Source organism: Dipodomys spectabilis, unplaced genomic scaffold (genome assembly GCF_019054845.1).
Source record: "Dipodomys spectabilis isolate Male_0828 unplaced genomic scaffold, ASM1905484v1 ptg000043l, whole genome shotgun sequence".
NCBI classification, from domain to species: Eukaryota; Metazoa; Chordata; class Mammalia; order Rodentia; family Heteromyidae; genus Dipodomys; species Dipodomys spectabilis.
In genome coordinates, this window is record NW_024870720.1 from 25,831,163 (window position 1) to 25,898,525 (window position 67,363).

The following is a 67,363-nucleotide window of genomic DNA, read 5'->3' on the forward strand; positions in this document are numbered from 1 at the left end:
AAACATAATTGTTAATATTACAGAACTGAGAGGGTTTTTAGGAGATGAGAGTCATGAGGACTAAGTGTTCATAAATGAGCCTGGAAAAAATAGCCAAACCTGTTTTACCCTCATGTTTCTATCATCATCATGTGATGTTAGAGTATCTCCTTCAAAAGACACAGCAAAAGACATTATCTTGGAAACAGAGACCACCCTCACCAGATATGGTATCCACCATTCCTTGATCTTGGATTTCTTCCCTTCTAGAACTATAAGTAGAACAGATACTATGGTATGTTGTTGGAGCAGATAAGTAGGTTTTGGCACTCTCTAGGGACACTAAGCCCTTAGCATTAAAGCTAAGTCATATAACTGATATATATAACTGATATAACGATTTTCTCATAAAAGCTATACAAGTCACAATTGAAGCATTGTGTTCCTTATTAAAACTGCAACATAAAATGTGCCACCATTTACTTAAGGAACAGAATCAACCATATAAACAGCTTCTTTTTATATATGTTAATCAACATTTAAATATTTTCTAATGCTACCGGCCCATGCATAAATGGCATCTGTAGAGATACAATATCAAACACTCCTCCTCCTGGCTCAGCTTCTGAAAAAATCTGAAAAAAATTAAAGATGGAGCCAAAATAATCATAACAATATTACTGTCAGAGGCTGATTACAAAAAATGTAATTTGAGGCCTTCACAATTAGGCAAAATTTATCACTTGAAAAAGAACACAGGCTCTGTTGCAGGGCCCACACGCTAGCCTTTCTCCCAAATTTACCAATTACATTTGACAAATCCTCAGGTCAGAAAGATTAAAGGGAAAAATAAGTGACTCACAGTAATCAGATTTCTTTTATTGGGAAAAAAACAACAGAAGCATCTGTTCTGCTGGGCAATTTACTTTTGTTCACTTCCCCTTTCCCTACCAACAGCAAATTGTTTTTTAAATCACTGAGATATTACTCAAATCCAAAAGATGGCACACCCTGAGAATGCTGTTGTGTAGCTTGGAATACTCGGAAATGCTGAAAGGTAACTGGTGCTATTAAGTGCTAAAAGGGTGATTTCTTTAATTACTTGAAATATCATCCTAATTGTATATTTAAATATTCAAATAGGTTTTCTGAGACCAACTAGCAAATAGGTTCAGAATCTAGGAATAATAGAGTCTAGGACATAATTAACTATAAGGACTACAACATTTTTCAAGGTGTTCATTTTTATTCTCTCTCTCTCTATATATATATATATACACATATATTTTTAGAGGTATAAGACACTAGTTTTGAGAAATTTAGCATAATAACAATAAAAAAGTATGATGTGGGAGAAAGTTGGAGGAAGTCTACAGATAAAATTAGACCAATTTGGTACCCTACAAAAATGGAAGAAGGGTGAGCAGATGTAGTCATATTCAACATACATTATGCAAAAGTAGAACTATGTTACTTGAGGGTACAGATAGAAAGTCTTAAAAATAAAATTAAGAAAATGTTTGGGGCCATGGCTCAAGTGGTAAAGCATATAGCTCCTTGAATGTGTTAGGCCCTAAATTCAAGTACAATAGAAACTAGAAGGTAAGACACTCCAGTCCAAATTTTCATGATTTAACAGGAAAAAATTAAAAAAAAACACAGAAGATTATAGCCATAATCTAGGGCAGGAATACACATGGAATGCTAATGTACTTGTAAATCATTAAAACTACATTGGAAAATCTTTGGTGGTAGTAAACACAGTTCAGCAACACACTATGTTCCTTAAATGTAAGTATACAGTAATGAAAATAAACTGACTACAAATATATATAAAATTGTGAATACTTTTCTCAAATATTATGTAAAAGGCAAAAATTTAGAAATTCAAAATATTCTATCTGCATCATACATTGCTATACTTTTTTTTTTAAAGGCAAATGTCATTTATGTTGTTAGAAATCTAACTTCTAATTTTCATTGTTGGTAATATGGACTTGAAAAAGTAAAGGGTTCTAGTCTGCAGTCTATTTATATGGGATTTTAATTTGGTTATCCAGAGTATTAATTTGGGAAGATTTATCTGGATACTTCGTAGTTTTGCACTTTGGTGTGTGTATACTTTATTTCAAAGGGAAAAATGTTAAAATATTCCACTTGTCTTGGAAAACTTAGATATTACAATAGAACATTTGTATATCTCAAATAGGATGCACTGAACATGTAACTGTTGTAAACAGATCTTTCAGTATTTCTAATTGGCTCATTTATTCCTTCCTTTTCTAGTTAACTTTCTATGAGTTGTTGCTTCAAGCTTAAAGTTCTAAAATATGACAGATTAGAGAGCATTAGTGGCTGTCTCATGGAGTGAAGGGTGGAATAAAATTTTCATGTATACTGATTTATTCAGAAGCTTAACTTTCATACAATGAAAGGAATAATATCCCAGCCAATAAGCAAAAATGTTCAGTGGAACCCAGTCCACACTAACTATGCAAACAAAGGAATAGTTCTGCAGTAAGCAAACTGTACTAGGAAAGCCGCCCATTTCTTTTATTTTGAAACCCGTATACCTTTGGCTATGAGCCCAGTGTTAAGCACAGAATTTCTCTTCGTTTTAAGTTTTGTTTCTCCTATTCTTTTACTTTCTTTGCATTTAAAAAATATGAATCCAAGCCAGGTGCTGGTGGTCATGTCTAGAATCCTAGCTCCATAGGAAGCTGAGATCTGAGGACTGCAGTTCAAAGCTAGCCTAGCCAGGAAACTCTTTTCTGAGATTCTTATCTCCAATTAACCAACTGAAAACAGGAAGTGGAGCTGTGGTTTAAAGTGGTAGAAAATTAGTCTTGAGCAAATGAGTTCAGACCCTGAGTTCAAGCCTCATGATGTGCAAGCGTGCGCGTGCGTGCACACACACACACACACATACACAAAGAAAATTGAAAGAAGAATCTAATCAATGCAAAAAAGGTTCTTGATAAACTGTTTTAATGTAGCTAGCTAGTTCACAATTATTTAAGAAATAAAAAAAGTTTCATTCCACCCGTTGGAAAGAGCAATAGTTAATATAGCCATCAAGTCTCTTCCAGGAATTATAAAAATGCAGCATCTGGAGTCTGAGCTTTTCTTAATCAGAATCTCTGGGGAGAACTACAAGAAGCACTTTCTTGAGAAATGCTTCCAGTATGAACAGTGCTTTCACTCTCCTTGATAGTGAGGCCAGAGGAAGAGAAAAACTACAAGTTTTGAGAATTCTTAGTTCTTTTTTCTCTTGTTATGCCATATTTCAATTTGCACGAGAACGTAAACTTTATGACAGCTTGTTCTCATCCCTAAATAAGAGAGAACGGGACAGAGTACAGTCAGTGCCTCTCTTCTAAATGCACTGCATTACAAAAATTATCTTCTTAATCATTTCTTGGGACTGTACGCATTTTACCAGGGACATCCTTTTCTACTTAGTAAGCTCTAAAGTTAATGACAATAGAGCAAATTAACTACACTGAGTGTGGATGATGTTATTGTTATTTACAAATACAAACAAACATCAGTTATTGACATTGTTGATGGAATAAAAGCACTCAAACTTTGCACAGGGTTGTTTTGTCTCAGGCAGGATCTACAACAGGCTCTCTTTTCTTATTATATTTTTATTGTAAAGATACGGTACAGAGGGCTTATAGTTACATGAGTAAGGTAATGAGTACATTTCATCTTGAGCATTGTAACCTCCTTTGTTTTTCTCCAGCCATCCTTTCCTTTCCCACCACCTCCCCAACTCCTCGTTTCCCCCCCTCAAGTTGTAAAGATCATTTTCAACATAGTGTCTTGTACATCTCATTGTCACAGCCTGTATCCTTGTTTCAGCATATTGTTATTTCCCTTCCCCTCCCAAAGTAGAAGATCAAAATGTATATACAAGATGCAGAGTACCTGAATAAAATACAGTGAAAACAGGGGTTATAATAGGAGGGAAGAACAAATGAAAGAAATAAAAGAAATCACAACACCAAATCCTCAAAGAAACAACTGGCCTATTAATTATTGGGCTAAAGACTTAAAGAGAAACTTCTCTGAAGATGAAATAAGAATGGCCAATAGATAAATGAAGAAATGCTCAACTTCTCTAGCCATAAAAGAAATTTGCAAATCAAAACAACATTGAGATTCTACCTCACCCCAGTTAGAATGGCTAGATTAAAGAAATTTAATAACAACAGATGCTGGAGGGGATGTAGCCATAAAGGAACCCTACTGCATTATTGATGAGAGAGTAAACTTGTTCAACCACTTTGGAAAGCTATGGAGGTTCCTCAAAAGACTCCATAAAGACTCCCCTATGCACAACATGTTTATTGCAGCATTATTTACCATAGCTAAGATATGGAACCAACCCAGATGCCCCTCAGTAGATGAATGGATCAAGAAAATGTGATAGATAGATAGATAGATAGATACATACATACATACATACAGAGAGGAATTCTATGCTTCAAGTAGGAAAAATAACACTGCCCCACTTGTTAGGAAATGGAAAGACTTGGAAAAAATTATATTGAGTGAAGTAAGCCAGACCTAAAGAAACATAGGCCCCATGGCTTCCCTTATTTGCAATAACTAATATACGTCTAGGATAATCTTACCAGACAAGTAGAAAAGGTCAAAAGCTATTCACATATGACCATATAAGATGGTGCTAAGCAAAATAACCCCCCAAGATAGAGACACAAAAGGTTTTATCTTTGTTGCTGTTGTTTTTAATGTCCTTATAATAATACAACAGGCTCTCTTTAAGCTTTCTTACAACTTTTACAATGCATTCTTGGATACCATTACCTATTTGTTTCTATGACCATATTTTGAGGAAAAAAATGTAATGTCTAAAGAATTTTATTTATACAAAGCTCCATATATTGTTACTTAGCCACTAAGAATAATTTTTTTTTGGTCAGTTATGGGGCTTGAACTCTGGGCCTGAGTACTGTCCCTCAAATCTTCAGCTCAAGGCTAGCACTCTACCACTTGAGCCACAGTGCCATTTCTGGCTTTTTCTGCTTATGTGGTTCTGAAGAATCAAATGATTCCTTCCTGATTACTACCAAAATGAGTACAAACATTATTATTGGAATAGAAATACATAAAAGGCAAGAATTAGCTTTTAATGATGTAGATTACCAATATAATCAAATCTTCCCTGAGAAATTTCAAGTTACCTATGTGGTTGGGTATATGACCGTATGTAACTCTACTTGATTAATAGTCTTGATTATAATAGCTTACATCACTTGCAAGGTGATTATACAACCTTCCTATCCTCTTCTTTTGAATGATGACCAGTGACTGACATTGACAGTATTTGGTGATGGACAATTCACTTTTATGGCTAACAAATGGTAAAAGAACAACCACAATAAATAATAGATGACATCAGAGAAATCTGTGTTCCTTAGTATCTTGCGAATGTCTGCCCCTTTGAAGCCACCTAATAATGTAGAACGAGAGACTTTGATCCTATAAGCCCAATAGATGACATTCCAAGGGTTTAATAATGATTTCCCTCATGGGAATCATGAGGGAATAAATAAATACATAGGAAGAGTAAGGTACACTAGACACTATCTTAATTGTTTTATATATTATTTCCTTTTATCTTTGAAGCAATTTCTTACTGTCTTCATTTTGCAGATAAAAATCTGAGGTACAAAAAATATTTAACTACTTCTTTAGCACTCCAAGTTACTCAGTTATAAATAAGGAAGTTATCTAGTTATGAAGTAATGGAGGTTTATGTGAAGTAGCAAAGACCAGATTCTAAAAACAGCTCTCTTACTGCATTCTATGCTCTTGATTCCTACCCTGTAGTGTGTGGGCTTCATATTACCTCCAAATCTCCAGAATTAGCCTCTTCTCAATTTACCATGCCTCATGCTATATTCCTTCAGCAGCAGGTCAGTTTGTTCGTCAATTTACTATCTTCTCTACGCATGGTCCTATGCTTCTCGTGATATGGAAGAACACATTTTCAGCGTTAGAAGATTACCTCTTGATCAAATTACCTGTGCAGTCCCATTCTCCTTGCCAAATACATATCCAAATATAGTGAAGACAGGCTGAAGGGTTGAGAATAGTTGCCTATATCGTTTGTGATTTTGAATTGCTGTGTTAAGCAATAAAGAGCACACTGTTTCAGAGATTTCTTCATTGTAAGATGTTATGTTTTCAGAATGAGTTAGCTTTCATTATTGTAACCATATACATAAAAAAAGATTGAAAGTTACTTTTCAATCATGTGGGAATTTGCTACCATATAACAATTCTGATGTTCACAAATAATCCAAGAGACATTTGTACAAATAGTGTACTACAGATCTGTAATCAATTCATTTTACTTTCTGGATTTTCAAAATTATATGATGAACCCTACCAAAACATGTTTTTTCATGTCTTTTTAATATTAAGCGCTTGGGATCAATTATCCTAGCTTCTTTACTGTATATGGAGATATTTCTGAAATGTAAAGGAGAATTGATGGTAAATAGGACACGCTCTAATGATGTAACTCTGAGAAAACAAGGTTAATAACAAAATAGCATAAATTGTGTGGACAAGGACAAATGAGGGAAGAATACTCCAAATTAGGGTGAAGTGAAATAAAACTTTTTTTCCAGTGTCAATCTATACTGAGAGAGGATTTTTGTTTGTTTGTTTGTTTTAAGTCATGCTTTAGCTTCTTGAAAAACAGCCCTTTAATGAGACATTTCCATTAATAAAATAAAGAAAAAATTATACTATTGCCAATTATGTTTTGTCATTGTGTTTCAATAATAAAAGGCCAATAGAATGAATTTTGTTTGAAAAATATTGAATAGCAGAAGTAAGTGACTAAAGCATTTTTAAAGGAAATCAAGATGGTGACAGGGTTTTGGATGATTTCAAAAGATAGTAATTGCTTCTGAAGCTGAATTCTAGTCACAGAATTTAACTATTTCTGAATTCTCATTCCAACTGTTGAGTGTTAGGTGAGCTGGTTATTAGGGTAATCAGGGTGTTGACATTTCAGTGATAAAATAGAATGAATAAGCAACAAGTACTCATTAAAATATAAGGAAAAGTTTGTTATATTTATTATTATTACTATTATTATTATTGTTTGTCAGGCATGGGGTTTGAACTTTGGACCTGGGTGCTGTCCCAGAGCTCTTCAGCTCAAGGCAAGCACTTCACCCTTGAGCCACAGCACCATTTCCAGTTTTCTGGTGGTTAACTGGAAGTAAGAGTCTCACAGACTTTCCTGCCCAGGCTGGCTTTGAACTGTGATCCTCAGATCTCAGCCTCCTGAGTAGTTAGGATTACAGGCATGAGCCTGTAATCGGCACCTAGCTGTTTTATTTTATTTATTTTCACTATATTCAGTACATTGAATAAAATTCAGTTAAAAACTTATTATGTTGTTCTTCTCCTATCCCTTCCCTCCTCCACTTCTTCCCTCTCTGAAGTTGTAAAGTTCATTTCCAACATAGTGTCTTGTGAGTATCATTGTTATAATGGGTCATCCTGTGTCCTTGTTTTAGTGCTTTGTTATTCCCTTTCCACTCTCCAAATTATATATATATACAAGATGCAGGGTACCAAAATCAAATACAGTGACAATGTGGGGATGGGGGTGTAACAATGCTTGACAAAAAATATACTCATTACCTTACTATTGTAACTGTAACTCCTCTGTATAACATCTTTACAATAAAATAAAAAATTAAAAAAATTCTAAATAGAGGCACTAGGATCTGGGCACTAGTGGCTCACCGTGGTCAGGCCTGTGAATTTCCTCTGTGGTTCAAATTCAGCCCAGGAAAGAAAGTCCCTTAAACTCCAATTAATCACCAGAAAACAGAAAGTGGAGCTATGGCTCAAAGTGCTCAAGCACTGGTCTTGAGCAAAAGATCTCAGGGACAGTATCCAGGCTCAGAGTTCAAATCTCACAACCGACCCCCCACAAAAAAAAAGGAGCACTAGGGAAACCTAAAATTATCTACTAATGTCTACTAATGAAAGTATTTAGGAGAATCAACCCTTTACACAGATTATAATCTAGTCCAGAGATAATTTATTTTTCCAACAATAGGCTAAGAAGCATGTATATATTCAAGCACATTAACATTATTATGCAAAGATCATAAGGTCAAGGGAAACATGAGTGTATTAGTTTGCTTCCTTATGGACAACAAAATTTTAAAAAGCTGAAATCACTTCACTGTACCTCCAAGGATTCAAGATTAACTCCTGCAAGTTGTTTCTAAGGAGCAGAAACACAAGTTTTATATCTTTATACAATGCATACCAAAACAAACCTATAGGAGCTATTAACTCCAGATCAAAGGTATATCACTTCCAGCAGGTTTGCAGTTGGAACTAAATAAGTTCTCTTCTAGGTTGAAACAAGTTACAGGTCTAAGAAGTTATCTCAGACATTCCAGGCTAATAGCTGAGATTTGACCATGAAGGTAAAATCCTGTAATCCACTACTATCTCAGTTATATTTCAATGTGTCTAACTCCCTGAACAATTATGACCCGCCCAGGGCACTCTAACCAGCTTCATTTTGAGAATGTGGCTTTGGGTGAAATTTGGCACCTGTCAATATGACCTGTGGCCGAAGGTCATATTGTGCTATACGTAGAAGCACACATACTTATATCCAAGGGTTAGAGTTGAGAAACAAATGTTACTATTACATGTCTATCAATCAGTCCAAGCAGATAGACAGAATGTGGGACAGTAAATAGAAGGGAGGCTGGAAAAGGAAGACAGTGTGTAGGTGATTGTACGTTTTTGCTTTGGAGACTTAGCAACAAGATAAGGTATAGGAAAACATTTACAAATTCTCTACAAGATCTAGGACTAGAACAGTGTTATTTAAATAGAGGGACTGAAGGAAGAGTGGCTATGACTCAGTGAACAACTTGAAAGTTAGCAGATAGCACTGGGGCACAGTGTTCTGGGTCAAACATCCAGCAAAAAGAAATTGGAGGAGAATTAAGACATACAGTGTCATTAGGCAGACAGCATTTCCTGGACCATACTAATAGGGAGGAGAACTTAGCCTTAAGTCATACTACATGGAAGGTTGATTAAAATAGGTATTCTTGGAAAAAAATAGACTTCTAAGTTTCACACCCTGCAACAATTTATGATATACACTGTACTAAGTCTATAGTATCAATAATGTCCAGCCTCAGAGATGTACTGCTGCTCTCATTCAGTACTTGTACGGAAAAAAGGCAGGAGAAGCCTGGGAAAGGTAAGCATGTCTTGAGATTGAGGTAAATGGGAGACTTTGTCACAAAACAAATCTGTAACCTAAAAGCTCAAAATTTTGTAAGCACACTTTCTCTTTGATAAATTGATTTGAATGCTAATTCAAGTTATAATTGCCCCATTTAAAAAATAACAGGTATTTTCTTCTTTAAATAGCGTTTCAAATCTCTGTGCAGAATTGAAGAGTAGTTTCAGACATCTCCTTCTTGTAAATGGCTTCAAACTTCTCATTTTCTTCCATTGTGAAATAATTCTTCCAATCTCCAATAGTCCCTAATAATAACAGACAAAAACACATTTGAACAAATATAATACAACTATTATAAGGGGAAAACTAGTATATATGAAGGAAGGCCAGAAAACTTAAGATCTGGCCTGTAAATGAACACTTCAAAAACATTTCTTTTAAAAATTAGTATTTCATCATTGGCAAATGTGGCTCACAGTGTTTATCTTTTAAAGAGATGTTCCGAGGAAAGCTGATTTTTAAACCTAAATTCATGGAGATTATAACAATTTTCTGAGATAGATTCTTTTACTATTTTTCCCATTTTGTCATTTTCTCTTTTTGTTTTTATTAGCATATATTACTAGTATGAGAGGTTTCATTGTGACACACATGATTGATAGATTAATAGAGCTACACACACACACACACACACACACACACATAGTGTACCCCAGGAAAATTCATACTGAATCGCTAGGTTTCATTGCTGTAATTTTATACATGTATATAGAGTACTTTGCCCATACTTTGTTCACTGTCTCTATTGGCCCTCTCTAACTCCACAATCCTGCATGTTTCACTTTCTTGATATCTTTTATTATAAACTATTCTATCAGACTTATCCCTGAAATCTCTAGATCAGTTATAAAGGATATTTTATTCCCAGTGTTAGTTGAAAAAACTGTTCAAAGAAACACAGAATGGAGAGATAGGAACTATAATTCCTTAGAATTCATGAATATTTTGGTAGCTGTATTTGTGTAATCTGAATACGCCACACTGGCCCATCATTTGGACTTAGGTTGAAAAGAATAACATTAAAATCAAACATATAATATTCCCCAAACACCTTAAACATAAAAATTAGGCAATATAAATTCACATCCATCTCTCATGTTTAGGTGAAGATCAGCACAAATGTATTTGTGGTAGGATTCCATTGCCATTAAAAACAGAGGAGAACACAGATTTAAACAATAAGGAATTGTAGGTAAGGCATTCAAAGCTCTTTCAATCTGTACATAAATTTTACAGTACAAACAAATATATATGTATATGTTTCATGAAAGTTTTTTTTAAAAATAAAAAGTTGGCCCAAGTGTGGACCTTTGGTTGTTGTTGTACTGTTTCAATTTGGGACAGTAATAAAATTTGGACATAATTTATCCTCCAAGAATGTATGAACTATTTTTTTTCAAAATGCAATTTTAATGGTTATTTTTGATGGGGTAAAATATGATTCCACAACTGCAAGTACTAGATTTGTCTACAAGGCTGGTGAGAAATTACATAAGCATAAAGTCACATTCCTGAGACTATAACAACTCTCCCAGAAAAATTGAAATGATAATTAACAACATGGGAAGAAAAAATGAAGGTTACAAAACAAAATCAATATTTTGATCCAAAAATCATTTTAAAGAATGATAAATCAACTATGTAAAAATAATTAAAACAAATATTAATGGTACTCCTCAGAGTTTTTTATAACTCAATATATTTTCCACTTTTTATTATTTACCATAGCTAAGATATTGAACCAACCCAGATGCCCCTCAGTAGATGAATGGATCAAGAAAATGTGGTATATATACACAATGGAATTCTATGCCTCCATCAGAAAGAATGACATTGCCCCATTTGTTAGGAAATGGAAAGACTTGGAAAAAATTACATTAAGTGAAGCAAGCCAGGTCCTAAGAAACATAGGTCCCATGGTTTGTTTCCCTTATTTGCAATAATTAGTATATGTCTGAGACAAGCAGAAATGGTCAGACAAGTTGATGTTAGTTGAAATGAACCCCAAGATAAGGACTCAAATGGTTTTACTTTCTTGTGATTGTTTCTAACATATTTATAAGATGATTTCTTTGTTGCTTTGTATGTCCCTCTCCCATGGTATAACCCCTGCTTTCACTGTATTTGATTTTGGTATAATTTGTAGAGGGGAAGGGAAAAACCAATTGCATGAACTATTGTGCAACTAAATCACATTGATTTTTCCGACAGTATATCCTTCAACACTAGAATCATTGTCTGACTCCATATTGACCTCTTGTCAGCACTCATTTGTATATATGCCAGTTGCAGTATACTCTGAGCATCTTGAGATATTCTAATGATTATTTGTAAGCAATAGAAAGTATAATACATAAAGTAAGTAATTTAAATATATTACTTACAAAATAATATCTAAAGTAAGTAATATAAAGAAGATATTAACTCACTGAATAAAATTTATATGTCATTGAGGAGGAGGAGAATTGTATCAATTAAGACAAAGGATGTCTTTTGCAGTACTAGGACTTAACTTCAGGATCTTGCTAGACAAGTGCTCCCAATTTAGACAAATAGCTAATGAATGAAAAATTTGGAATTATTCATATTATAATTGTCAGAACCACTCGCATTTATCAGAGTACTATATAGGGAAATGATTGTAAGATATTTAGGTTTCCCAGTAATAGCTTTACATGCATTATTTCACTTAATAACGTTGAGCCTAACTTAGCAACTTTAGATGGTAGATATTTTTAGTGTTGTTTATAGCTGAAGGCTTGAACCCTAAACAGGCTAACTAAAGCATCAGAATGATGCCTTTTCAGGAAAATAAAAAGAGAAATAAAAGTCAGCATTACCTTTGCGCATGAAAGGGGACTTGCTATGATCCATGACTGCAGTAGGCATATGTGTGTAATTCACCATAGGGTTGTTCTTCATCACTTCAAATGAAGTGTGAAAGATGATCCGGTCCATGATCTCATCACTCATGGTCTTCCCCAAAAAGCTGCTAACTTTCTGAATTTCTCCCTTTGGATTCTATCAAGAAAATTGTTAAACAAGTAGATTGTTAAAATAATATAGAAAATGTTATAATCTCTGTTTCCTGTTTTCTTCAGGCTGACTTTCAGTACAGAAAGAAATGCCCATTTGTTTGGGTAAATTTTTTCATGACTTTTTATAACATTTAATCATAAGAGCTTTGAAATCAATAATGGTTGTTTAGAAAAAAAATAGAATAAGATTATCTTATTTATCCTAATCACATGCAATAAAAAAACACCCTGGTATGTTTCAAATGGCAGAATGAAAGCCCAGCAAATATGAGAACCTGAGTTCAAACCCCACTACCATAAAATAGAAAAAAAAAAAGAGTAGACTCTTGAACTAGGGATCTAACACAGTGATAGAATTTTTTCTCAGCATGCATGAGAATCTGCATTTGATTCTCAACATGAAAGGGAAGGGAAGGAAGTAAAATTCCCAGTGCAGGTATGAAAGTCTAAATTATTCATTAACCATTGAGAATAAAATGAGGGGGAAAACCCCTGAAATATTAGTTATTTTAAATTTCTAAAGTGGAACTGTAATGCTTATAAATTTTGAGAGCACAAATAAACCTGAACTGATCTCTCTAAAAAGATTTTGGAGAAGAAACACCTTAGCAGAAATAGGGTATTATGACATAGAATGTAACAAAATGTACTGTTTTTATTAATAAGTTTATTGTGAAAATACCATACAGAGGGGTTACAAGTACATGAGCAAGGTAATAAGTACATTCCTTTTTTTGGGGGGGGGAGGTCTGGTCGTGGGGCCTGAACTCTGGGCCTGGGCGCTGTCCCTCAGCTCTTCAGCTCAAGGCTAGCGCTCTACCACTTGAGCCACAGCACCACTTCTGGCTTTTTTCTTTTTGCTTATGTGGTGCTGAGGATTTGAACCCAGGGCCTCAGGCATGCAAGGCAAGCACTCTACCACTGAGCCACCTTCCCAGCCCCATAAGTACATTTCTTATCAAGCATTGTTGCCTTGTCCTTTGTTTCCTCTTACCATCCCTGCCCTCCCACCACCCCCTGCCAAAGTTTGACTTGTTTAAATAGAGATACAGGTGGACCCATTGCAACAGTGAAAAGTACAAGATGCTATGTCGAAAAACTTTACAAAATGTATTGTTGAGTGATATGTTAGAGAGTAAATTTCCAGGAGAAGAAATAATTCCGTTTTTTGGAAGTGTAGTATTTCAGTGTTCTCAAGAAAACAGACAAAATACAGGAGCAGTTGGAGTTAGAATTGTTTGCACTAGTGAGAGAAGCTATGAAGTGGAAAGGTGAGTTAGGGTTAAACTGAGAACATCCTTAGGTGTTTTGGTGAACATTTTAGGCTGTACCTTTTGTGGCACAGCAAATCAACATTTAAAACGTGTTACTGACTGAGTGCATGTGTATATGAACACTTATAGGTGTGCTGGCAAGGAGTTCCTTTTAAAGCAAGTTCTGGCAATATGTCACATATCAACTGTGAAAGAAAAACCAGATGGCCATTTCAGTGATGGGAGTAGTTAGAAATAGAAAGGTATAAGAGAAAATTTAGTAGTGACTCTAGGAAAATGCATGGATAGACTAGCAAAGCATACGAAAAATTATCTGGCCACGATCAGAGAGCAGAGAGGTATTCATGAATATAGTGTAAATTATTAGACTTTTTCTGACTTTAATTCTCAATATGGTCTATATATTTGTTCTTCTTATATGACTGGGTAGCAGGAGAAAAATAATATTGCCTGCAAGTCTGACATTTGCAGTATAAGGCAATACTTTTAAAAGTGCTTAGGCTAGACCATAAATTGATTTAATATGTTGATTTGAGTAAGTCTCATTAGATGAATGAAATAAGAACAGAAATGCTTGCAAGAATGACATATAGAGACAGCATTATAGCTATCAGAATTTGAATGGCAGTCTAGCCCAGGCCTAAGTTAGGACTGAAAATACATTATATATATATTTTTTTCAAACTTATGGAAAAATCAGAAACTACATTTAAAAATCTATAATGCTAATAAATATTGCTCTGTTATCCAAGAAATAGATACTTGATAAATATACAATTTTATCTCTCATGAAAATTTACCATTTAACTCTGACTAACCAACCACTTATAGATGCTGCCATATTATTAAAATGGTTTCATAAAACCATGTAGGTTTTGCAGTTATATATGGAAAGAACATGTCACAAATTTTATGAAGCCCTAGATAAAAAGACAATATTATCAGATTTAGATGTCAGATTCATTTATAGGCCATAAATAAGGACAGAGCAGAAAAACTCAAGACATTATTTGTAGTAAGATACTTGTGATTGTTCTTCAGAAATACATTTCATATGAGGTGTAATTTCTGTCCTATGCAAATTAAAATTGATCCTACTAAAATTTTGATTGTCACTATGTATTTACTTATTAAAACAATCAATTATTCATGCAACAACTCACCATTGAGCTGTTTATATTTTTTTGGATGTGTTTTTTTTTTGTTTTTTTTCTTTTTTATTGAGTGATGAGCAGGGGAGTTACAGTTACATAGGTAAGGTGATGAGTACATTTGTTTTTAATTATTGTTACCCCATATCCCACTTATTCCACCCTTTCCCCCGCCTCCACCCCAAACTGTGATGTTCATATCCAACATAAGGTTATGTGAGTATCAGTGCTATTTTGGTTATCTGTTGTCCTGCTGTTTCTGTTATTTCCTTTCCTTTCCATATTGTTTATATGTTTTAAGCAATGTTGTAGGTACTAGACATGTTATAAAGTTGAAACATCTATATCTATATCTATATCTATCTATCTATGTTTTCAACTATGGTTTTAAAATTCTCAAAGGTATTCTAATTTGTTTGTTCATGGTTTTGCAACTAAAGAAACTGATTGTGTGTGTGTGTGAGAGAGATCAATTTAAGTAGACTAGCCTCCAGAATAGTAGCATAGAACTTTTGCAGTGTTATTGAGCTATTATTTCTTCATACAAGACTAGGAGGACAATTACAAGTCTCTGATCTGAAAGAGATATAGGGAGAAAGTGAAGGAGGAACATATTTGAAAGGTGTAACAGGCAAAACATGTGAATTCCTTACAAGTCCAGAATATAAGATATAAAACAATAAAGACAATTTGCATCAGTCTCCAAACACTGAAGGAAAAGTAAAATCATTACCCAAGAAAAAGAATTTTTAAAAGGGTTTATATGTTTGATAAAGAAACAAGTTACATTTGGCTTTGAGCATGTTGAATTTTGTACAAGATGGTGTTTAAAGCCAAATGATGGTACACACCTTCAAGGCATTAGCACACAAACATTTGTAGAAACAATATGCATGAGAGTGACAGTCCAAATATAGCAAAAAAATTCAAACAGGACAATGATGTATGGAAATGTATTCGTGCATGGAAAGATATCAAGAAGGTAAGCAGAAAAGTGAAATCCTGGCAGATTCAGGAGAGAATTTCAAAAAGATAGGATGGTCAAAGATCCAAGCATGATTAAGAGAGAAGAAGAAATTATATGAGCCACCGATTTTACAATAAAAAAAAATCGTAAGTGTATCAAGATGTAGGAAAGCAGGTATGGAGGATAGGAAATTTGCAATATCATTTTAGAGTCCAAAATTAAAGTTTTGAGATTTTTAACATTAATCTTCTTATCTGAGGGTATCATCCAGAACAAATATCTACTATCCTACCTTTTTCATGTCTTCATAAAATAAGAAAAGTATTGGATGTTCTTCCTTTTTCTTCCACCAGGTCTTAACATGATTAAACCATGAACCGTAGGCCACTAAGAACAGAAAAACCATTGCTATGTTTTCTTTCTTTCTTTCTTTCCTTCTTTCTTTCTTTCTTTCTTTCTTTCTTTCTTTCTTTCTTTCTTTCTTTCTTTCTTTCTTTCTTTCTTTCTTTCTTTCTTTCTTTCTTTCTTTCTTTTTCTCTCTCTCTTCCCCCACTCTCTCTATCTTTGATATTTATTCCCTCCACCCACCCCCTCCGCAACTCTCTTTGGTGCTGGTCTTAGGGAATAAACTCAGAGCCTGGGAAAGTCTAGCTCCACCGCTTTGAGCCACAGCTCCACTTTCCACTTTTTGATTGTTTAGTGGAGATAAAGGTCTCACAGACTTTCCTCCCTGGGCTGGCTTTGAATCATGACCCTCAGATCTCAGCCTCCTGAGTAGCTAGGATTATAGGCATGAGCCACCAGCACCCAGCTTGTTTTATTTTTTAACAACAAATTGTAAATTATTTTGTGGAACTTGGTAGTCACGATAATGGAGAATGGAATATCAATTTTAAAGGTTAAATTCATTCTTCTAAGGATATATAAACATTTTAGATACATAAAAATGAAACAAGAAGCAATTCAGATGAAAATCAATTGGTCATCAGTAAGTTTCATAAATGCAATATATTTAAGAAATACTCTTAATAATTTGAGCAAGTTAAACACCATGCATAGTGACCAAAGAATTTCTAACAACTAGAAAAGATTCCACAGTATCTTTTATGTCAATGACTAATATATTTATTAACTGATGTGATAAAAAAAATACTGATTGTGGTTGATTTGATTTTCTACATGTAACCTTAATATACTTACACCGACTTACACTGTACTGGCTTAAAAATAAGGTTCAGGCATATATGTAAACAGATCAAGAAAATCTGGGTAAACTGTCTTTAAAGTGGATAATGAAAGAGAATGATGAATGAAGTTACTTTGCATGTGTATATAGTAATAACAAGAGAGACTCTAAATATCTAAAGTAAAACATTTTGAAAGCAGAACTCATATTAATAACGCTTATTCATGTTGTTTCAAATTTAAAATACTATCCTTTTTAACTGACCAGTCCACCTACCATTTCCAGTCATGAATTTCTGCAGATATTCTCCCCAGGTGCCAGGATCAGGCTGCAAACGATTCATCAGGTCAAAGTGGTAATATGAGACTACAACATCCTTTGCATTCCGGGCCATATAAATTATCTGCAACAGGAAGAAGGAAATCAGATGGTTGGTATATTATCTATAAATTTTTAAGTAAAACAGCGAAATTCTTTTTGCCTACGATTCTTTTTCTTGTTAGAAAATATTGTTCATTTGGTTTATTTCTCCAAATAAGCAATACACCATAAATTAGCAGATCTCCAACAATTGCATTGAAAATGGCAAGGTACCAATTGTTTGACATCCAAATGAAAAATTTATTGAGGCACATTTGATCTGTGAGTTGAAAACAAACATTCTAGTGTAATGAGACTCATTTCACTTTTGTCCCCAAAACACATGAGCACCAAAATTGTCCGAGAACACTTAATATTTAGTAAAACAAGAACGTAAAAATTAAGGAGGGATGGGGAAATGTTTTCAAAAGGAATGTCTTTGGAGATTGGTTTACTGCAAATAAAACATCCTAACCACAAGCCGGGTGATACTAATAGCTAACAGGAACTCAAGAAAGACCCGAGCTCTATACTATAGTTGCTTATTTTTTCTAAGCATGGCTCAGTCCACTGCACTGGGCTCCGCCCACCATGGTGAGGGTGGGAGTGAGAATGTTCAGTGACAGCTGGGATTCTGTTGCCTAAAATTCCTTAAAGCTTCTCTGTCAGCAATTTTCACCAGAGCAATGCAGATAGGAGATTTGGATCATTTAGATAGGGTTGGGCTAAACAGATAAAAATTAACTCATTAGATGGGATTTTTGAAAATCCTACCATCAAAACCAAAACATTCAGCATGCAATTGGAAATTGTCATACCAAAAACTAGGAAAAAGGCAATATGAATATGAAAGGCAATTGATGGCAAATTGAGAAGAAATAAACTGTTGAATTATCTGAAAACAATTCTAGAGCAACTGTCAGAATCTGGAACCTTAAAAAATTCTCTTGAAACAAACATAGAAATAGGTAGAAAACAAATTATAGGGAAACTATAGATCTAAAATGTATTGTAACTGACATAAAAAATGTTACTGCATGGAAAATGGGAGAGGAAAAAAAATCAGCCAAACTTAAGGTACATCAACTGGATTACTCAATATATGTACAACAATGAGTGAGTGAGCAGACGGAACCAGAACCCTAAATGAACAAAGCTCTTGAGATCTGTGAAGTAATAATTAAAGACTATCATTTATAAACTTGGAGCTCCAGAGAGAGACAACAAGGAATAAAACTGCAAACATTATTTGGAGAATTAAAGGCTAAAAAATTCTCATCAAAATCAAGGAAAATTAAACGAAGCGAAGAAGCTGAGCTCACATTAAAAAGAAGAAACAAACACAGTTACACCTAGACACATTATAAATAAAATTCTTTTTTGGGAGGAGGGGTCTGGTCGTAGGGCCTGAACTCTGAGCCTGGGCGCTGTCCCTCAGTTCTTCAGCTCAAGGCTAGCGCTCTACCACTTGAGCCACAGCACCACTTCCAGCTTTTCTTTTCTTTATTTTATTTTTGTAAACCTCCAATGATTTCCTGCCCAGGCTGGCTTTGTACTGGTCTTCATATCTCAGACTCCTGAGTAGCTAGAATTCCAGATGTGAGCCTAATTCCCCTCTTCAGCTTTACATTTAACTGCACATGAAAATATGAATCTGTATAAAGTAGGTGGTGTTGTACTAATATGAAACTTTGGCACAAAAGCTGTTAGGGGCAAAAACAAATTACAGAATGACAAAAGAACTATTCCTTTAGGAAGTTGCAGCAATCCTATATTATAAACAAGACAACAGACCTTTAAAATACATTCAACATCAGATGGCAGGGCTAGAAATAGCAAAAGATATATCAATAGAATAGTTTGGTGCATTTACAACTCATCCTAAGTAACTGATAGAATCACTAGAGATATAAGAAGTAAGGAGATAGGACTGAATGATATCATTGAATAGTAAGATCTTACCAAAACTTACAGGACACTCCAACTAAATAAGGAAAACACATTTTATCAAGTGACCCCAGCAACAAAGATAGACTCAAATATTCTGTAAGAAATTTAAAAGGTTCAGAATCACAGAATATGGCTTTGACCACAATGGAATAAAAGAAATATCAGTAACAGAAAGGCAATATGAAAATCTTTCAACAATTAGAAGATAAAACAACCAACTGCAAAATAATCCTACAGTAAAAGAGTAAAATTCAAAAGTAAAACTATGTATTCAAGTAAATTAAAAGTACAACTGATCAAAACTTGTAAGACAAAAGCAGATAAGAAGGAAATATCACATCACTAAACACTTAATAAGACAAAAGAAATAAAATCAGTATTCTAAGTTCTTACTGAAATTAATTATTAAAAGAAGAATAAAATAATCTCTACCCCCATACAAGCAGGTGAGAAATAATAAAGCTAATAATACAATTCTGAAAAATAAAAAATAGAAACAAAACTGTGGCCCTTTACAAAAAATATAAAATTCATAGCCTTCTTACAAGATGAACAGATTCAAAAGAAAGACTACAATTAAGAAAGAGAACAAAACAAGAAATACAGACAAATCCTACATCTGTTGCAATTATACTAAGGACATAAGATGAGCAAATTTTATGTATTACCTTCACAGCATTGAAAAATTCTTCATATATCAAAAACTAGAAAATATCAGTTAAGAAGGCATCCAAGTAGCAGTATAACTATTAGAGAACTTTGATTTGAAATATATTCTTTCCATCGATAAGGGAGCTAAAAAAATAGAATGGAAGAAAGACAGCCTCTTCAGTAAATGATGCTGGCCAAATTGGTTAACAACTTGTAGAAAACTAAAGCTAGATATATCACCCTGCACCAAAATCAACTCCAAATGGATCAAAGACCTCGAAGTCAAAGCAGACACTCTGAAAACATTACAGGATGGAATAGGAGAAACCCTAGGTCTCCTAGGTCTCCGAAATTTTCTTAATAGAGACCTGGAAACACAAGAAATCAAAGAATGGTTGGACAAATGGGATTGCATGAAGTTGCAGAGCTTCTGCATGGCAAAGGACATTGTTAGAAAGATCAATAGAAAGCCCACAGATTCAGAGAAGATCTTCACTAGCCATACAACGGACAAGGGTCTCATATCTAAAATATACTTGGAACTCAAAAAATTAAATCCCCCAACAACAAATCCTCAAAGAAACAACTGCCCAATAAATAAATGGGCTAAAGACTTAAAGAGAAACTTCTCTGAAGAGGAAAGAAGGATGTCCAATAGACACATGAAGAAATGCTCAACCTCCCTATCCACAAAAGAAATGCAAATCAAAACAACATTAAGATACCACCTCACCCCAGTTAGAATGGCAAAAATCAAGAACTCTAATAACAACAGATGCTGGAGGGGATGTGGACAGAAGGGAACCTTACTGCATTGTTGGTGGGAGTGTAAACTTGTTCAACCACTTTGGAAAGTAGTATGGAGGTTTCTCAAAAGACTCCACATAGAACTCCCCTATGACCCATCAATCCCACTTTTGGTCATTTACCCAAATGCTTACAAACAAGACCACATTAAAGCTACCAGCACAACTATGTTTATTGCAGCATTATTTACTATAGCTAAGATATGGAACCAACCCAGATACCCCTCAGTAGATGAATGGATCAAGAAAATGTGGTATATATACACAATGGAATTCTATGCCTCCATCAGAAAGAATGACATTGCCCCATTTGTTAGGAAATGGAAAGACTTGGAAAAAATTATATTAAGTGAAGTAAGCCAAGCCCAAAGAAACATAGGTTCCATTGTTTCCCTTATTTGCAATATCTAGTATATGGCTGAGTCAAGCAGAAAAGTTCAGATAAGGTGATGTTAGGCAAATGAACCCTAAGATATGCATTCAAATGTTTTTTTTCTTTCATGCGATTGTTTCTAACGCATTTATAAGATAATTTTTTTGTTGCTTTGTATGTCCCTCCCCCACAGTATAACCCCTGCTTTCACTGTATTTGATGTCGGTATAATTTGTGGAGGGGAAGGGGAAAAACAAGTCGTTTAAATAGGGATACAGGTGGACCCATTGCAAAAATGAGAAGTACAAGTCGTTATGTCCAAAACGAACTTTACAACTTTGGTGGTGGGGGGAGTGGGCAGGATTGGGTGGGAGGGTGGGGGGGAGAGGAGGATGGGAAGGGCTGGGAAGGGGAAACAAAGGAAGCTACAATTCTTGATAAAAATGTACTCATTATCTTGCCCATGTAATTGTAACCCCTCTGTACAGTATTTTCAAAATAAAAAAATTTTAAAAAGTTTTAAAAAATGCTCAACCTCTCTAGCAATAAAAGAAATGCAAATCAAAACAACATTGAGATACCACATCACTCCAGTTAGAATGGCTACAATCAAGAACTCTAATAACAACAGATGCTGGAGGGGATGTGGACAGAAGGGAACCTTACTGCATTGTTGGTGGGAGTGTAAACTTGTTCAACCACTTTGGAAAGTAGTATGGAAGTTCCTCAAAAGACTCCACATAGAGCTTCCCTATGACCCAACAATCCAACTTATGGGCATTTATACAAGTGTTCACAAACAAGATCACACTAAAGCTACCAGCACAACTATGTTTATTGCAGCATTATTTACCATAGCTAAGATATGGAACCAACCCAGATACCCCTCAGTAGATGAATGGATCAAGAAAATGTGGTATATATACACAATGGAATTCTATGCATCCATCAGAAAGAATGACATTGCCACATTTGATAGGAAATGGAAAGACTTGGAAAAAATTATATTAAGTGAAGTAAGCCAGACCCAAAGAAACATACGTCCCATGGTTTCCCTTATTTGCAATAACTAGTATAAGTCTGAGTCAAGCAGAAAAGGTCAGATAAGTTGATGTAAGGGAAATGAACCCTAAGGTATGTATTCAAATGTTAGTTTCTTTCATGCGATTGTTTCTAACACACTTAATAGGATTTTTTTTTTGCTTTATTTGTCCTTCCTCCAGGGTATAACCCCTGCTTTCACTGTATTTGATGTCGGTATAATATGTGGAGGGGAAGGGAAAAAACAAATCGTTTACATAGGAATAGGGGTGGACCCATTGCAACAATGAGACATACAAGCCGTTATGTGGAAGACAAACTTTACAAATTTGGTGGGGGAGGAGGAGGATTCGGTGGGGAAGGGCAGGAGGAGGATGGGAATAGATGGGAAGGGGAAACAGAAGAGGAGGCTACAATGCTTAATAAGAAGTGGACTCATTATCTTGCCCATGTAATTGTAACCCCTCTGTACAGTATATCATCAATAAAAAAAAGCATTCGGATAAAAAAAAGAAATATATTCTTTCGAAACAAATATGCAAGCATAAATGTTTCATTGAAGCATTTTACCAAGAGTTCAGATAAAAATTAGCATCTTTATATTTATGGGTTTTTTTTGCAGAGGACCATGTTATCTAGGGAAAAGAGAGGGATAAATGTAGCAATTTGCATTGATATGAGACATCTGTGGCTACTTGTTTAGAAAACTCAAGTACCCCCAAAATTATATTAAAACTTTGTTTTAATTGGAGCTCTTTGTGTACCTAAGTTCTCAAAGTAACAAGTAAATAGAACATTTGGATCATTTCGGTGTTTCTTTTTTTTTTTTCCAATGTGCATGAGTAAAAGACCAGCGTCACACTGCAAATCTTGCTTGCATTTCAGAATGTACCTTGCACTTGTTCTCCCAGAATGATTTAGGAAGAAGGTCAACTGGCAAGTGTGTCTTCACAATGCGAGGTGAAGGCATCCGTTCCAATTTTTCTACACCTGGAAAATTATAGTTTAGCATATGGAAATTAGTGTCCAAGGAACCTGTATTCCTTTATCTTTCCAATCAAGTTTTCAATGCATTTCTGGCATATATATATATATATATATATATATATATATATATATATATATATATGTTACAGCTAAATTTGAAGCAAAGGTGTGTTTCAGGACTCCAAGAAGCAATATTATGCAACAGATAGACATCCCTGGGTTAAATGTTTATTAGCACGTACTCATTATTAGACAATTGAAAATACCTCACAAAGTGAGGAATGTAATTTACATTTTTTATCTCCAAATGAGGGACAATAGAACTCATTTTAGTATCTTAGAATATTATCTTAATTTCTCCTTCAGGTCTCTCATCCAGACGTCTTGAAGTTCTACGCATCATACTATTTTCCAAAAATTCTAAATGTTTAACAATATTTACCTGTGTGTATTTGTTGTGTGTATTTATTTGCTGCTCATTCCCATACTTCCTTCCCCCTCAGCCCCCATATACCTAGAATATAATTAGATTCCATTAGAGCAGAGATATAACTTGTTTATTCATAAAGAATGTCTATTTGATAAGAAGGAATAACCTATTGTTAGCATCAAGACCTGTGTATAACAAAAGTGGTGTTAACGGAAACAAAAATGCAAGATGCCCAGATAATGGGCATTATGGAGAATTTTTAGTAAATAAACTGGTTAACAGAATTCCTTATTTGGAAATATTAAATATAGGCCTCTAAAATTCTGCCAGGAATTTTATTATGACTTTCAACCAGAGCATGCAGAGCAATGACTTTATTTTTCATAGAACAGATGGGTCCATAGTCCATTTATTTGATCAAAATAAAGCCATGGGAATACATCTTGGTTCTTTTATTTTTTCCATGTTTCTCATGAGCCACTACATGAGAAACTACATATTTTCTGCATCAAAGTTTTTATGGTCTACATTCCTCAAATATGCTTTCCACAACTCCATATATGACTTTGGGTTTTAATTCAGAGTAAATATTTATCCAATCTAAAATGTGCTTCTCTCTCATAAATTCTTTTGCTCTGTAAGGCTATCAGTGTTGACATACTATTAATTTACTTTTTAAATGCCAAATAGCACTATATATCCTGGATATAGAATATATAATTTTCTGATCATTTTATGTCTAGGCCACAGTAGAATAGAATAGTCTTTTGGAAATACTGAAAATACTGGTGAAATAAAAAATAACTGTTATTAATACTAAATATCACTTTAAGAAGCACTAGCATTTCTTTTTTAAAATTCTATTTTATTAATCTTGAAGTAGTTGTACAAAGTAGTTACCATGCAACAAATCAGTTTATAATGCATCTTGATCCAAGTCATACCTTTCATAATTTTTCTCCATTCCTACCAACCCAACCCCTCTCCTCAATTTGCATAGGATATGCATTGAATATTATGAGTGCATTTTCCTTCCATTCTCTCTCTTCATTCAATAATCCCTCTTCCCATACATCTTTCAAGTGCCAGTTTTCTGGTATTCATTTTACTGGACTGTGAGTTAGTTAACTACTTCAGTGAAGATCCTTTTACTCTCATCTGTCAAATTCTTCAAATAAGTCAATAAAATGTAAAGAAATTTGTTATTGAGTTTTTTTTCATTGTTTTCTATACTAAAACTTTCCTTATTTGCTATCATATCTGGATATGCAACAGACTAAACAAAAGTTTCTTTATATTCCTTGGTTATTTTATTAGTTTCAAACTTTAATTTTATGTTGCTGAATCCACTACAATTATGTTAAATGAAAAAGTGGATATATTATGAAAATATTATTACATAAATATCAGTACCAGACTATTTAATGTTACCTGTCACACTTACTCCAGGAGCACTCATTTCCAACATTGCCACTCTAGCAGTAATAACATCTCGCTTGCACTTTTCAACATCTCCATCATTTAGAATCATATCCACAATTTCACTAAGCCAAGTGGTACCTGTGGTAAAGGGCAAAATTTCTATAGTCAGCTTTTAATCCTGGGAGGAAGGGACCAAGTATATGTTGGAAATCTGTCATATAATCACCTTCTCTAGGAACTTAATTGACAGTTTCCATTCTATATGCCAAATATTCACTTTAATATACTATGACTAGATAGCTGCATTAAAGGATAGAAACGTTAACTTAGGAAGATAAGGCCACATCTGTATTATGCAGGCTGTAGAACTCACCTGATTTAGGGAAAGTGGCGATCACAATATCATCTGGCCTGCTCTGGAACTGTTCAATCCTTTCCCAGTTGCTTGTAAAAGCATAGACCATGGGACAGCCATGGATCATCTTCACATTTTTCCTCAGGACATCTTTTGGAGAACTCATTTTGTATCAGATTGTATGAATGTAAAAGTAGACTGTCACTGTCAAACAGTTGAGAAATGAAAAGGATCATGAAGACAATAAAAATCAGAATCTGAGTAACAAATGTTATCTTTATGGCACTGTAATGTAACCTAAAGTAGAATTTACCCTTAGAACCCTGAATACACAGAGACTTAACAAAGGGCATATTTGTGGACATAGCATTGCAGATTACAAGTGGGACAAATGGCTCAGCAACAAGCAGAACAAAGGTCTTCAGTAGTAGATTTAATTAAAAAAAACCCACTTTGAATTAAATTCATGCTTTACAGAACTATGGCTTAAAAATAAAACAAACCCTAGATTCCTAGGAAAATGAATCTATTGCTGATCATTAGAATTTTTCCTGAGACTATCTTCTATCATTCTTACATTTGATCTCTATATAATAGATCTACTTTATCTGGTTCTAAGGTTTTTTGTTTTTTGTTTTTTTTTTGTCGGTCATGGGACTTGAACTCTGGGCCTGGGCACTGTCCCTGCGCTCTTCAGCTCAAGGTGAGTGCTCTACCACTTGAGCCACAGCGCCACTTCTGGTTTTCTAGTGGTTTATTGGAGATAAGAGTCTCATGGACTTTCCTGCTCTGGGCTGGCTTTGAACCATGATCTTCAGATCTCAGCCTCCTGAGTAGCTAGGATTATAGGCATGAGCCACCGGTGCCTGGCAGGTTTTGTTCTTTATTACTGGTTTTGAGCAAACAAATTGTGATGGTTTGTGGTGTGGTTATTTGCATGTGTGTGTGTGTACACATGTACAAATTTACTCTGGAGCTGTACTGAGATTTGTGGAAATGTGGCTTCCATTATATTTGTATAAATTTGGTTATGATCCTTCAGCTTTACTTTAATATATATCTATATGTAAGTTACATGTATTTCCTGCATTGATTGACTAGCAGCTGCTTCAAATTACAGTCAGTGTGTACTATGTGTAATTGGTCTCATCCAAGAACTTGTTAGAAATGCAAATTCCCATCTACAATCAGAATCTATCTTTTAACAAGAACTTAAAGTTAACAACACACAATTAAAAATTTGAGGATGACTTTAGACCCCCTTTATTTCATTCTCTAGCAATACAGAGTATACATTTAACAAAATAAATTTAACACTCTCTAGAACACAAGTCACATAATCTGTAGTTCATATGTATTATCTCTAATCCTAATCCACTCTGAAGATGTATCTTCATTTTACCTTGTAGATAAGCTTGGGAAGCAGAACTTTAGCGTGTCTACTCTAAGAATCACAGAAAAAGACTGGGTACCCAGGAATGAACTTTTCACTCTGCTCACTTTATTTATTTTTTATTTGAAAAAGATTTCCTTTTATTTGTAAAAACAGGTGAAACTGTTCCAGATTACACAAAGAATCTTGAACTCAGAGACCGGAGAGTCACTGATACATTTACCATATATATTTTTTTTAATTCATGTATATATATTATTATAATTATAAAGGTGATGTACAGAGGGGTTACAACTACATAAGTCAAGTAATAAGAGCATTTCTATTTGAACAATGTCACCCCTTCCCTCACTCTCTCCCAGGTTTTCCTTACCATCCCCACCCATGAATTGCATAGTCATTTTCAACGTAATGTCTAGTGAGTATCACTGGTGCATTTGTTCACCCTTTGCCCTCCTCTTACCCTTTCAAAGACAGATAAAATAACAGCAAGGCAAAGGTAAATGGAAAATCATTACTTTTTATGATTTCATGCACATAGTCATTGTCTGCTCACTTTATATACTGTACATTTACTCTGGGCCCTGCCCTGACTAACAAAAAAATCTGTAGCTTATCTCACTCAAATAAGGGTGTTCACCATTTTGTAAAAGAATTATTCTTTCACAAGGCAACTCCTTGCTGACAAAAAAGTTGGAGTTCCTCATGCTGGAAAAATGTTACCAAAGATGGAATAACAACAAGTGTTAAGCTAAGAAGCCATTCTGTATACATGTAAGTCATGCCTGGAAAGTGGGTGTGACCATTTTAGGAACCTACAGAGAAGCAGATATGAATGAGCATTGCTTCCTTGTGACCAATGGCTGATTTAGGAAGAGCTCTGAATTTCAGAGGAGGGGTCTAGAGGGGAAGGGCTGAAACATGCAAGATGATTAATATCATCATATCAGATTTTTTATAAGATGCTATGTACTTTAGAATATACAAGTTACATCAGACCCCACATAAAAATGATGATAGGAATTTTTTTTAGTGTGGCCGTACATTGCAGTTTCTATTGTTTTTTTTTTAACCATACAACAATGTAATACATCTGTTTTATTTTCTTTTTTCAAATAGTTGTGCTTTAGATACAGTTACCAGGTGATATATTTCCCTCATATGCTCAGTAGTCTTGTATTAAAAGCATCTAGAGTATAAAAAATTTACTGTCTACATGACATATAAGGTCTTCCTGTAGAAGTTGAGCCACAGGCAAAAAATTAAGATGTCAAGTTGGTTTCATGGAAGATTAATGAAATAAATTAAAAACAATGTGTTCCTATTAGGAGAAATTAAGTTATGTGACATCAAAAATGGAATGATTCTTTATTCAAAATTTTATTTATTCCTCTGGCTTAGTCCTAAAAGCTTTCAACTCTGTTTGTCCCATATCTAATACCTGTTCCTAAAATATCTTATCCTGCATTCTGAAATATGCTTAAAAGTCATTAATGGTGTGTGTGTGTGTGTTCCTTTGGGGGAGTGGATAAGAGAGAAGAAAAGGGAAATGAAGACTTGGAGAGGCCCCTCTTTCCTTATGTGGCTTAAAGTTGCATGATAATCCCTCCCTCCCCCGCCCCCTCCCCAAGCCTGGTATGTCTCAAAAGCATTCCATTGAGCCCAGAGAAATACAAGTAAACATTCAAAGACTGAAATGTTCTGCAGAGCATAAACACGACACTGAGTTTTCTGTGGGAATTATGTAAAAGATTCTCAGGTTATGAAACTATCCCAAGCAGAAATTGTTCTCAGGGCACCATATTCTGCAAATATAGGACATGAACATCAAGTAAAGAAAATGAGATTTACCTCACAATGAAATCTCCTTGAGTTTTCACTTTCAGTCAGTGGAGCTGCTTCTGAGAAGAAAGCTGGGAGCCACTGGTGGCTCAGGAAGGTCAAAGTACTTTTTTCTTGTCTCCAGGAAAAAAAAAATTAAAAAAACAAGTTCAAGCAGAGATCTGAACACAGCATTCTGTGAAAGTGCAGGCAACTATAAACAGTTTGATACATACACAGAGGAGGAAGACCTGCTGTTTCAACATCTGGCAGAATCAGGAAGTACTGAGGAGGAAATTGATCAGGGTGATGACCAGCCCAGGCAGAAATTGTCTAGATTTGATGGTCTCATAGGCATATAAGGGTGGAGACAGAGGCAGAGGGGGTGTAAAAAAAATAAAATAAAAATAAAACCAGCAAAGACTCAGTGATTCAAAGCTTGATGTTTCATTATGCCTATTTAGAAGATCTCCTAATAATTTTGAGTAGGAGGAAAAGGATTTCATTGTGTACATCTGTTCTCATCCTCAAAGAAACATGAGTTTCCAGTATCACAAAAAGATCAAACACACCAAAACATGTAGGAAAGGTGAAATACCTTCCTGGGAAGCAGGACTAGAGGGCAGAGCAGAGGGCCTCAGATGTACTTGCTTTCTGTCACTCATCATTTCCACTGCTTCAGCTCTTTGTGTCTTTTATTTCATTTTCCTGTGTTTGGTTGGCTGAGTCATATGTACATGGAAAAGGGCATGCACCTCACTCTGTAATGAGGTGAAGAGGGAACTGTTTTTTAACCTGTGCTCCTTCTTTACTCTCTGATCCTTATTACCCAGAAGCTGAAAGCCTTTCATTTAAGTGTACTAATCTGTAGTTTCCTTATAATGTCAGCCACTAAGCCTTTGTCCTTTGTAAATATTATCCTGAGGGTGAATCAGGAGGCTGAGAAAGATTTTAGCAGATACTTTGAGATTATCAATTACATTGACAGGCTATTAGGGGAAATTTTAAGGTATGTTTGTCTTTAAAAGATATTGCCAGAGTTGCCTAATTCTTTGGGGACTGGCATTATCTTTTTTCAAATTAATTTTCAATTTTTGTAACCTAAAATAATAGCGTTATAATACCAGTGTAGAGTTGATTTTTCTGTGGAGAAACTATTCCTACCTGAACACTGGTGGCTCATGACTACTCAAGCAGCTAAGATCTGATATTTGAGGTTCAAAGTCCACCCAGATAGATATAAATAAGAGACTCTTTCTCCAAATAGCTAGCAAAAAGTTGGAAGTGGATTCATGGCTCAAGTGGTAGAGAACCAGCAGTAAGCAAAATTGCTGAACTAAAAGATATTAACATTGTAAAGATTATGCCAATTTAGATTCTCAGCAGCACAATACAAATATACTTTTATTCAGCCCAGCGACCAATATTTAATTATAGCCCAACTTTATGGTATTGATAAATCTTAAAAATAATACCTTGGTCACATTGTTTTAAGTTCTAATTTTTAGTTACATCAGCTCTTGACAGTCTTATATTACTCTACTAGCATTCTTTTTAGCGAGGTGCGTATACTTTTATTTAGTCTTCTTATTTTTCTATTGTAATATTTATGTTCTTTTGTTTTGTTTTGTTTTGGTTTTGGTCAGTCGTGGAGCTTGAACTCATGGCCTAGGTCCTGTCCCTGAGTTCTTCATCTCATGGTTAGTGCTCTAACACTTGAGCCATAGCGTCACTTCCAGGGGTGGTTAATTGGAGATAAGAGTCTCATGGAAGCTCCTGCCCAGGCTGACTTTGAACCATGATCTTCAGATCTCAGCCTCCTGAGTTGCTATGTTTATAGGTGTGAGCCACGGGCACCTGGCATATTTAGGTTCTTATATTAACAGCTATGTATATGTTAAAGGCATTAATCACTTTTTTCAATAAATGGAACAAGTATCTCCTCAAGCTGCCAATTCCATTTCATGTTTCACAGCAGTGTCATCTGATTTAACTTTTGCACATTAGTCTCATATTTATAAATTATTTAAATTTTTATAATTTTCCTTATAAGAAAAAATAATTGGAGGATGAGAAAATGTGTCTGACAATTTAATAACAGTATATTCATTAGAATTATTTATTAATACTGATTGAATGTTCCAAGAAGTTTTAAAGTTTTATTTTTTGTACATTTTTATTGTAAAAATACTGTACAGAGGGGTTACAGTTACATGACCAAGGTAATGACTACATTTCCAATAGAGCATTGTTGCCTCCTCCTTTGTTTTTCCCCTACCATCCCTTCCCTCCCACCTCCACAACTACCACCCTCCCCCACCAAAGTTGTAAAGTATGTTTTCAACATAGTGTCTTGTTCATCTCATTGTTACAATAGGTCAACCTGTATTCCTATTTAAGCATTTTGTGTTTTTCCCTTCCCCTCCCCAAATTAGAGAAGGATATATACAAGATGCAGGGCACCGACATCAAAGACAGTGAAAATAGGGATTATACTATGGGGGAGGAACATACAAAGCAACAACAACAACAAAAAACACATGGTACACTATAAATATGTTAGAAACAAAGAAAATGTAATGAAGAATGGGAAATAGGAGGAAAGCTGAGAATTGTATTTGCTACTTTTGATCTAGTTAACTAGAGGCAAAATTATGAAGTTTTCTCAGATTGTGACTACTTTTCTAGCTTGCTTTGACATTGTGAGGGGGTTTGTTTATTTTCCATATATATAAACATATATTTTTCGTTAACTTGTTATGGTGTTGGGGCTTCAAATCAGCTCCTATGTTCTGTTCCTTAGCTTACACTCTCAAGTCTGGCTCTCTACCACTTGAATAACAGTTCCACTTCCAACTTTTGGTGGTTCATTAGAAACAAGAGTTTCACAAATTTGCTTGCCTGGGCTGGCTTTGAACCTCAATCCTCAGGTCTCAGTCTCCTGAGTAGTATGGATACCAGGTGTGAGGCCCCTGGCACCTGGCTGGATCATACATTTTCCTAGGAAACTTGAAGCTCTGTGAGTTTCTTTTGTATGCCGTCTGTTTGTGTACAGATTATATTTTTATAAGTACTTTTCTTATGAGTGATTCCAAAAAGGGAGCCAGTCTTTTATGCAACCATTTACTTCCATGTAATTTCCTGAATAGAAAGGCACTTATTTTCTTCCCATGATAGATGTAACTGTACCAGTCACATCCTTAAAATTTCTTATGTCGTCATTACTCAACAAGACAGGGACTGGAATGGAGATGGACCTTCCCTCTATGACAGCATATTACATTCATAGATGTCAAGTGGTTTTCCTCACTTCTCACATATGTAGACATCTTTCATCTGAATAATGACATCTCTGTGAGCCTCAGTCATCTTCAGCAAGGAAGAAGAATGTCAACAGTGAGGAAATATTATTAGAGAAGGACAGAAAAAAGATACAGATTTGCATATTAGGAAATAAATGCAAATAACCCAAAGTAGTCGAGCTGGATCTTCCTTCCTGGAGGAGCTACTTGTGCCATTTGTAGAAGAAAAAATGATTAATGCCTTTAACATATACATAGTTGTTAATATAAGAACCTAATATGCCAGGTGCCCGTGGCTCACACCTGTAATCCTAGCTATTCAGGAGGCTGAGATCTGAGGATCATGGTTCAAAGCCAACTTGGGCAGGTGCCTACATGAGACTCTTATCTCCAATAAACCACCAAAAAACCAGAAGTGGCGCTGTGGCTCAAGTGTTAGAGCACTAACCTTGAGGTGAAGAACTCAGGCCTTGAGTTCAAGCTCCATGACTGACCAAAACAAACAAACAAAAACAAAAAAGAACATAAATATTACAATAGAAAAATAAGAAGACTAAATAAAAGTATACTCACCTCGCTAAAAAGAATGCTAGTAGAGTAATGTAAGACAGTCAAGGGCTGATGTAACTAAAAATTGGAACTAATAACAATGTGACCAAGGTATTATTTTTAAGATTTATCAATACCATAAAGGGGCTATAATTAAATATTGGCCACTGGGCTGAATAAAAGGTATATTTGTATTGTGCTGCTGAGAATCTAAATTGGCATAATCTTTACAATGTTAATATCTTTTAGTTCAGCAATTTTGCTTACTGCTGGTTCTCTACCACTTGAGCCATGAATCCACTTCCAACTTTTTGCTAGCTATTTGGAGAATGAGTCTCTTATTTATATCTGTCTGGGTGGACTTTGAACCTCAAATATCAGATCTTAGCTGCTTGAGTAGTTATGAGCCGCCAGTGTTCAGGTAGGAATCAACACTAAACTAGTATTATAACACTATTATTTTAAGTTACAAAAGGAATTCATTCAACACTGTTCAGAGTGCTTTGTGGAAGGCACCTGTGCTTTCTACTTTGCCACAAACACATTGTCTTTCAAAATTCCACTTCAGGATACAAGCTTGTGTGCTACAATAGAAAATTACCTTCTGAGCCTAGCACCAGTGGGTCATGCCCATAATACTAGCTACACAAGAAGCTGATAGCTGAAGAAGCTCACTTGAAACCATTCCAAACAGGAAGGAAATAGAGTTGCTGCTCAAGTGATAGAGCACAAGCCTTGAGCAAAAAAGCTAAGGAACAGTGCCCAGGCCCTGAGTTCAAGCCCAAGGGTCAACACACAATAATAAATAAAATAAAATAATTAAGTCTTTTCTGAAATTATAGTGTATATATCATGCACAGCTCTGTTTCCTGGCTCTATAGACAAACATTGCCCCTTAGAAGATACCCTGTAAAAATTGTGATTAATAGAATGGTTTTAGAATTATGTCAATAATCAGATACTTATGTCATATATAAATAGGGCATTTTTTGTCTTAGATTTAGGACATATTTTTGTATTCAGTTAGTTGTACTTGATATGTAATAGTGTGTTATTACTTTGAATTTCACAAAAGTCTAAATAATGACCCTTCAATAACAGCATAGTACTGTGGTGAGACCGTGAACTCTAGTACTAGTAAGTCAGAATTGAGTTCAAAGTTAGATTTTTTTTCACTTACTTGCTAGTGGTTGGATAGACACTATTGTACAAAGTGAATTCTCATATATCGCTAACAATAATAATAAATATTTTTTCAAGGAAAGGAGGTGTTCCTAAGCCTGACATTTATTGAAGACAAAGTGAAAGGATTTCATTCTCTCTTTCTTGTTGTTAATATAAATGATTTTATAGACAATAGACAGTGAATGTGCCAGCACATTAATTGCATAACAATATGAGTTTTAAAAAGTAAAACTTGAATGATTTAATATGACTGTGGGTGTCCTTGATTATTTATCAACTGAGTCAAAGTAATACTTTACTAAGGACTGAGTGTATCCTCTAATAATTAGTATTTATTTTTTATGGAAACTTGGCTTTTCAAAGAGAAGTATATGATGAATTACTGAGTTTGACTATGTTTTTGATGTGTTGGGCCTCATATTATAATCTTAAACAATCACTAACCAAGTTGGCTAATTGTCAGTACTCTACATATACAGATGTTATCTTACTCAGTCACTGTCTTATAAAGAGGAGGGCTTGAGTGTTGAGACTGAAACAGAACATACGCCTTTGTTATTATTAGAGCTCCCACAACATAATGAAACTCCTTCTTTTCTTTCTCCCAACTTGGTTTCAGCTGAATACAAATGGCTCTGGACTAAGGTACACATTTTGGGGAGTGTCACCTGTAATAAAAACAATGCTGAAACTCGAGTTGTTTCAAATTTATTTCTAAAATTTCACACAATAAAATCAAATGTTTTTTTACAACAAATACTGAAAAGTTAATGAAACTAGGAAAACTTCGCAGAGAAATCTGCTTTTCCCTGACAAGATCACGATGATGATACTTTAGAATTCATAACCATAGCTTGATGCCTAGTGATTCTATTACTAAAGGTGTTATATATATGTATATATATATATGATCTTCATATATTAATGTTGCAGCTCAATATAATGAAAAATTCAACAGATGATGTTATAGTTTGAAATTTTAGTGGGAGTTTAAATGTTATTCCTTAAACATCAAACATAATTTTAATGCCAACAGTGATAGAATTAGGAGGCAGAGTATTTGTAAAATTAGGTCACAAGGGTGAAACCATCAGGAATGGAATTAGTGTTTCATACAGAGTCTTAAAAGAAACCCAGGGGGACACAGAGAGAAGGATCTATCCGAAAGTTCACTCTCACCAGATACCAAATTAGCCTATAGTTAACATTGGACTTCCAAGTCCTTAGAAACATGAAAAACAAATTTCTATTGTATGTGAGTTCCTCAGTTTATGATTTGCTGATAGAAAAAGCAAAACAAAATGGAAGATACATCTATAAATCATAATTGAAGAAAAGTCATGTTAACCATTTTAAGATCAGCTAAAAGAAAGTTGAGAACTCTCTTGGTTTATGAGTCAAAGTAGCTGAAAGGTATATCATGAAGAATGATAACTTGTTTAAACTATGGTATTTGACTCTAAATATAGCTTCATCAACTGTAGCAAATACAATACTCATGGGCGTGGTGAGAATGGGGTGGATATATATATATATATATATATATATATATATATATATATATATATATATATATATGATAGATAGAGATAGATAGATAGATAGATAAATATGGCAAAGAAAGAACATAAGAAAAATCTCTGTAGCTTCCTCTTTATTTTGCTATTACCTTAAAACTAGACTAAAATATGTGTTTTTTTTTAAATTGCAGCCCTTGCCTAGCATGCACAAAGCCCTTTGTTTAATTCCTAGCAGAGAAAAAAAAAAGAGACAGACAAAGACGAGAAACAGACAGAAAAGAAAGTTAAAAGAAAAAGCAGAGAAGGGGGTATGTGGGAGGAAGATAGAAGACATGTTGTGCAATCTTTGTTTCTTTAATATTAACTAGAGTAATAGAAACAGGCTTTGCATGTTCATTAATTTATTGATAAAAGCAAGGGAAAATTCAGCACTTAGAAGGTGCAGGGTCCCCAACAGGCCAGAATAGAGTACATAGCTAGACTCTGTCTCAAACCAGCAAATAAAAAACAAGAAAACTAATGAAAGTATGATCTAGAGAAACAAATTTCTTTGAACTATCCCCATCAGAAAGAACGACATTGCCCCATTTGTTAGGAAATGGAAAGACTTGGAAAAAATTATATTAAATGAAGTAAGCCAGGCCCAAAGAAACATAGGTCCCATGGTTTCCCTTATTTGAAATAACTAGTACATGTCTGAGACAAGCAGAAAAGGTCAGATAAGTTCATGTTAAGTGAAATGAACCCCAAGTTAAGGACTCAAATGTTTTTTTTTTCTTTCTTGCTATTTTTTTCTAACATATTTATAAGATATTTCTTTGTTGCTTTGTATGTCCCTCCCCCATGGTATAACCCTTGTTTTCACTGTATTTGATGTTGGTATAATTTGGGGAGGGGAAGGGATAAAACAAATTGTTTAAATAGCGATACAGGTGGACCCATTGCAGCAATGAGATGTACAGGATCTTATGTCGAAAATGAACTTTACATCTTTGTATAAGGGGGCGGTGGGGAAGTGATGGGGGCGGGGGAGATGGGAAAGGAAGGGGAAACAAAGGAGGAGGCAACAATGCTCGAAAAGAAATGTACTCATTACCTTGCCTATGTAATTGTAACCCCTCTGTACGGTATTTTCAAAATATATTTTTTGAAAAGAAAGAATTCTAATTATTTGAGGACAGGGAAATTTAAAGGGTGCAAGTTTAACAAAATAGGAGGAATAAATTCTGATGTTCTATTGTATCATTTTACTGTAGTACAATGACCATAGTTAATGATAAGGCATTGAAGATTATAAAGCAGCTAAAATACAGGTTTTTAAATGTTCTTATCACAAAGTGCTTGATGTGGTGGATATGCTAACTACCCTGATTTTGATATAATATATCATATATAATGTATATTATATAATAGTATATAATATATCAATATATAAATGTATCATATTAATTATATATTATATTTCATATTATATAATTATATATTTGTAATTATATATTATATTACATAATATGCTATAATTATATTATATTAATTATGTTAATATCATATATACTATATAATAATATATAACATATAAATGTACTAAAATCAGATGTTAACATGTACATTACTTTAACACATTTGTAAAATATCAATTGAAAAAGAAGATGTTCTATCCGTTTTGAACATGAGTTGATTGATGGGCATTTGAATGAAAAAGGAGTAGTCTAAAAATAAATTCTATTTTTATAGATTTAATTTTTTCTAAATGTCATTTTGTGTAGAAGATATATGAATTAATAACATTAATATTTATTGTTATGAATTCAAAGTATCATATTACATTTCTTATGATTAATTCCAGATTTTTGTTTTCTTTTTGCTTCTAGGTTTTTGTTTTTGGTGGTTTGGAATTGAACACAGAGTCTTGCCAGGCAAATAACTTAGCACTTGGACTATGCTCCCAGCTCTTTTTGCTTCAGGTAGAACCTTGTACTTTGCCTGGAGCTGGCCCAAACATCTTGAGATTATAAACTTGTGAACCACTACACAATTGTTTATTGACAGGGAGTACTGCAGTCCTATAGATTTCTACGTCCCATGTGCTTTATAGTCAAGAGGCCACCACACCTAGGCCTTCATCATCTTTCTTTCTGTTAATGCAGTAAATATCCTTATATATTACTTAGGAGTTACTTCATTTGGTTATGTGAATTTATGAAACATATTTCACACTTTAAAAGTTATGTGATCAACAAGAATTGATTCACTTAGTATAATCTGTCAGTGGATTATTAGTTTGCTGAGTTAATATCACAAGAAAATTGGCTACATATCCTTCAGGGCAACACAAGAGGACAGATATTTTGAACAACCATCCATCATCTTAATGTTAAGTATCTATTTCTGAGGTTTTTCTTTTTGCATTGCATGCAATATATACCTATATTTAAAATGATTCTGAGCATCTGTCTTAACATTTACTTACAATCAAATGGGAGGCTCTCAAAATTACCTCATTTTCCCACATATATACAGAATATGCCTAACTCAATTACCTATTTCTGTTAATTTCAGTAAATTGAGACTCTATGCTCTGAAGTTAGAGATCTTGATGGAATAGGTAACAATTGAAAAGAAATCTGATCATCAAAATCACACAAGATTACAATACATATCACTATAATGCCTAACATGTTATTTGCCTAGTAACTTTTGCCATCAAACATATCTTTCTGATAAGGTCACTTGAATTCTTCCAGTACTGTAAATGGGCCTTGTTTAATATTAATACTATTAAAAATATTAGTGTTTAATATTGTTAATATTAACAGTATAATTTTAATACTGATTAAGTTAAGGATTAAGCTCATGTTTTTTGAAAAAACACAGGCTACATAATGTAAAATTTGCCTATATACAGCTAAGAAAATGAAGCTAAAATATATGACATAAGAGCTGCTTTGAAAACCCCAAGCTGTGCAGTTATCAAAATTCATAGTTTTGTTTTATATCCAAGGGATAGCTGTTGTTATAGCAGCAGAACTGACATTTCATAAGGTATATGTCTTTAGTTCCAAGAGTTCTATTTTCAACATATACATACATAAAGAAAAAGACCCAAATGTATCTTAGATCTAGCATTTTAAGCCAACATAACATCTTGACATATGAAATGCAATTAAAAATCTTCCACTGAATAAAGGAATAATAGGGCATACAGAACTTTAATTTAAAAATGTTGGCACAACCACTGGTTTGTTTCATTATTTTTTAACCAAAAAACAGTTGTTTATCATTTATATCATAGAACAAATTTTATTACTTATAAATACACGACATCAGTAAAATCATATACATTTTGTGATATGTTTTCTCTATCAGTAAAAAAAACTCATAATCACCACAAATGTTTGTAATCTGAAGGAAAGCAAAGGTTATCTCCATGACTGAAAGAAGTCAAATGGGAAACTAAATATGCGTAACAGAAATTTGAAAATTCAATTTGTATTATCTAACACACATTTCCCTAATATTAAATCTCTAATGTGTGTATCAAAAGTAAAACAGAATGAAAGAATGATAGTTTTTACTTGAATATTTTAAACAAACTTTAAATTATTTTTTCTTACTGCTTAAAAATGCACATATTCTAAAAGAATATATTTTCTTAGGAACAAAATTATAAATAATAAAGCTTCCCATGTATTACATGCTAGTGCAAGTTCATTGATGATGTTCAAAACAAAAGCACAAGGAATGATCCAATGTCCAAAGAATGATCTTTCAGCGTGTGTTAACATTTTTGCAGTTTTAAACGTGGATTATGTTGCTAAATTGCTTTCCAGTTAACTATTTTCATTTGTGTTCTAAATAGATATGAAATCTTCTTATTGCCCAAACCCACAAGAATAACTTTCCAACTCAAAATACTTGAATGTTTTATTTGAGTAGAGAAACTGGAAAAGTTAATCTAAGTTAATGTGAAATCACATTTGTATAAAATTTGGCAACAATGTGTATTGTAAGCTACCAATAGAGAAGTCTAAATCACTTTTAGAGTTTCATACATAAAATATGAATGTTTCTACAAGATGAACAAATCTGGTTAAAGAATGACAGTATTCACAGATTAGGAAATAGGAAAAGTTCCAAACCTGTTATACTCGCTCTGGTTGCTGCTACACTGTGTCTTTCACAATTAGCATGGTATGATTCAGCTACTATTCAAGAATACCACAGAGAAAAAATAGATGATGCTCTAAGATTTTTAATGTTGATGCAAATGAAACTTTTGAAATAGATAAGATATCAGATTCTATAAAGGAAATGCCTGGCATGGTTTACCTGAGAAGTATTTAAGTAGATAAAAGTAATAGTTAATGGAGAACAAAGAAACAATGAGCCTTGTCCTAAAAAGAAGGATAAGTTTTACATCCTCTGGATTAAAAAACTCATTAACATTTCCTTAGCATGTGTGTATTACTTTTCCCTTTGGAACAGACTGTACTGTGCAAGACTTGACATTTTTCTTAAGAACTCAGTCACTTTAATCAGTTTACATTAAATCTCCTTCCTGATATTAATAGATTTATCATTCACTTCCTAGTTTATACATAACTGAATAGTGTTCAGTCATTATAGTGTTACCACCAGAATGCCAAGTTATTATTTTTCTGTATTTGATCTTCTACAAACGTTAACTGAAACTTCAAATTACTAAGAAAAATATTTGACTCAACTTCCCTCCGAGTTAGACTAGAAGAATTGTTTAAGTATATATACAATCACCAGAAAACAATCCCTGAATCCAGAATAATTCAAATTTCACAAGTGTCATCATGTGAGACATGAGATAAGTTCAGTCTTCACAAAGTGAATGACTTCATATGAACCAGATCTTGTTTCATTTTTTTCATATTTCTAAGAGAATGTTTTACTTATTTTCTGGAATAAGGTCAACTACACTCCAGTATCTTTCTCCACAGCTCTAATGAAAAACATCAGTACTCAGTCAATGGAAACATCTCAAGCAACTGCCAAGATTTGTGCCTTTATAGTTTGTTAACAAACCTTTGCTTTTTCTCAGACCATGTCACATTTCCTCCCTCCCTCCCTTCCTTCCTCCCTTCCTTCCTTCCTTCCTTCCTTCCTTCCTTCCTTCCTTCCTTCCTTTCTTCCTTCCTTCCTTTCTTCCGTCCTTTCTTCCTTCCCCCCTTCCTTCCTTCCTTTCTTTCTTTTTTTTTCTGTTTTTCTTTTGTTCCTTCTTCCTTCCTGTATATGCCAATTCTGGGTCTTGAATGCAGGGCCTGGGCACTGTCCCTGAGATTTTTTTCCCCTAAAGCTCTACCACTTGAGCCACAGCTCATGATCCATTTTTTGGTAGTTCATTGGAGAGAGGAGGCTCATGAACTTTCCTGCCCAGGCTGTCTTTGCATCTTGGTATTCAGATCTCAATGTCCTGAGTAGATAGGATTACAGGTGTGAGCCACTGATACCTGGCTATATTTCATTCTTGAAGAATAGTCAGACCATTTTTCTTCATATTCTACAAATGCTAAATCTTGGGGTTGAGAGAGGCTGGCTGGATCCTTGGCTAATTTCTCCATGTAGCATTAGAGGACCAGAATAATTTATAAACAGCTTGAAAAATATGGTTTAATAACTGAATTTTCAGTCTAAGCCTTGAGTCTCCTCCAAGATATTTCAGGGAGAGAAAGCTATTGATTTTATTTTATTTTTTTATTGTGAAATACCATACAGAGGGGTTACACATTATATGAGCAAGGTAATAAGTACATTTCTTATCAAGCATTGCTGTTTCCTCTTTTGTTTCCCCTTCCAATCCCTTCCCATCCCCCCCTCCACTTCCCCCGCGCCAAAGTTGTAAAGTTCATTTTTGACATAACGTCTTGTACAACGCATTGTTGCAATGGGTCCACCTGTATCCCTATTTAAACAATTTGTTTTTTCCCTTCCCCTCCCCAAATTATACCAACATCAAATACAGTGAAAACAGGGGTTATGAAGTCAACAAGGCATGTCTTGTCTGACTGTAATCAAAGACTGTTGAAATTCTCCCTACATTTTGAGACAGAGGTGGTATTTTCTGTTGGAACTGACATCAGTAAAGTTGTATCTGTGCCTGTGAAGCAATGGATCATGAGCAGAACAATGAATATTCCTGAGCTCCTAGTTCCATAATGTGAACATCATGTTCTAACCAAAGCCCACACATCTTCAGTCATTCTCAGGACAATCACATCACAAAACATATCCCGCAAAATCAACCTGCCCCTCAACTGTGTTAAAGCATTATGGTGTTTTTGAGCACATGAGAATTTGATACATGAACATCAAACACTGAGTTTGATATCTAAATGCAGAATGGAGTCTTGCTATCCAACAGTGATAGCAACATTGCTTCTGACTTGTGAGAGAGATCTTGAAATGCAGCTGCAGCACAGGGTAAATAATTGCTTTCTTGTCATTAGCAAGGTCAAGCCAGATGACAGACTTCTTGAGGTACTCTCTGATCCAGAGAATTGTCAGGCAGTCAATGTTACAAAATTGCAGAGAATGTTAATATGCATCATTGCAGTTTGTAATTGTAGCAGAGATCCAAGTACTGACACAATTCGGTGACTCATGAGAGGTCTGAGCCTGTGCTAGAAAAGGTACTGTTGGGCCACCATGTCTAAGGTAAACATCTGGCTGATGTTCTCCTGTCAATGTTCAGAGATGGCTTCCAGTATCTGGAGCTGAGATACCAGGATATACAAAGTTGTCTGTCGCAGCCACTATCCATAAGTGCAAAGAGCATAAGGGATACAGTGGATAAAGAAATCAAGAAAGAAATAGAACACGTTTTCATAGAATTTCTCCCATTTTTCTTCTTTAAACCATCACCTACCTTTTTCTTTTGGTTTCATTTAACATATGAAGCTTCAAGTTTAATTGCATTAGAGGAGATAATATCAAGAGCCTAAATGTTTGATCATCTTATTTCACCTTTATAATCAACTATGTAAACCAAGAACTAAAAATATCTAAACTTAGAACCATAATACCAAATCAAACTTTCAAACAATTTTTTAAAAATAAGCAATTTTTAAAGCTGGGCTCCAGTGATTCATGCCTGTAATCCTAGCTACTCAGGAAGCTGAGATCTGAGGATCATGGTTTGAAGCCATCAGGGAAGAAAAGTCTGTTAGAGTCTAATATCTAATTAATCACACACAAAAAATAGCTGGAAATGGAGCTGTGGCTCAAGTGGTAGAGCGCTAGCTATGAGCAAAGTTGCTTAGGGATAGCACCCAAATCCTGAGTTCAAGTTCAGAACCAGTAAACACACTAATAAATACATAATTTTCATTATTTTAATATGATGATAAATATTTTAGTAAATGCCATTGTAAAAATGTACTCTTGATGATTTATTATATTTTATTTTCCTTTAATGTCTACTTGTATTTCAGAATGTATAGAATATATTCATATAACATACATACTTGAAATTTATAAGGAAATCAATCTGTGTATATTATTGGACTACACCTAAGACTATGTATTTCATATGAATGGTTTCTTTTTTTTTCTTGGGTTTTTTTTTTGTTTCGTTTTATTTGTCATTCTTCATGGGGCTTGAACTCTGGGCCTGGACACTGTCCCTAAACTGTTTTTGCTCAAGGCTAACACTCTACTACTTTGAACCACAGTACCACGTCTCATTTTCTGGTGGTTAATTGGAGATAAGAGTGTCATAGACTTTCCTGCCTAGGCTGGCTTTGAACCATGAACCTTAGATCTCAGCCTCCTGAGTAGCTAGTACTACAGACTTGAGCCACCACCACCTGGCTTTAATATGAATGTTTTGTAAGATTAGAAGACTACCAGATTAGAACATCAAACTCAAACTACAGAGTTAGACCCAAACTCCAAGAGTTTCACAAGTCAGATTCAATTATTTACCCTTATATGTCAAATAAAAAGACTATGAAAATAGCACTACAGTTTTTCTTCAGTCATCTTTGCAGGTATAGACATGAGCTTTAGCATTTAGAAACAAATAACAGAGGTTATGAGGAGGAAGATAGGATGATTATTAAACAGTCCTGGTCAAAATATGCCTTGTTGGCAATTACTTCAGTTCTTTTTTTCTGAGTAATTACTTGGGAGAAGTCATCACTCTCATTCCTCCTGGTCAGAATAAACATGCCATTGTTGTCTGGTAAGTGGTCTGCACTGGGAAACCTGCATTTTTTCTTAGAGACAATTTTAGTCTTAAGTCATAATATGTTATTGTTGAGTCTTATTCTTCCTGGATTCCTATATGTTTGGAAAGTGACTGAAAAGGGAAAGGTCTAGACATGCAAAATAGAGTCTGAGATGCTAAGCGATTCTGCTTTTGGTTAATTCTTGGGCACAGAAGAAAGAAGCAGGTGTTGAATATCTCTTACAAAAGTATCACAAAGAGCGTGATTTGAGAACATCTGTTTTCCATGTCAAGGAATGTTTTTGGTGATGTTTGCAAATCTAATTACATCTAGATGAGGTCGAAACTATGATATACGGTTAGCATGCACAACCAAGTTGTGATGTCATAAAAGGGACCATTCAGGAGACATTAGTGAGAGGATATGGAAATAAGGGCATCTAAGATTATTTAAAAGAAAAATATTTAGTTTTCTAAGTAATTTTTGGTTCAAAGTAAAATTGAGAAGGTATAGTTTTCTGTTTCCTTTTGGTTCCTAACTTGACTTGGTTCTTGAATTCAAGATACTATTTGGTTTCTGTTTTCCTAACAATAATTATTTATCTACAGAAGATGTTTAATAAGTTTCAATTAGTTTAATATTAAGTTCTGTCTAGATTTAGCCTTGACGGTAATTCATACAAATAATAGCTAATATTTTGTTGTTATTTTAGGCAATTAAAGTAGACACTTTATTTTTATTTTTTACTTATTAATTGACTATTGTTTATTTGTTTTTTATTTTTTATTTTATTGTAAAGATTCTGTACAGAGGGGTTACAGTTACATGAGGAAGGCAATGAGCACATTTCTTGTTGAGCATTGTTACCCCTTTCCTTGTTGTTCTCCCACTATCCCTTTCCTCCCCCACCTTCCACTCCTTTCCCCCATCCTGAAGTTGTAAAGTTCATTTCCAATATACTGTCTTGTGGGTGTCATTGTTGCAATGGGTCATCCTATGTCCTTGTTTCAGCATTTTGTTTTTCCCCTTCTCCTCCCCAAGTTAGACAAATGTATATACAAGATGCAGGGTACCGGAATCAAGCACAGTGACAACAGGGGATATATCATAGGGGAAAGAACATACAAAGGAAACAAAAAATCACATAGTACATTAAAATCCACCACAACAAAGAAGGACCTCTTCTGTCCATATCTTGGCGTTCATTTCACTTAGCATCATCTTATATGGTCATATGTACATAGCTTTTGAGCTTTTCTGCTCATTGGATAAAATTATCCTAGATGTATACTAATTATTGCAGATGAGGGAAACCATGGGACCTATATTTCTTTGGGTCTGGCTTACTTCACTTGATATAACTTTTTCCAAATCTTTCAATTTCCTAACAAATGGGGCAGTGTCATTCTTTCTGATGGAAGCATAGAATTCCATTGTGTAGATTGAGAGAGAGAGAGAGAGAGAGAGACCACATTTTCTTGATACATTCATCTACTGAGGTGCATCTGGGTTAGTTCCATATCTTAATTATGATGAATAATGCTGCGATAAATATAGTTGTGGAAGAAAGACAGCCTCTTCAGGAAATGGTACTGGCAAAATTGGTTAAACACCAGTAGAAAATTATAATTAGATCCTTATATGTCACCCTTCACTAGAATCAACTCCAAATGGATCAAAGACCTTGAAGGAACAGCAGACAGCCTGAAAACATTACAAGAAGTAATGGGAGAAACTCTAGGGCTCCTTGGCATAGGCTGAAATGTTGTTAATAAAGACCCAGAAACACAACAAATTAAAGAAAGTTTGGGACAAATGGGATTGCATGAAACTGCAGAGCTTCTGCATGACAAAAGACATAGCTAGTAATATCAATAGAAAGCCTACCGACTGGGAGATCTTCACTAGCTATTCAACAGACAAGGGTCTCATATCTAAAATATACTTAGAACTCAAAAAATTAAATCCCCCAACAACAAATCCTCAAAGAAACAACCACCCCATTAATAAGGGGGCTAAAGACTTAAAGAGAGACTTCTCTGAATAAGAAATAAGAATGGCCAACAGACACATGAAGAAATGCTCAACTTCTCTGGCCATAAAAGAAATGCAAATCAAAACAACATTGAGATGCCTCTTCACCCCAGTTAGAATAGCTATAATCAAGAACTCTAATAACAACAGATGCTGGAGGGGCTATAGCCAAAGGGAATACTGTTGATGGGAGTGTAAACTTGTTCAACCATTCTGGAAAGCAGTATGGAGGTTCCTCAGAAGATTCCACATAGAGCTCCCCTATGACCCAGCAATCCCACCTCCGGGCATTTGCCCAAATGATTGCTTTATTGTTATTATAGAGGTGATATGCAGAGGGGTTACAATTACATGAGTGAATCAATGTGTACATTTCCTTTCATGCAATGTCTTCTGTGTCCTCATTCTCTCCCAGTTCCTCCCTCATCCACAAGTTTTATAGTTCACCTTTCATTAATTTCCGGTGAGCTCCACTGTTGCATTTTTTCACCCTTTGTCTCCTAAGTTCTGTACCTCATCCACACTCTCCCAAAGATGTACACTAATATACCATACATAAGGTAAAGAAGACAAAATCATCAAAAACTGAAACTACAATATGAGAAATAAAGCAAAAAATAATACCTCTTGTTTATTTCAGTAAGTATATTATTCTGTAATAGACATTGGAGTTTGTCTCAGTGTGTATATTTTTTATATAAATATGAAGAGGCATGTAGGCCTTGTGCCTTCATGCTTCTCTCATTAGAATATCCTCTTGTGGTCTTGCTGTGTGTATCTAGAATCTTGCATAATTTATCATATCGCTATGCATTTTATATTTAATTTCCCCATATTAGAGAGAACATGCACCATCTCTCTGATCTTGGTTTACCTCATTTGTTACCTGATTTGTTCTAGTTCCATCCATTTCCCTGAAAATGACATTATTTTATTATTTCTAATGGATGCATGAAATTTTGTTGTGTATAGGTACCACTTTTTTGAATCTACTTGTCTATTACAGGGCCGCTGGGCTGTTCCTGTATCTTGGCAATTGTGAATAGTGCAAATTTTAACAGGAAACCACTATGATTATTAAATGAAGATTTAATGTATAGAAATCTATTCTGTGGCAATAAAGTTCAGTGAATTCCTTATACAAAGATTTTTTTCTCTTATACATATATGGGCATTAAACAACAAGAAGCCATATATTACTAAGGGACATTGTATGTGCAATCCATTCATTTGAACATTTCCATAAATATCTTCACAAAGCCAATGATAAGCACTTGAATTTTAAAACTGAAGTAACTATGAATCTAAAAATCTATTTAAAATGTTAAGTATATTTCTATTTGCACATATTGTTTCATTATGATATTTACATATAGTCATATAATGAACTTTTTATTCACACTCTTACTATTAATTTTCATCATACATATTGCAGAAGATAGTTAAAATAGAAGTATTATCACTTACATATTTAAATTATTTGATTTTTCTCTTAGAAACCATGACTGTGTAAATAAAGAAACAGTACATATAGACTTTTCTGTCAATCTTTGTATCAGCTACAGAGATGGAGAAGGAGCAAGTATCTCTTAGATCTCCGATCGAAATTTCAATGTGGACTCTCCCATTTTCTTTTCATAATCTTCTTCAAATCTCTCATACTGGGCCACAGTGAACTGATTTTTCCAGTCTCCTGAAATGCCTGAAAAGAAAACATGAAGTTAGAAACTTGAGAATACTATAAAATTTTCCCTTCAGATGTGTGTGTGTGTGTGTGTGTGTGTGTGTGTGTGTGTGTGTGTGTGTGTGTGTGTATTACTGAGTGTTGGAATTTAGGGCCTTAGGCATCAAGGTCTCAATTATCACCTTGGATAAATCCCAGTCCTTTGGTTTATTTGTTTTGCACTTTGATTAGTATTAGTCATACAATGGAGTTTGTGACTTTTTTATATATGCACACAAAGTACCCCAATTAAACTTTGCTCCTCTTCACTCTGGTCTTCACCCTTCTTAAAACAATTTCAACAGGCTATGTTTTTGTAGTTTTCCATATGCATAGAAAATACTTTGACTATGTTCACCTCATGAACCCTCTTTATTTGCTATCCCTCATGTACTGATATTAACCTGGACCAGTGCTTATTATATCTTTAAATTAATTAAAATTGTATTAAGTTGTATGAAGGGATTGCAATACAATATGTGAGTTGAGCATAGTGAATCTGATCCATGTCACTCTTTTCACCATTCTCTCTTACTTCTTAGCCCCTCAGTTTGCTTAGTATGTTCGCATGTGTACATTGATTATTAGGACTGCATTTGCACACACCCTTCTAGCTTCCTGGTATTCATTTTGTTAAACAGTAAGTTAGTTATTCAAAGGTCTTGCATACACCATTGGAATTTGTATTCATAAACCTATATGGATATAACCATGTATGTATTTTCATATATGTTTATAATGTTCATATCTAACTTCCACATATGAGGGAAAACATGTAATCTTTGTGCCCTGACTTACTTTACTTACTACAATTATTTCCAGCATCATCCATATCCCTGCAAAGGATTTTTCCAGATTAATAAAATTTTGCCATATGAGATAATGGAACATATATTTATGTGAATATATATCACAATTTATTTATCAGTGTAATACAGTACATTAAAAGGATTAAGAATAAGAATCTCATGATCTCCCCCACAGTATAACCCCTGCTTTCACTGTATTTGATGTCGGTATAATTTGTGGAGGGGAAGGGAAAAAACAAATCATTTAAATAGGGATACAGGTGGACCCATTGCAACAATGAAATATACAAGTCGTTATGTTGAAAACGAGCTTTACAACTTGGGGGGGGGGAGCCGGGAGGATAGGGTGGGGGGGGGCGGGGGGAGGATGGGAAGGGATGGGAAGGGGAAACAAAGGAGGAGGCTACAATGCTTGATAAGAAACGTACTCATTATCTTGCCCATGTAATTCTAACCCCTCTGTACAGTATTTTCACAATAAAAAAAAAAAAGAATCTCATGATCACCTCAATAGATGCCAAAAAGCTTTTGACAAAATCCAACATTCTGTTTTATTTTTGAGACTGGATCTTTCTCAATTTGGTCAGACCAGTCAAACTCAAAATTCTCTTGTTCTCACTCACAATTAATTGGGTTGGCAAGTTTGAGCCATACCTAGCTTCTAATACCATTTTTAATGTGAATTCCTATACTTTTATCTTTAATTTTTAATTTTAGGACCTGTACCTTAACTCTAACTCTCACCCTTATTGTACCACTTGTAGACTCTTGTAATATTTTGTGTTTCAGTAGTTCCAATAGATTTTACCACTGAGCTGTGTAAAGAACAGTAAGCCCCTAAATAACAACAACAAAAAATTACCCTGGAGGGCAACTCCACCATCTCCAAATCTCAATTCTTTGCCTGCAAGACCTTTGTTAGCGAGGATACAGAGACATTTTTTAGTCATTTTAAAACTCTAATCTTGGTTAGGCACTGATGGCTCATGTCTGTAATCCTAGCTACTCAGGAGGCTGAGATCTGAGGATCACGGTTCAAAGCCAGCCTGGGCAGAAAAATCTCCACAAGACTCTTATCTCCAATTAACCACTTAAAAACTGGAAGTGCCGCTGTGGCTCCAAGTGGTAGAGTGTTAGCCTTGAGCAAAAAAAGCTCAGAGACAGTGCCTAGACCTTGAGGTCAAGCCTCATGACCGACAAAAAGCAAGCAAGCAAACAAACAAAAAAGCCTATAGTCTCCAATGTCAAATGATAACTTTCAAAAAATAGTTCTAATGACAAAATTGTAAAATTAGTAGAATAAATATAATTAAACATATCTGAATCTTCAAACTATTAATCATACCAGAAAATTTAAGAATAGTACTAGACATTACATTTACAATGAATATCTGGTTTAAAAGTACTATTTCCTTAAAAATCTGGGTTTCAGAAAACCCAGGTTTTGGAAACCCATGTAGAAAACATTCAAAATAATTATGAGAAACTCTTGGCAACTTGAGGATCTGTCTCTCTAGAATCACCTCATCATTAAAAATACTTGCAGAAAATGTGCTGAAAATATGTTTTTCCCCCTTGTCATGATTCCCTAAACAATACAACAGCCTTTAAATTACCTTGTTATTATTAGTCATTTGGAAATGATTGGAAATATACAGGAAGAGGCAGATGGGTCATGCATTATAAAGTCGTTTTCTGTAAGACAGTTGCCTATGTGAGCATTCAGGATCCCAAGGACTCAGTCCCTACAGCCAATCCCCCAGGGATATAAAGGCATGACTGTATGTCAGTCTGACCTAGGGTTTCTCAACTTTCCCATTTTATTTTCTTATATTTCCTCTTTTGACATTTAAATCTAAACAATTCTTTGGGGGAAAGGGAGCCCTGTCTTGTGCATTATAGGACATTCATGAGTGATTTTAGCATTTACTTATAAGGTGTCTTCTAATAAAGTCTAGTTGTGACTACAGCAATGTCTCCAGGTGAATCCCTTGGAAGTAAAATAAAAGAAAGACCCCATGTAGTTGAGATACAGAAACTCTCAGCCACAATTATTCATATATTTCATAAATTTCTGGTTGTAAAAGACCTAGAATCCATTATGATTATATTCATTATAATTAAAATTAGCATTAACAGTTTTTATAGCCTATCATAAAACAACTTTCAGTCCCTCCTTGACTATTAAGTTTGTACATTTCTGTTCATCACACATTATGTAATACTTCTTTTCCCATTAACTTTAGACTTTGGGTTTTATCTGCTTTGGTCAATGAAATTGGACTCTGAGGTATACACCTCAGCAACAAGTTTCTACCAGTTCTTTTCATCTTCCAGTTTATAATAGGCATAACACACTTATGATCATCTGTTTTGCCCTCAGGGTCAAAAAGAGAACAAAAATAAAGCCAAACAAAAGTGTATAGCCTTCATAGACATATAAGTTAAATAAAAAATAAATGTGATTAAATCAGACCTCGTTTCTTGGAGCTTGCTTTTATTTTATACCAAAGCCTACTCACACAAGGCAATGTATGTGATAAAGATCTGCTTTGTACAAGATGTTATATATGGAGTTCAATAATCTGAGGTAATCATCTATAGAAATTATAGTAACAGTTATGTTAATCTAGCATAATTAAAACTAACTTCTTTGTGCAATAAAAATTAAAGGAAAATCAACCATATCCAGACAATACAGACAAATATGGCATTCTTCTGACAGAGTAATAGTGTGTACCAAGACTTGCATTATATCCTTATATGATAGATATGCAGCATAAATAAAATGTTGTTTATTTCCCCTGGGATTTCTTTTCTTTCTACTTATCTGCCCCAGATTACTAAGCTGCCTCTGATATCTTATATATACTCTCCACAGCATAATTAGCACACTACAGAAACTAAAGTCTTATATCCTCACCCTTTCTCATGAAGGGAGACACAGAATGGTCCATCTCCTCTTTGTTCATACTGGTATAATTTGCATTCGGGTTCTGTTTCATTACATTGAAAGAACTATGGTAGATGATTTTATTCACAGTTTCTTCTGGCAGGTCTTTCTCTAGAAATGTTAATATTTTCCGAAGTTCTCCCTTTGGATCCTAAAATAGTTAAAGAAAATGAATCATTTCTGATAGATTTGGTTGTAATTTAATAGTTTCTATTCATTCCATTGTAATGGAGGAGAAAATTTTTGATTTTAATGTCATTTTCAGATTTGCTTAATTATGACAGAAAATGACATGCTAGATTGAAGGGATGCTAAATTAAACCTCATAAGAAGAGATTAGAGAAATCTAGTTAAATAATCTCAAATTTTGTTAACTATTTTAATTATTTATATTTCATATAATGACTGAAGCCACTGAAATATTGGGAAACGGGAGGAGAAATACATTGGCTTCAGAGTGAGAACTTTCTCTGAGTATATCATAAAAGCAAAATGAGAGAGTTCACATAAATCTGACAGATACTTGGTCTGCAGTGGAAATGGCAGTAATGACAGAAAAAAAGTAAATGGGTAAAAGATCTATGTTTAAGGTTCAGTGAGTAAGGTAGTAGATTAGTAAAATTAATAAACCAATAAAGCTAGACAGAAAAGAAAATTAATCTTAAATTTCTTTCAAATATTAAAAAGAAATGACAGTTGCCTCTTACCTCTTTCATGTCTTCATAAAATAGATAAAGGATACGATAATCTCTACTTTTCTCCCACCAGCCTTTCACATGGTCATACCAGGAACCAAAACTCACTAAATTTAAAAGGAAATGTTTGTAAAATCACAACTGTTTACATTAACTCAAAAACTGTAAAATGCCATTCTGTTCCACCAGTATCAGTAAATATTCGTTGAGTAAATATTAGAGAAAGAGACAATAGGTAAAGTATATAAAATAACATTACTCATTGAATTTGTAATCTACTTGGAAAAGAAAAAAATACTTGTTGTACTTGAATTTTCTTCTATTCAAATTCATATATATGGAAGTGCCAACCCTAGGACCTCAAAATGTGACTATATTTAGAGAAAGGAAGGGTCTTTACAAGCAACCTTATATTAAGTCTTGACATGGGCCTTCATTCCATATGTGTAGTACTCTGATAAGAAATGGGGAATAAAGCATAGTCACAAAACAAGGACCGATCATGGAAAGTCACAGGGCAAAAATGGCAATTTACTAGCCAAGGACAAACATTTTAGAAGAAATCAACCCAGATAACATTCTATTTCTGAACTTAAAGTCTCTGTAGTATGAAACGTAATTTTTGTTGTATGAGCCACTCATACTGATACTTTATTTTGCAAATTCCAGGAAAACAGATATAACTTCTAATAACTAAAATTACAAATGTACGGTAGCAAAAAGTACATAATTTAAACAATAAGTGGTATGTAAGCTCATAGGAGAGAGAAAAGGGAAAGAAAAAAATCTATGAACGACAAATTTAAAAAAAGGCCTGTGGAGAAATTAGGGAGTATTTGATTCTAATAATTTGGACTTGAGTCATGACATTAATAAAGATGACATTCTAGGGACAATGAAGATCCAATGTCAGGTGTAGGTCTGTATAATATATCATTGAAATGCACTTGTCTCAACAAGAATGTACAAAAGAGGATGTTTATTTATAAATTATTAATAAATTTACTATCATGGGTATGAATGAGTTTTATGGGGAAAAAACCCACAAAGGATCAGTAGAAGCACAGTATCTTAAGAAAAAATTTTCATGTAAGGATGTTCAGAGTTCATAGGTTAAGAAAAGAAAGAAACACAAAAAAATGAGACTCCAAGATTGAGGTATAAAATCAAAACAGTATGACAGTATGGACAAGAGAGATCAATGTGATTAAATATACCAAAAGTATCTATGAATCACTAATAAGACTATGAACCCAAAGGACTAAGAAATCTATGTGCCATGAATTCTCCAAAACTCTTTGAAGAAAGGTATGTTTTCTCTACAGCCTATATGATGCATTAGCAGAGGGCACAAAAGGTTTATGATAAATACAGTATTAATCTTTAAAATTTGTAGTTTCTTTGAAGAAAGTCTACTCATCATAATTCCATAATCAAATAAATGGCACCCACCTTTGCCTGCCATGAATTTATCCAAGAACTCCTCCCAGGTTCCGGGCTCTGGATGTATTTTGGCCATCTGGTAAAAGTAATAGTAAGATACAGCCACATCTTTGGCATTCCGTGCCATGTAAATCATCTGTAGAGTAATAGAGAAAATTAGAATCTTCCTTTAATAGTTTTTAAAATTTGCTTACATTGTCATTGTTTTCTGTTTTTTTTTTTTTATTTCCTGACCTTGATACAAATAACAATGACCTCGCGTAGTAGATCTATACCTGTCTTTTGGTTTTTGTTGGTATTTATTTTTCTTGGTGTGAATGGGGTTTAACTGTATTGTTTTTTGTTTTGTCTTTTGGGTATTGGGAATCAAACCCAGGACATTGCACTGGCTAGGCAAACACTTTGCCACTGAGCTACATCCCAGCACTATGTCTTGTTTGAATACAAAAACTCATTTCCCATCTTGCATGCTCTTTCCTCCATTTCTTTTTGGCTTTTATAAAAACATCTCTTGAGACATTGAATGCCAAGTAAAACAAAAACTATAGTAAGTATTAAATCAACAAAGTAGGTACTATGTCCTAAATTTAAAATGCGTGTCATTAACATAAATTAATAAAGAGGTAAACTTTATTTAAAAACACCTCTACCTATTTTTTTTTTACTGCAGAATATTACTAGGTAAATTCAGAACCAGAAAAAATTCAAAAATTCCTATGATCATAATGATGGCTATTTTATATCTTGTATGAGTTTAAAATTTTTCTTATGTCTGAAGCTTTAACGTCTAATTGAAGACAGAAATTTTACAAATGGAAATGACTTTGTCATATATCTTGTAAATCTGGTTCTCAGACAAAAATCAACTGAAATTCACAAAATTTCCTTCACTAAGGAAGCACATTAATATTGTACACTGTGAATATATTTCTAAGGGAAAATCCATACAGGAAGAAACCTTCTTTCATCTAAGAACAAACAAATGTTTCTTCTCTCCCAAATATTAGGCAAAGGAAATTGAGCATTGATATTTCCAAGTCACGGATGGTAGTTTTCAAATTCTGGGACAAGGAAAGGAGTAGGGATGGAGTAACTGAAAGAAAATTTGAAAATGATATAGCAGAGTTCTAATAGTTCAGAGTCTGTTGCTCATGTGACTTCTTGAGAAAAACAAACCCCAGCAACACTGCTGGTTACTGCTTATTTCAGTATCAATAGATGATGGCAATGAACTAATTGTTTTCAATTTCTATCACCATCACCTACACCTTCTTTACTGAGATCTGTTTTGGCTTGCCAAAGAAGGACATAGAAGGAAGGACATCCTGAGTATCTCCCTAGTTCTCCGGTACTAGGGAGATAAAACATGCCTTAGGTTTCCGCATTCTTCTTCCATAAATTAAAATTGAAAGATATGAGTGGGATTGAGACCTTGCATAGGTCTCAATATAGCTACTTTTGTTACCATTTTGTGACACACAAGGTAAAGTGGAAATAGCTCTCACAAATATTACAATGAGTCAAAATGAGTGATGAAGAGTAGTATAGTTTACACAAGGAAAATAGGCACAATATCTATGGTAAAATATGCAAGATGATTATATTTGAAGATAAAGGTTTCTGATTAGAAGTGCAGCGCTGATCTTTGGGGATTCAACAATATCCTGTTGAATCTGGCTACCAATTTTTGTGGGCATGGTCACTTTAGTAAAATCCATCAAGACATATGCTTAGGATCTATGTACTTTTCTCCTCAAATGCTTAAATGAAAATATTTCTTAAAATAAAAGTCTAGCCATCCACTGGTGACTCATGCCTATAATCCTAACTACTCAGAAAGATGAGATCTGAGGATTATGCTTCTAAATCAGCCCTTGCAAAATAGAGAAAATTCATTCCCAAAATAACCAACTAAAAGCTTGGCTGGTGGTGTGGCTCAAGTGGTAATGCAATTCTAAGCACAGAAAAAAAGCTGAGTTAAGAGCCTGAAGCTTTGGGTCCTAGCTCTGGTATTGGCACAAGAGAGAAAGAGAAAGTGAGCCTATAATGAATTTAGGAAAAATATCTATAAATTACATTGAATTAATGTTTAATAATTTAAATATTTAGATATGCAGATAATGAATTTACTAATGATTTTTATTTATATGCAAATGATATTAATAGATTCATCTTTCAAGTTACACATAATTGACTATGTTATATTGAAATTATTCTGACACATGAAAAATCAATTTGGATATTATTTGCATATCAATTCTTTTAAAGTAGTTGTACTATAGGTAAAAAAATTTAGAAGGCCAGAAAATGTGATCATTTCTCAATACTTGAGTATGAAGCATAATCTCAACATTGCTGGTGTTCATTGTTTTATTTTGATCCTTGAGATATGGTGGTCACATTATTGATTTGTTTTATTTATCCAAGGGTTATAATCTCTCTTCTTTTGTTTCTGCATAATTTGTTTTTAAGAAAGAAATTCAACATAAAGAAAGAGGATTCTTATTTTGTCAAAATTCGCTACCTTACAATCATTCTTCCAAAATGAAGAAGGGAGAAGTTCAACAGGAAGATGTGTTTTCACTAATCGAGGAGACTGCATATTATTCAACTGTTCAACGCCTATAAACACAGTCAACAAAAGAAATAGATCAAAGCCCAGTTATTTACAACATTAACCCAAAACTTTATACTCATTAATCCAGCTTGTAGTCTAATGTAGGCATATGATTTTATAGTTGTACAGCTTCAACTATTCCTGAAATCACCAATGAGATAAAAAATTAGGAATCTTCAGTATTCTCCTATGAATAGAATGTTTGATCTCCTATGACTAGAATGGGTAATTATCTTCATAGGCATTTATAAAACCAAGTTTTTCATTTTTAATAGGAAAATCTTGAGCTATTATATTTTAAAATTTCTTTTGAGATCTCTCATATTAAAGTTCTGTAATCCATTATATTATAGAACTTATGGTCATTAAAATTTTTTAATATAGCATCCTATATTCCCATAATCTTCCCTTGAGTTTGTAAATACCAGCTAATTGGTATTTGACTCTTTGGCTCTTTGACTCTTCTAAGTTGTCTGTATGTAATAATGATGCATTACTCCAATCCAATATTTCTATATAATAAGGAAATTATTCCATGGCATAATCTTTTCTCAAACAGATATTGTTTTTGGGTAGAGAAAGGAGTGTTATACATTAATGGCAGAGCCAAATTCTGACTCTGTTCTTACAGACATGTATGATCCAAACTAGCCAATCCTTTCTTATACCATTCTCATCATGACTTCTTACAGAAGACAGGCAAATTTACTACTATATGGAAAAGTACTTTAAGACTAAATACCATTTGTTAACCCAGGGACTATGAGTTCCATGAATGGCACTCTATTATATATCACATCTCGTTTACATTTCTCTGCATCCCCATTGTTATAGATCAGATCCACGATTTCACTGGTCCAGGTTGTTCCTGCAGACAAATACAAATCAAGATGAAACTAAATCTTCCTTTGAAAAGAGGGTGAGGGGGCTAACAGTAGAGAATTTGTGTGTTATGTAAAATAAAAATGGGTCCTTTATTTCCTTCCCCTTTCTCCATAAATACCTCTATCTTTTCTGAGTAATATTAATAAATCCATTACTAGACATTGAAAAGAACTGTAAATCAAAATGAGCAACATGTAGTGGAACATGAGCAAAAGGGAAAGAGAACTTCGAGGCTTCACATGGAATGGGCAGTGACTAGCACCAGAGTGCAGGCAATAGATTCTGAAGCTGATTCACTCTGATCGTTATGACACTGGATCCCACCAGTCCTTTGAGATATGGACCTAAAGCATAGGAGTCACTGTTTGTTTGTCTGAGTTTCAACTTCCAGGTTACCAAGACATTGCTAAAAGTAATTATATATATATGGAAAACATCTTCTTAGGGTTCTTGCTGGTTTTCTCTTTAGAAAGGTGTTCAACTGTCCTCAAACAGAATAATCATGAGTGTTAACTAAAAATGTAAAAGTAACTAATCACTTAATTAATCCATTCCTACATTTTTAAGAAAGATAAACATATGTATGCACCTCTGGCACTAAAGTACCTGAGCTCTACTTTTGTGTCCTTTCTTGTGGCCAGTATTTTCCTTCTTGGCCCTAGATTTAAATCATCTTCCTAAACCTTTCTAGATAACTGTAATACTAAGTACAAAGACAAAGGAGAGCTCTGTCATTCTTTCTGATGGAGGCATAGAATTCCATTGTGTATATATACCACATTCTCTTGATCCATTCATCTACTTAGGGGCATCTGGGTTGGTTTCATAGCTATGGTAAATAATGCTGCAATAAACATAGTCGTGCTGGTAGCTTTAGTATGGTCTTGTTTGTGAACATTTGGATAAATGCCCAAAAGTAGGATTGCTGGGTCATAGGGGAGCTCTATGTGGAGTCTTTAGAGGAACCTCCATACTACTTTCCAAAGTGGTTGAACAAGTTTACACTCCCACCAACAATGCAGTAGGGTTCCCTTCTGGCCACATCCCTTCCAGCATCCGTTGTTATTAGAGTTCTTGGTTATAGCCATTCTAACTGGGGTGAGGTGGTATCTCCATGTTGTTTTAACATGGAGAAGTTTCTCTTTAAGTCTTTAGCCCACTTATTTATTGGACAGTTGTTTATTTGAGGATGTGTTGTTGGGGGAATTCTATGCCTCCATCAGAAAGAGTGACATTGCCCCATTTGTTAGGAAATGGAAAGACTTGGAAAAAGTTATATTAAGTGAAGTAAGGCAGGCCCAAAGAAACATAGGTCCCATGGTTTTCTTAATTTGCAATAACTAGTATATGTCTGAGTCAAGCAGAAAAGATCAGATAAGTTGATATTAGGTGAAATGAACCCCAAGATAAGTATTCAAATGTTTTTGCTTTCATGCAACTGTTTCTAACACATTTATAAGATGATTTCTTTGTTGCTTTGTATGTCCGTCCCCCATGGTATAATCCCTGCTTTCACTGTATGTGATGTTGGTATAATTTGTGGAGGGGAAGGGAAAAAAACAAATCCTTTAAATAGGGATACAGGTGGACCCATTGCAACAATGAGATGTATAAGTCGTTATGTCGAAAAATGAACTTTTCAACTTTGGCTGGGGGGGGTGGGCAAAGGAGGAGGCAACAATGCTTGATAAGAAATATACTCAATATCTTGCCCATGTAATTGTAACCCCTCTGTATGGTATTTTTACAATAGAAAGAAAGAAAGGAAGGAAGGAAGGAAGGAAGAAAGAAAAGAATTAAAAAGAAAAAGGAAAGCTCAATCAATCCTGGAATTTTTTGCTTTCTTATCTCATATAAGCTTGAGAGAGACACAGAGAGAAACTCCGGAGTATAATGTAAAACTTTTTTTAATCATTGAGAAGCCCAAATTATGGTCTATGAAATTTTTCATTAAGAGAAATGTCAATTTAGCTATTTTTAATGCCTGTATTGAAAAAGTTGGTTTTCTATCATTTTTGAAAAATAAAAGAGGCACATTGTTTACTTCAAGGAAAGATCTTATACCAAAGCATTGATATAGTAATGAATGTAATCAACAGTTTGTGAGGAGAGCAATATTAAGAAAACCTACCAAAGCACTGCCTATAACCACATACTATGTATAGCCATATATCTTTCACTATGCCAGAAAAAAATTCCTTTCAAAAAGTTATCTTTGTGATAAATTATGTTTTAAAACAGTTTTATGTTTCAAATATCTTAGCAGTTTGCTGCTTTTAAGTAGATTTTCTGTATCTCCAAATAGCAAAGTCAAAGCAACATATACTTTTCAGCTGCTGTCTTCAGGCCTTTGTAATAATTTTGATCGTTGTGATAAAAGAAAGGCCACTGGTCCATAGGTCTGTGACAGGATTATAAGGAAAATATTTGTGCTTAATAATTAACTTATAATGAACTCAGATAAATTAATTGGATGGTTGAAAGACATTCTAAACTCCCTGCCATCTCATCAATCAGTAGGTGCATCAGAAAGCTTTATTATGAAATATCTAGAGAATAAAAATTATGAATTCATATTGAATCCCTTTAAATTCTCCTTTTCATTTGCTGAAAAATGTTTTTCTTGTTTGTTTTTGTTTTTGTTTTTTGGGGTCCGGTCATGGGGCCTGAACTCTGGGCCTGGGGCCTGTCCCTCAGCTCTTCAGCTCAAGGCTAGCACTCTACCACTTGAGCCACAGCACCACCTCCGACTTTTTTCTTTTTGCTTATGTGGTGCTGAGGAATCGAACCCAGGGCCTCATGCATGCAAGGCAAGCGCTCTACCACTGAGCCACCTTCCCAGCCCCATGTTTGGTTTTTTTATAAGCAAAATAAATGACCCTTGCTGTGAGTACTGGTGCACACCTATAATCTCAGCAGGTGAGAGGCTGCAGAAGGAATATTACAAGTTCCAAGACAGTTTCATCTACATAGAAAGACTAACAACCTAAAAGTCTCCTTGTGCCCACATCACATAAATGTATTTAATTTTAACAACTTGATTTGAATTTTAATTCAAAATAAGCAATAGCATTAGTTTTTCTCTAAGATATGTTCTCTATTTAGTTGATATCATTTCAGAATAAGAAGTGAATGTGTTCAAATTAAGATGGAAGTGTTCCCACAAAATATCACAGTGCTCCTCTGTCAAATATTTAAAGAATTCAGGGTAGACCTGATGATGAATGTGCAAATCGGAGGTCTAATGTGCATGGATCATTATGTAATTGTCTAGTACAAATGATTGAAATGTCTTACCTGATTTAGGATAGGTGGAGATCAGAAGGTCATCGGGTCGGGCCTCAAATGTTTCCACTTGGGACCACTGCTCAGCAGTGCTCCAAAAAAGGGGGATCCCCTGAATATCCACTAACTCTCTCCTGAACACACTCCGGTAGTTATCCATTTCTGATCACCTAAATTTTAAATCACATGTAGCATCAGTCACATTAAAATATGTTGCTATTTTTTATAGAATTATCATTACTCTCAATTCAGAAGCATCAAATAAAAGCATCTATTGTACAAGTTCATGGGAGAAAAGAAAATAACAACACCAGTGAGAACTTACAATTATTTTCATACATGCCATTACTGACAAGTTATAGAACATTTGTAGATATCATTTGTGTACTGATGGCATTTGCTTAGGCAAAAAAGATTTTTGAAGGTACTAAACTTGAATGTCAGAAGGGAAATATCAAGGGCCGTGTTGACAATTCTTGCAGAGAAAATGTAAGTTTCATAACTTTCCAGGCTTTGTTAAAGAAACAAAACTGTTTAAAGTAGAAATTTCTTCCTTTAAATTATAGGATGAACTGGTAAATCATTCTATCCAAGTTCATGGAGGACAAGCCACACGAGGGAGAAAAAAAAAGGTACTTATGGGGTGGAAACAAGAGCAAATGCAGAACTAAAGAACTGAAATAAGCTTGAGGTATTGGTATCTTGTTCTAATAAGTTTTTTAAGCACTAATTTGTGAGTATCTGATGTCATCTTATGTTTTTAGTGAGACTACACATGAAGGAAGTTTGCCTTTCAATTACATAAAAATTTTTAAAAAGGGGGGGGCTGGGAAAGTAGCTCAGAGGTAGCATGCTTGCCTTGCATGCATGAGGACCTGGGTTTGAGTCCTCAGCACCACATAAGCAGAAAAAGCTGGAAGTGGGGCTGAGGCTCAAGTGATAAAGCGCTAGCCCTGGCCTGAAGAACTGAGGAACAGCACCCTGGCCCAGAGTTCAAGCCCCACAACCAACCAAAAAATAATAATAATTAAAGTCAGAACAATTCTTTTTGAACCATGTCCCTTTTAATTACTTGCAATTAGTTACAATTAATAGTAAATTATAATTAAGTATAATTTAATTAAATGTAACTCTACCCCTCTGTGTATCAACTTACCGTAGCAATAAAAATTAAAGAATTAAAGTCAGAAGTATTTGGATCCAGCAGATATGCAGGTGGACTCCACTCTTCCAAGTTCTGTATTAACAGTCTTAAACACCTATGCACTGAAAATGTGTGCAGACTATTTTATCATAATTCCCTAATGTTAGAGTATCACAACTATCGATACAGAATTTATGTTGTAATAAGTAATCTAGAGATTTAAGGTTTACGGAAGACTATGTGTACATTATGGACAAATACTAGGCTTTTATATAACTAACTTGAACATAAGGGACTTTGGACTCTTCTCAGAGTTTTGCAACCAATCCCCTGTGGACACTGAAATACTTTCACCTGTACCATTTTAAACTGCAATTTCTTTTCTTCCTGTGTTTTCAGGTTTTTTTCCGCGTACATTACGACCCTACATTATTACATTACCTTACAATCTTACCCTTCATTACTCAAACTACATAAATGGAATTTATTCTTCAGGATGGGCATTTCATAATATACAACATTGTCATGCACTGATTAACCAAAAGGTTAGTTCTGTAAAGACGTGTTGTTAGTTAGCCTAGCCACTGTGCAAATATTGCACTGACACAAAGTACCAGGGCTATGATGCAAAATATAACCTCTATATTACTAACAGAAATATCCTTCTTCAACGCATAACTGTATTTAGCAGGCTGGTACAAAAACTCAGGCTGCTTTACCCCAAATCAACCTCAATATCTTTTGTTTAGTACTACACCAGTACGTTAAAAAAAATCTACCATAATAAATATAAAACATCTTTGAGTATTAGTGCAACACAATGTATAGAAGAAGCCCTACATTTACCCAAATGATCACAAACGACCATACTAAAGCTACCAGCACAACTCTGTTTATTGCAGCATTATTTACTATAGCTAAGATATGGAACCAACCCCAGGTGCCCCTCAGTAGATGAATGGATCAAGAAAATGTGGTATATATACACAATGGAATTCCATGCCTCCATCAGAAAGAATGACATTGCCCCATTTGTTAGGAAATGGAAAGGCTTGGAAAAAATTATATTAAGTGAAGTAAGGCAGGCTCAAAGAAACATAGGTCCCATGGTTTCCCTTATTTGCAATAACTAGTATATGTCTGAGACAAACAGAAACTGTCAGACAGGTGGATGTTAGGCGAAATGAACCCCAAGATAAGGGTTCAAATTTTTTTTTCTTTCTTGTGATTGTTTCCAACATATTTATAGGATTATTTCTTTGTTGCTTTGTATGTCCCTCCCCCAGGGTATAAGTTCTGCTTTCACTGTATTTGAGTTGGTATACTTTGTGGAAGGAAAGGGAATAAACAGATCCTTTAAATAAGGATACAGGCGGACCCATTACAGCAATGAGATGTACAAGACATTATGGCGACAAACGAACTTTACAACTTTGGCAGAGGTGGGGCTTGGGGGAGTGGGGGTGGAGGGGAAATGGGAAGGGATGGGAAGGGAAAGCAAAGTAGAAGGCAACAATGCTTGATAAGAAATGTACTCATTACCTTGCTCATGTAATTGTAACTCTCTGTAAGGTATTTTCACACACACACAAAAGAGTCTCACGGAGTTTCCTGCCCGGGCTGGCTTTGAACCACGATCCTCAGATCTCAGCTTCCTGAGTAGCTAGGATTACAGGCGTGAGCCTCCAGCGCCCGGCTTCTTTTTTTTTTCCCTCTATAAAACCTCTAGTAAAATTACATGCAACTCTCTGCAGAAAGAAATCTAGAAGAGATCTTGAGGATGATGTTTCTATAGTGAAAATGTTGACGTTAGGAGGATGTTTTTGGACATTCCTTTGTATTGATCCATGACAATAATGTGAAATAATGCGAGATTCTTTTTTTGGGGGGGGGGACCTCTGGTCGTGGGGCCTGAATTCTGGGCCTTGGCGCTGTCCCTCAGCCCTTCAGCTCAAGGCAAGCGCTCTACCACTTGAGCCACAGCGCCACTTCTGGCTTTTTTCTTTTTGCTTATGTGGTGCTGAGGAATCGAACCCAGGGCCTCAGGCATGCAAGGCAAGCGCTCTACCACTGAGCCACCTTCCCAGCCCAATAATGCGAGATTCTAAAGATCAAGACCTCACTTAACATGCATAGATTTCGTCTCCTCCGTGCAGCCTGTACAAAGATGAGCATTTCTAGTAGAAATAAGAGTAATGGCTTTAGTAGCCACAAGCCTGACTATAGCAAAAACGTATTTAAAAACTAAATAGAAATGTTCACAGTAACTTGTCCCTGAGAGATTGGTTGTTTTGCTATTATTTTAACTATACTTATAAAGCACTATGCTCTAAAAGCAAAGTAAATTTAATAATTAAAATACACATCAAATACTATTAGTTAATATGTCTGTTGCAGACATTCTGCATCTTTTGTTGGTTCTTCAAAAACTTAAGATAAAATACAAGTTTCTTGATTCTTCCTGAACTATACAATTTATCCTAGAATTATTTCCAATAGCATAGATTTAATAACAGCTAAATCTTCTTATGCATTTGTAATTGGCAAGCTCTGGTGTGAACATGAGCTCTGTAGCTCTTTCAGCTATAATTACTATGGACATACTAATAATGCCAGTATAAGGGCAAGAAATTCTGTATTGAACATTCTGCTTTGTAACAACATTATGTCAAATGAAACAAAAATAAAAAGAATTCTAGCAAATATAGATAGATAATCACAACTCTCTACACTGTACTTACAGCTATAAAGCACCATGTTCCAAAAGCAAACTAAATTAGTATAAAAGATATAAATATGTATATATACATATTTATGAATATCTATCTATCTATATATACACATATATTCTAACAGACATTTGCACATTTGTTAGAATAAGAACAAGAAGAAACTTAAATAAGAGAATCATAATCCAGACCAGCATTGTTAGATCATACCTCAAAAATAGCCAGGGCATGAAGGGATGGAAGTGGGGCTCAGAATAACAGAATGTATACATTGTCAAAGCAAAAAGGGAGAGAGGTAATGGCACAAGATGTAAAATGCCTGACTTGCATGCATGAAGCTGAGTTCAAACCCATTAATGTAGGAAAAAGAAAAGGAAAGGCAAAAATATCTATACAAGCATGTGGTGAAAGGTTTGAAGAAGTCCAAATGTCAAGTCCTTTTAGATAGGTATAAATTTTAATTTAATGTTTTCTCATTGCTTTCTTAAAGTAGATTAGACCTACATTCATCATAGAATCTATAAAAAATCCATTAGTTGTGTTTGTCCCTTTCATGACTCTAAATTTCTAGATGTTTAGATTAAAGAACATCTAAGCCTCATCATTGATGCTCAGACAAGGCATAGACAACCTGACTACATTAGTTGTTTTAACACTGAATCATAAATGGATAAATGTGTCTATTAGTCAGGCTAAGTTGTGTTTATATTACATAGATTTCAACGTGACTGAAGTCTCTTTAGAGAGAACTACCAACAGCATAAAATTACTCCTAAGTTTTAACATGTCTGTCCACAAAATAAAGTAAGTTATGACAATTGCAAAGGTATTTTCTGAAATGGTATTTGCTCTCCTAAATGATAGGCAAAGATTGCGGCTGGCTCAAATAACTCAAACACAAAGGCATAATGGAAAAATGTGTTCATTGAGTCAGAATTGTCATCATTTCACTTCTCTGAGGAGTCATTATTTGCCCTTATTTATTATTATAATTTTCTTTTGGAATGCACAATGTTTCAGTTCACCTTTCTGATTGTTTTTAATCTACAAAATGAAAAATAACATATATGTATTCTCTGTTATTTAGAATTTTTCTAAAGCTTAGAATTTTTCTAAATCTATCTTTCTATGAAACTGTATTTTTGAATAATAAATAATATATTAGCCAATATAGTAATCAAGTTATAGTCTATTATGATAAGGAAAACATATAATTAACATTAAATATGCACAAAAGTACCAGAATTTTCCCAGAAATTATGATACAATAGATATACATTACACTTACACAAAGATTTTATACATATAATATAATATATAATGTATATACTTAAACACTATATAATATATTTACATAAGATATAATATATCATATATGATAAACTGATCAATGTGTTTATTGCAACTTCTAAAATATATATTCTAGATATTATGATGACAAAGTTACTGAAGTACTAATCATACGTAACATACTAATATCTACACAACCATTCCTTATTTCATAAACTTTGTTCTCCACAAACATACAGCTCTTAACAGTAAAAGTGTTATATGCCAAAGGTAAATGAATATAAGTATCATAAAACAAAACAATATATTGATAAAGATTCAAAGAAGTAAAACATCTCATTGGAAATAGGAGGAGAGACTTGGAAAATGAGGGCAGTACTGGAGAGCAGGGAAAAGAGCGTGGTAGGTTTTTAAACACCATTGACAGCATGATAATTCATGTGACTGTGTGATGTCTGAAAACAATCTAATCCGTTGATGAGTCCGTCAATAAGAGTATGACTAAAACTTTATAGCCACTATTCTGAGCCAGGGCACAAGAATAAGAATTAGGTCACAGTCCAATGTTAAAAAAAATAAATCTTGTATTTTTTTAGAAAATAAATCTAATATCATAAATGATTAGTTAATACTTACATCTTTTATTTAGTTATTTAAAACAAGATTTTTAATTTCTAAGAAAACAGTTGCACATGTTTAACTCTTTTGTTTTTATTTGTTTTGCATTTATTTTTCATTTGAAACAGGGTCTCAGGTAGACATTAAACTCATGTCAGTATTTAGTGATCATACATCATACAAAAGATTAACAAAGCAAATCATTTTTTAATATTTTCTTTATCTGACTCAATTTTTGTGTTAATTCACATATTCTATATTAACATTTGTATAACATAATTATATATTAACATTATTTTCAATAACCCACAGCCAAAATATCTATGAAACAAATGCAGTGAAATTCAAATTACCTTGTAATTCCTTAAATGAATAACCTCAGATGAAGAATCAGAGCCAAAAAACCATTAAAAGGATGTGCCCTTGAGTCTATATAAGTTAATATGTAAATGGAATTAAGCTGTAAACTCAGGGAAGGTTGGAAGATGATTCATTCCCTTATGCCTCTTCTCTGTTTACATCTCTGAAAATGTCCCTTGACATACAATCTCCTCTGGAGTACAATTAGAAGATCTCACACATATTTTATTGTTTGTGTGCAAATAGTATCCTATAATAACCCTAACAAAACTTCTGACTCTCTTAAGCAAATAAGATACTAGATGTATGACAGATGCTAAATTTCAAAAGATACTAGGTGCCTTAAGTATAAAAAGCAAATATTAAACTGGTATTAATTTATTGTTCTCTTGGAACAGGTATTTTGATGTCTAACATGTTTTGAGATAAGAGAGATTTATGTTAGTTTCTGTTAATATGTAAGTAAATCTAAAATACTTTGATGATATTTGTATTTGTAGGGTTCTTTTGAGAATAGCATTATGAGATTGAAGAGGATTTGGGTTCTATTTTTCCACACACCAGCAGTATGATTCGAGCTATTTAGTTAATGTTTTTCTGGGTTGTATTTTACTTCTATAATAAAATAAGAAATGTGCAAAAGACCATTACATGCTTTTCCTTTCCAACATTATGCAATTCAAGTAAAAGATCATGTACATTGACTGACAGAAAGTGTGCTTAAGTAAGGCCCAGTGACAGAAAACAGTGAGCAGGTGAACAGAATGTTTGTTCCTTTGTTGCTGGAAAGTGCATCAGAATGGCACTAGTTAAAAGTCTACTTAACTTTTACAAAACTCAAAGTTTACATTTATACAAAGTAGTGTGTGAAACTTGAGAGCAATAAAAAATATTTTCCTATGTTTTTCACATAACCTTTAGCAGCACATCACCATAAACAAAGAACCCAATGACACAGTTTATGAAATTATATGACATCTACCTAAGAATAAGATCTATTACGTCCCCCCAAACTATAACTGATATTAAAGGGTAAAACAAAGGAGGAGGCTGCAATGCTTGATAAGAAATGTACTCATTATCTTGCCCATATAATTGTAACCCCTCTGTACAGTATGTTCACAATAAAAATAAAAAAACAATAAAAATAAAAATCATAGCTCACACTGTTTATCAAATTTTCCATAAGGAAAATGCAAATAAGAGTGCAAGTTTGTAACTTTTTACTCCAGTTTGAATGGCTACTGCCAAAATAAGGGGTAAATAACAAATACTTGCAGGGATGTAGAGTAAAAGGAACTCTGATATATTGTTGGCAGGCAATATAGTAATAAAGTCATTGCAGAGAACAGTATGGACATTCCTTAAAATATCTCTCCATGGATATCCTGTATCACAATTCTATTGCAGCTATATCAATTCTGAGTACATATACCAAAGAAATGAAATAAGCATGTGGATACTTGTCTTCCTATGTTTATCAAAGTATCATTGACA

The 67,363-nt window shown here is 34.3% G+C and overlaps 2 protein-coding genes across 2 annotated transcripts; both read right to left on the reverse strand.

The window, feature by feature from the left end:
- Positions 1-9,303: 9,303 nt before the first annotated feature.
- On the reverse strand, positions 9,304-28,652 carry Sult1b1 (sulfotransferase family 1B member 1). Its single transcript, XM_042678105.1, has 8 exons — positions 28,558-28,652; positions 25,332-25,517; positions 24,968-25,096; positions 23,012-23,109; positions 17,215-17,341; positions 16,045-16,139; positions 12,163-12,343; positions 9,304-9,567 (listed from the first exon to the last, which is right to left on the reverse strand). Exons 2-8 carry the CDS (start codon positions 25,477-25,479, stop codon positions 9,455-9,457), a joined length of 891 nt encoding a protein of 296 aa, XP_042534039.1. The 5' UTR covers positions 25,480-25,517; positions 28,558-28,652; the 3' UTR covers positions 9,304-9,454.
- Positions 28,653-46,877: 18,225 nt separating this feature from the next.
- On the reverse strand, positions 46,878-59,885 carry LOC122106670 (sulfotransferase 1 family member D1). Its single transcript, XM_042678106.1, has 7 exons — positions 59,738-59,885; positions 56,298-56,423; positions 55,463-55,560; positions 52,948-53,074; positions 51,508-51,602; positions 50,771-50,951; positions 46,878-47,017 (listed from the first exon to the last, which is right to left on the reverse strand). Exons 1-7 carry the CDS (start codon positions 59,883-59,885, stop codon positions 46,905-46,907), a joined length of 888 nt encoding a protein of 295 aa, XP_042534040.1. The 3' UTR covers positions 46,878-46,904.
- Positions 59,886-67,363: the final 7,478 nt, after the last annotated feature.

Coding starts and splice junctions, on each gene's coding strand:
- Sult1b1 (XM_042678105.1), bottom strand. CDS start 25,479: ATGAGTTCTCCAAAAGATGTCCTGAGGAAAAATGTGAAGATGATCCAT. Junction 17,342..23,011: donor TCTGGGAGAACAAGTGCAAG/GTACATTCTGAA, acceptor TTCCTGTTGCAG/ATAATTTATATGGCCCGGAA. Junction 12,344..16,044: donor TTTATGAAGACATGAAAAAG/GTAGGATAGTAG, acceptor TTTTCTTGATAG/AATCCAAAGGGAGAAATTCA.
- LOC122106670 (XM_042678106.1), bottom strand. CDS start 59,885: ATGGATAACTACCGGAGTGTGTTCAGGAGAGAGTTAGTGGATATTCAG. Junction 55,561..56,297: donor AGTCCCTGGGTTAACAAATG/GTATTTAGTCTT, acceptor CTGTGTTTATAG/GCGTTGAACAGTTGAATAAT. Junction 51,603..52,947: donor TAAATTCATGGCAGGCAAAG/GTGGGTGCCATT, acceptor TTTTAAATTTAG/TGAGTTTTGGTTCCTGGTAT.